The sequence below is a fragment of the Haliotis cracherodii genome, unplaced genomic scaffold (genome assembly GCF_022045235.1).
Source record: "Haliotis cracherodii isolate W230 unplaced genomic scaffold, xgHalCrac1.p SCAF_1, whole genome shotgun sequence".
Lineage (NCBI taxonomy): Eukaryota > Metazoa > Mollusca > Gastropoda > Lepetellida > Haliotidae > Haliotis > Haliotis cracherodii.
Window position 1 is genome coordinate 16496115 of NW_027266264.1, and position 72089 is coordinate 16568203.

The following is a 72089-nucleotide window of genomic DNA, read 5'->3' on the forward strand; positions in this document are numbered from 1 at the left end:
AATCATAGATAATGCCCATTTCTGGTATATCCATTCGAAAAGGTTTCTCAGATAGTCGGAATTAAACAGGTACCGCCAGAAGAAAGAGTGGCAGAAATACATGTTGCGTAGACAATTGTTTGCAAACGGTTTTCCGCAGTTTCTGACAAAATGAATTTACGTCATTGAATATTCAAATATATCCACTGAAATAAACTTTATTTCCCTCAAAACATGAACACACTACTACAACGTCATGTAAAAGTAACTGTGTTTCATATAAAGTTCGGAGCGGTGGGGTAGCCTAGTTGTTAAAGCGTTCGCACCTCACGCCAAAGACCCCGGTTCGATTCCCCACATGGGTACAATGTGTCAAGCTCATTTCTGGTATCCCAGAAATATTGCCGTGATATTGCTGGATTATTGCTAAAAGCGGCGTAAAACCATACCCACTCACTCACTCATATAAAGTTCAATTACAATAAAATCTCTTGCACGAAGCAATATTCAAGAGATAAAACGGAGTCAAAGCCAAATTTTCACCTCCGTCTGACATAAAGTGGATGCTGGTGGACCAACGTCTTTATTTGGCTTTGTAAAACCAGTGTCTGCATTGAAAACAACCAACGGGCAAACGATTTTTTTGCCATTTAGTATCTGATATTACCATAAAATAATTATAGATGCTGACAAGTAAGTATTCTTTCATTCCCCCTATTTAGTGAATAGAAAAGTAAATATTCCCCCATTTTCAATTTTGATGGGGGACCTCCTCCTCCATGTTGATATCCTAGATTTATCTCTGAGTCTGGACCAGATTATACAGTGATTGATATCATGAGCATCGATCCAAACAATTAGGTCACGGTGACATGCAATAAGCAGAGTCACTGATCCTAACCACCCGATCCACTGAGTCGCCTCTTCCGACAAGCATATTAGGTTTTTGGGGCCCTAATGTCACCAGACTCCTCTCGTTCTTAACAAAACGCAAGTAACAGCACGATGGGTCTCTGTAGATAAGTTACCAGGTTCGGAAAATTAATTAGTTAAGTTCAAATATATAGTCATTTATTCATATTGCAAATACACATGTAGTCAAAATATGACGGTACCTCATACACATGCAGCGATAGAACCATTAACTATAATATAACACGACCCATGAAGATCCGGGGTAGTATAGGTCTTCAGCAAACCATACTTGCCGTAAAAGCGACTATGCTTGTCGTAAGAGGTGACTAACGGGATCGGGTGGTCAGGCTCGGTGACTTGGTTGATGAATGTCATTGTTTCCAAATTGCGTGGATTGTCTGGTCCAGACTCTATTATGAACAGACCGCCGTCATATAGCTTTAATATGGCTGAGTGCGGCGTTAAACAGCAAACAAACAAACAAATATAATACAAAACTGAGCAAAATCTAAATGCCTTAAAACTTCACAAATTACACGCATTATAATAACAACGTTAAACAATGTCGTTAACTCAAGCTCGTTAACTTGAGATATATCTGAAGTTAAGTTAATTTGATTATCACAATGCTTGTCTCGAGCTGCGGCTGCCTCCATATGTTTTCGATGGGCCCCATGGCACCGAATTAACGCGGTTCACTGTGATTGCGGTTAACTGAGATAAGTAGGTTGAGGAAATCATTATACACTCTTATTCCCATGGCGGCCAGTCATTGCAAGGCAAACGCTGTAGCCTGACATGACATTGTTTATGGGGGTGTCTCTGACGAGGATGGTCCTAGGATATCCTTCATCTCAGCTTGTGGGATTTTTCTTATCATCCAATATGTCGTCAGTACCATAAGCAGACGATACCTTCCGGCTATGACGTCAGCATATTAGCCTACGTGACCTTTAGTCCTGAGGGTGGAGTTTGGACACCAAAAAACCTTGTATTGTTTAAATCTGAATTTCCTGTAAATAGTGTCCGTGAATGAAAAAAATCATAATCCCAAACAAGAGCTAATTTATGACTACAGCTGGCTGTTTCACATACTAATCTCACAGAGCAATAACACCGAGTCAACTATGTGTCTTGTTAATCATCTCATCTGACGATGCCCTTATCACACCTGTTTCAAGTGTGTTGGTTGCTGATAGGCTGTAGAAATGACAGAGAGTTATCACCCTTGAGTGACTACATACACATCCTGGGGCTATGTAAACACGTGCTGACAGTCAACTAGAAGAAAACAATATTTGATAGCCCGGGAATTGTTCAAGCTGTGATTGAATTTAAAGACGTGTCGAAAACTTAACGTTGCTTGGCGAGGTAGGTTCGTCTTGTACGAGACTGAGCACAGACGTCTCTGTACACCGGAATTGTGGATGAAGGTGGCTCCCGATTAATCTATCTATCCATGGTGAGGTAGAGCAGTGGATGAGTCTGAAGTGATTTAGACACAGGAGACTGGTTTTATGAGTCAATTCCAGCGGACATTACTATTTATCTCCATTTAAATTGTCAAATGGATTTGTTTGGATTTGCAATCTAATCCTTGACAAATCGGTGACACTTAACTTGAGGAAATTGAAAGAACGTAATATGTGTTATAAGGCTTAACCTTACCTTTATTTAGACAGCTTGGTGATTATATGATTTTTCTAACAATCTGATTACTGGGAGATAGAGAAATGGAAACTGATAACACGGCTAAAGGTGACAACACGAATGGTTGCGTAGTGACGGATGACGGAAACTGTGAGGGTAATATGTTGGATGGTCGATCTCGATGTCACTTGCTGAAACGATCTGAGAGCTTGCGGACGAGAAGACTTGGGCGGATTGCTGTCCCCACGATCACTGTTCAGGGAGCCGACGATAGCAATGTTGAGCCGACGTGCGTGAGTAAATTTATCAAATCACATTCTCTAGATGAGGGCATGGAGGAAAGTTTCAAACCCGGCCTAGAGTTCAACATTGTTGTTTCTCCCAAAAAACTTGTCTCCTTGTCGAAAACCACTTTTGGGAAAAACTTGAAAAAGGCCGAAATGTTGACCAGTGTTAAAATCAATGGCGTAGGAATTTCCCATCTGGATAAAGTAGATGGAACCAAAATCCAAATGATGAAAGATGTTGATTCAGACCAGGAAAATGTTCCAAATAGGAGGAAAGTTATGCTTGATTTTGCTGATAAACACCCAGAGAGGAGGACTTCAGTTCCAAGAGTAAGAAAGACCTCCGCTCAGTCGATCCCTCCAGTCAGACGTTTGTCGCCAGTTCCAAAACGTATCCCAGATGCTGCAGAGCGGAAGCAGTCCTTAACGAATCTGATGGACTCGGGGAAGAAACGTCGTGATTCGGTTGCCGCTTTGCCGTCAGCTAAATCCTTCATCCCGCCATCCACAAAACATCGTCGGCTGAGTTTAGCGCCAACTCCGTCGATACCACGACGACGAAGCAGCGTCAAAGACACACTTTCATCTTATGTTGGACCGTCCGGAAAGGATGGTCATACGAAGCGCGTGCGTGAACTGTTAACAAACAATGGCTTACCGTTCGGACTTGATCAGGAAGAACTTAAAAATATTCAGATTGTCAAAGATCAAATAGACGTGTCCATCCCTATTTTCAACGTCACTGAAACTAAAATCTGCTTCACTGACATCAAGACCATTGAGGATGCTATCAGGCATCTCCGACCGGATGTCACGGTACTCAAATCTCCCCCGACAAATGACGATGGGAAGGGGAAGAATGATCATCATGGTGTTCTGCCCATGCAAGGTAAGAAACTACAGACGAAGCAGGCATTTCAGTGAAATAAAGTGTATATGTCTTAGATGGAACATTGTATCCATAGGGGACTCGAACCCGGGCCCTTTCGCGGGACGAGCCAACACTTTAAACACTAAGCTACCCCACCATTCCGGGTGTAAAGGTTAATGTTAGTTTTTTAATGCCGCACTCCGCTCTATTCCAGCAAAGTGACGGCGGTCTGTAAATAATCGAGTCTGGACCAGACAATCCAGTGATTGACAGCATGAATATTGATCCACGCAATTGGGATACGATGACATGCATCAAACCAAGTCAGCGAGCCTGACAACCCGATCCCGTTAATCGCCTCGACAAGCAGCGGTTGCTGAAAACGTTCCGATTTACAGCTATGGAGTAACGAAGTAGTTAAACATTCCCTCGTCACACTGAAGGCCCGGGTTCGATTCCCAAAATGGGTACAATGTGTGAAGCCCATTTACGGGGACCCGAGCCCTGATATTGCTGGAATATTGTTAAAAGCAGCGTCATCATTTTGTCGGGTTGTCCCTGACCTATGACCTAGCACTGATCAGATAACCTTCATATTATAAGCAGAGTGATTTTGTGTTTAACCATTCGCAGCTGTTAATAGTACCTGTTTTGTAAATTTATCAACAGAGTGTTTTTATCAGTACTGTCGTGGATGAACCGATTGACAGATGAATGATACATTGTAAATTGACTCGGATCATCCGACGTGACGGATTCCATTGTGCGTAAGATGCAAACTAGCGGTGGAAGATGAATGGATCACTGAAAATCAGTGTCACGCACTGGAATTATCTGAAATCATCTGTGAACAGCGTAATGATAACACTAGAGGCCTACGTGCCGAAATACTACAACTCCATTGACAATGGTCATGAGATTGCTACAGACTGTTGTTGTGGACTTTGGTTTGTTGATCGTCCCTGCCCCTCTATGATAACCCTTCCCTCGTCAAGTGGGCAGTGGCGACACGATAGGGCCCCCTGATAACTCTATCACGCGAAGATTTCATTCATGTGTATTGTGTATGGCATGGAGATTTCCACTTTCTTATGTACCCTTAGGCCACAGCAAAATGGCGGTTCCATAGGTATCGACGCCTCTTCGTATTCTATGATTTAAGATGAAGAGGCTGGGATCGGATGGTCTAGTCGTATAAAACCACCACAATTCGCTTTTGACCACCAGAAAATCCGACAAAAAAAAATAGGTTGTGATAAGTTAGACACTAAGATACCTTGCTCCAATCATTCTGTCAAATAAATGTGTCGTCCTTTTAGGACCCTTATACTTCACACACGTTGATTACATCCCACTTCAAGTCTAAATATCATTATGGCTACCCAGATAAATCAAGGGACCGATTAAAACACAAATTGAGTGATAAAAATGACATGGATTGTGTATTCTGACAAGGAATGGCATTTATCTATTGCATCTGTAGGATATTGTTTGTCAATGATAATTTATGATTGGCATATTCATATTCGTGCCTTAATGGTAGTATCTTTTTGCATATCGATCCAAGGAGGATTTCCTTTTGTGGCATAATAATAATATTTGTGAATATCCTAGGACCATATTCAAGGGTACCCATAATTTATTAAGAAATGATGAGTAAAGAAATGACGTTGTTGTATTCAATCTTCGTAGTAAAGTCAATATATGTACATGCCCCGTGAGCCTCGATGCAGGCACGGCATCTTGGAACTGGAAAACGTACTGGAAAACTTAGACCGGATTGTCTCTCATGGTATCCTTCGCCATATTTCTTGTAAGGCCTTCCCAAGCCGTTGCATATCTTGGGAACCCTTCTGCCTAGAACATCCCAAAGGGATTCGTTCAATCAGTGACATGTCTGGGGATTTGGCTGGCCAGGGTACAGTTGTGACACCGTTCAGTCTCAGCCTGTCGACTGAAACACGATCGGTCGTATCCACTTGATGGATCATCAGATCGGCTCTGATGGGTGATGCCAGTCCAGACCATAATACTGACACCACCATACCTATCGTGATCTTGGACTGCTGTCGGATAGTTCCTCACTCCGCGCCGTCTCCAAACACGTGTCTACCATCAGTAAGCGTGAACTGAACCTCGATTCATCAGGTGTCTTCTGTCTGCTGTTGACCTCCAAACGTCTGTGCCCATTGTTGTCTAAGGCGCCTGTGTGCCTCAGTCATACGCATTCCTCTGAAAGGCCGTCTTGATTTCAGACCCGAAGTGTTCAACCTGTTTCGTATCTTTGACATCCAAAGTCGGATTCCTGTGGCAGCCCTGAAGTTGCCCTTCAGTTCTGGTGCAGAAATGAATGTGTTCCTCGCCGCAATGGTGCCTACATATCGATCCTGCTTAAGAGTATTTCTAGGTCTTTCTCTATCCACCCTAATCTTAACCCCACCTGTTTGTCGAAAGCCTTCCATTAGTCGAGATATCACACTTTTAGAATTTCAAAGTTTTCACTTTCTGTCATGTACACTTTTGGAGGCATTTTTCTTCTTTGCACCCGATCAATGAACATTTATTGGCACATGCGAGTTACCAGGATGTGTCACCGTGGACGGCCTTTTTTACGCGTGCAATGTGCAAAGTTTGCGCGAGTTTACTATCCACGTTCAGTAATTATGCTCGTGCAACAAAGATGGTCATATCATTCTTATAGCTAAAATGACAGGGGTTCCCTGCAATATTGTTCCTCGTATATAATGGAAACCATACCTCTTTGATTTGAGGTTGATTTTCTCTTCTTTTTTCAATTTTCAGTGTAAAATATATTAAGTTATATCCAAATTGTACTGGTCCTAAGTCGTCATTCAAAGAATACTTATACATGGTTTTATTTTTAACATTCAAAAACTTATAAAAATTTAAAAATAATAAGCGCAGAATAACTGCTGAGGGGTGTCGTAGACATCTTATCTCTGAAAATAATAAATTTGCTCTTTTTTGACAAATGTACAGCATGTCAAACATGGCAGGGGTCATTTGGATGCAAACTCATTTCTTACCCCAGTCTTTATTGAACCAATTATTGTTTTTCATAAAACTACCCAGCCACAGTTTACTTATGACAAACTGTTGCAGGAATGAGTGATGGTTAAAAAGACATAATCAAATTTAACAACAGTAACTGTTCTTTCAGTTTTCATTAAAAAAAACCCAACTCATTATACTTTCGTTTGCCCCTGAGTTTAGTCTATTGTGGTCAGCCTTGTTAAGGGTTGAGACAAAGATTTATGACAAATCAACTTAACAGAGACAAGGGCTAAACTAACACTGACACGAACCTAACGTACAAAGACAATGGTGTTACCATGGTGATTTTAAAATAGAAACGGCAAGGTTGACCCAGAAATAGGTGTGCACAATTGTGACATCAGTCAGGAAAACACAAGATCAATGAATAATCAATAAATTATATTAAAAAAACAGTCAGTGACTGAAATAACCCACGCAAGGGTTACATTATAACATAGACATTTAATGAAGTAAACGTCACCGACAAGTGATACGCAAAGATCAAAGGCGCCTGTATCTTTAGCAGGGCGTGACTTGTGACCTTAAGGCCACGGTTATACAAGCGCATATCAGATAGATATGCAGGTTATCATAGATACAGTTAGACACAGAAAGCCGTCTCCATTCAGTGACGTCATCAGTCTAAGTCCGTATCAGTATAAAGCACTGAAGGACAGACCTGATCTGTCTCCCAGAACCAAGAAAATATGTTAAATAATGACTCAGTCACATGTCTAGAATCATTTGGCAAGTCTAGATTGGTTCAGCTCTTAAAGACCCGTGAAGATCCGGGGTAGAATAGGTCTTCAGCAACCCATGATTGCCGTAAAAGGCGACTATGCTTGTTGTAAAAGGCGACTTGCGGGATCGGGTGGTCAGGCTCGCTGACTTGGTTGATGCATGTCATCGATCCCAATTGCGTTGATCGATATTCATGATGTCAATCACTGGAATGTCTGGTCCAAACTCGATTATTTACAGACCGCTGTCATATTGCTGGAATATTGCTGAGTGCAGCGCTTAAACAACAAACTAACAAATAAACAAACAAATTTATTAGACTTTGGATTTTCCGAAATAAATAATTTGACCATTTTTCATTAAAAACATTAAATTTGCAGAAATGTAACAAACATGAGTGCAACTGCAAATCTTTCTTTAGTTCATTGAATTCCGTGTAAAATTACTTTATTCACTATAAAAAATAGAAATGCATGTGCAGCATGATCACAGCATATAAAGGTATAAAAACAGCGCACGATATTTGACAACGAAACTGGAGTTAGAAATCAACATCAAGATGCCACGTTCATCGGCAGAAGTGAGAGACAGAATCATTGGTATGTTGCATTTGGGAGCCAGACATGACACCGTCGTTAGACACCAGGTGCCCCCACGCTACCGGTGGGCAGGACAGACCAAGGACAGGACGACCATCTCGCCAGAAGAAGATCGTTTGTTGCTTGTTCTTCATTTGAGGAATAGCTGCCCATCAGGACATGCCACCCACGTCAGTACATTTAAATTCCATCCATGCAGAATGACTTCAATCTGAACCATATTGCGTTTACAGTGAGGCGAGACTGAAATATCTAGTCTTTTTATAAAAGTCTGATATAGCGATTGGTATAGTTTATTTTGCTCGTCAGTGTATTATAAAATGATCAAACGTGTAAGGTGTACGTAAACGGCATAGAATAACCAATCTTGAATATTCGACGAACAGATTCCATTAGGAATGAAAGGCTGAATAGCAGTGAAAATTATATGAATGATTCACTGAAATTCAATGATGACACAACATGTTCGCGAAAAGGGTAAGCATGTCGTGTCCTACCGGCCCCCCACTCAAATACATCTTGCTCAGCCATGTTGAGCAACAACTCTTAAAAAATCAAAACAAATGTCACAACTCAGTTTGACCCGGTCGTAAATGTGTGTCAATTTGGTAGAGCTTTAGCCTGGTGTGAGGAGGTTCGTTTCGGGGCCTTTTCCTGTGTATGTTTTTTAATTAGAGGATTACCAGCAAGGCGTCATGGGCGTTGTACGTTTTCACGGAAATAACCGACAACCAATCGGAGGGATCGGCATTCCTCTCCTTTGGAGGTCACGTGGTGTAAAGGGTGTTATTGAATCTTCGTAGGTGACCTTTAATGTTTATCATTTTGATTCGTCACCGATAAAAGTCACAAACGGTTTTATGATCCAGTGTTGGTTCAAAACAGGAGGGGCCACACGATCTTTTCCACACACAACACATTATTTTTCAGAAATAGAATGTCCTGTTAACACATATTTGGGGCGTTTAAACCTGAAGGCAAATTGTTTTATTAAAAGCATTTTCGGGAACAGATTGGTTTAGGATAAATGTCCGCCAGATCACCACATCATGACTGGTTGGTTGGTTGGTTTGAACATTAAAACTGGTGTGATTTAAACAAAGGTCACATACGGTTGGTTTTAACGGGGTAACTGATTATGACATGTTTATGACTTATGGCGCATGGTGTATGGTAATATTTATATAAAATAATAAAATACACTGTAAACACATACAATACATGTTTAGATATGAATATGTTTGTGAATTTGTTTAAATCTGAACACGTTTGGGGTCTAGACACATGAAATGAACTATCTTCTCACAGACTAAAAAATACACCTAGACACAACATCCCAATAATATAAACATGTTTGGAATTGATACATATGTACCACATGGATAGAAATATACATGTTTACGACAAAGTGCATATCATTGTGTATTTCCCTAATAGTCTTAAGTTTTTAAATTTAAAATGTTAAAATAAAGTGCATATCATTGGTAACTCATTCAAATAAGGATACCATGTATAATATTTATTGAAATTAGATGTGCAATCAGATTTACAGGGAACACTTTCATAACACATGGACCACCAACACTTACAACGAACTTTGTGCTCTGTTAACATTGTAATGTAGAAATAAACCAGACCCGTGAAGATCCGGGGTAGAGTAGGTCTTCAGCAAACCATGATTACTGTAAGAGGTGACTATGCTTGTTGACTAACGGGATCGGGTGGTCAGGCTCGCTGACTTGGTTGATGCATGTCATCGTATCCCAATTGCGTGGATCGATGCTCACGATATCAATCGATTATTTACAGCCCCCTGTCATATAGCTGGAAAATTGCTGAGTGCGGCGTTAAACAAACAAACAAATAAATAAATAAAGCGTGAAGTACTCCCAATCAAGAGGTTGCAGTTTCGTATCCTGCGAGTATTGAACTTTCTAGTGTTCATAACTTTGTTCTTGACATGTGACTACTATTTTAACAACAAAGTAGAAACACTTACATCACCTTCATTAACAAAATAGATATATTACATATTGCCTACATCTATACACTGTACATTCTCACCAATACTACCTTATAAGTAACATATACATACAAACACTCAATGAATGAATTGATAACGATCACGTGACAGAATACAACTTATTTATTTTTAACTTTAGTTTGTGACTACAGGTATTTTTTTTATACAAGAACCGGAAGCTGACAATGAAAGTATGTCTGATTACAACGATAAAACGCCAACTTTCAAATTTACCCCCGAACTTCTATATCCCCATTACACGCAAAAAGTACAACATAGAAAGCGCCCACTTATTAATTTACCTACAATGAATTTCAAGAAGGGCCGGGCTTTGGGCGCGTTAGGGGTGGTATAGTCACGGGTCTTTCCCACATTTAGACCCTAAACACGTTTAGCTGTCAAACACAATCCAAAACATGTTTAGACTCTAATCGCGTCAACATTATAGGACAAGGAATGCGTTTTTAAAAAACAGAAAAACAATAAATTGTCAAAGACAAAATAGAAAACTAAAAATAGTGAACCACACTTATTCCATATATATTGTCGTTAATGTCTTAATTACAACTTGGACACAGAACGATGTACATACTGACTTCTTAAACCTAAGAACAACGGAAACTGATTTTACTGGGATAGTTGGAGTCAGCAAAAAAACGTTTCCTAACAACTAAAACAGTTTGTGTTAGGAATTATGATATATTTGTGGATTTCAAAGGGCGCGTGTTTCCTGTTTGAAAGTTGTGCGTTTACATAACCACGTACGTATGTGACATATTGCCAAACCAGGAACATATTTTTTTCACAAACAGGCGTTAACTTATTATAAAGATAAAGATATTGACATTAGACCTATTTATTGTCACTCTCAGTCTCACTTAAGATAATGATACACAAGGGTTTTTTGTCATCAAGAGATAAAGCAGCACAGATGTGCATTGTGCCCTATGTAATTATCTTCGTAATACGTAAACATACTTTATCTCTCCACCTGTGTTGTTAGGGGCACGGGTGACCCAGCTTCTAAGGCGCCGTCATTCGCTGTGCAGAGTTGCGTCCCTTGATCACGCCAGAAACCTATGATTGTGGGTTCGAATCCCGGTTCGCCTCGATTATGTTTCTAGATTTGTCAGTACCATACCCTTGCTCGTGGGTTTCACCGAAGTGGTAAACGTCTGAGACCTGCATCACTTGGGGCTTTCCTCCCACATTAAGCTGACACGCCGTGATATGACTGGAATAATGTTAAAAGCGGCGTTAAGCCCAACTCACTCACTCTGCGTTTGTATTTTACATCTACACCTGTTTGGTGGACTAAGAGTAGAAGCTAATTGGGAAATATATACGTAAAACATAATGTTCGATACATTATGTTGTGTGGATATAATCGTTTTAAACTGTCGGGGAAACGAAAGTATACACTTGAAAATTGGATTTGACAAAAACATTACAATCGTTATCAAAACGGTACTAGCCTGACAAACGCGGCCGAAACACTGTTTTCTGGAGGTCCAAAACACAACTAGGATAACCGCATCAAATACATCACATCACAACAACCATTTCTTGTTTGTTTACTTTGAGCCACCATCAAACATGGGTGTAAACATTCTTTTGTCCGGCAGTTTACATTGAACCACGCGTACGATTATATCGAGAAATATATATGGCATTGTGTATATCAAGTAGGGCTAGGAATATTCTTTATTACAATGAACATCACATGTTATTTTTTATAATTACATTATAGTGTGCATGTCATCCGTCCTTGTCATTGATGCTTTACGACAATTGTGTAAATTGTGTAAACACGTCGACGAAAACCTTTTCGGGAATGGATCGAAATGAGCTAACTTTCATCAGTAAATGAGAACTTTGCATGTCTATATAGAATGCATTTATCATATAATGCGAATATTTCTCGACAAGATAAGGCCAACGGATTAAAACGGGGCCATTGGGGTCATTTTCCGATTAGTATGTAAAACGTCATGGTTACGAACAAACATGGCGTCGACCTTGTCCGTCGGCGATGGAGTCAGAATTGATCATCGGGGATCTAGAAAAATAAGTGGGATAATAGAAGTTCAATTGAAAAGTCATTTTTGGTTCATATCAATGGGACTGATTATGAAATACAACCTGAACGACAACATCGTTTACCTAAGATATACCCTTTCCTATTTTGCGAACTAACGTGCGGGAAATTGTTGCGTAACATTGTTATTAATGCGGACATTCCTGTGTGTCCTTCTCCATAGCGCACTTAGGTGATCTCCCATACCTTAACATAGACTTTCGACAGTCGTAGTGCTAAGGTTGTTTTGTACAACGGCACCCTTGCAATGGTTAGGCGCCGTTTGTTTCCTGTAATGGAAATATGCATTAAATATTCAGCTCGCCAAGGTTCAACTGGCCAAACCACAACTCTATATATCCTTTGTGTTTATGTGTTATCATGTATATGTTGCGTCACTTAGACACGCCAGAAACCACTGATAATTTTTTCCATTGGCCCTGATCATGTTTCTAGTATCTGTAGCAGTATACTCGTGCTAGTAGGTCTGACCAGTATGGAATTTTCTCCCAAGTCAAACTGACATGTCATGATATGACTGAAATACAGTTCAAAGCAAGGTTAATCCAAACTGACACACTTTAGTAAGAAAAATGTTATTATAATATGACATATATAGCACCATCTTCCCGAGGCAAGGACGTTAACTGACTATAAAAGTCCAGTTTCCCGAAGCAAGGAAGTTAACTGACTATAAAAGTCGAATTTCCCGAGGCAAGGAAGTTAACTGACTATAAAAGTCCAGTTTCCCGAGGCAAGGAAGTTAACTAATTATAAAAGTCCAGTTTCCACCCCTGCCGAACTTGGTGGAATTCCAGAGTTACGGTTTGGCTGGACAAACGAGTATATGCAAAGTCCAATCAAAATCGCGAAAAGAACTAGACATCGGGTTTGTAAACAACATGTATTTCAAAGTGCAGATTTCGGTCGACTGCCATCTTCCCGTGGCAAGTGTGTAAACTGACTATAAAAGTCCAGTTTCCACCCTTGCCGAACTAGGCTGGTATTATGGGGTTACATTTTGGCTGGACTGACGAGTCTATGCATAGTCCAATCAAAATCGCGCACCAAAATCGAAATCCGGTTCGTAAAGTGTCATGCAGATTTCGGTCGACTGCAGGATTTGCAAAGCATGTGCACCGCTAACTCGTTGTCAACAGATGTTTTCTAAATCTATTCATGCTTTTAATCAAGGTGCTCACGTGATTTGATGCACTTCGCGATGTAAGACTCGTTTTATCACAATATAGATCTTGATTATCAATCAGATCGTCTTGACTGGGCGCCACCGTTTTGTTTGAAGCAAATGCAGGTAATACGAGAGGTTGAATCTGATTGGTCAATAGGAGAGGCATAGAAAGGACATAACTCGTAATAGCCACTGGTGGCGCTACGATCGAGCCCAGGAATTCCAGCCTAGTTCGGCAAGGGTGGAAACTGGACTTTTAAAGTCAGTTTACTCTCTTGCCTCGGGAAGATGGTCGACTGCACGAATTGCAAAGCATGTGTACCGTCAACTTGGCGTGGACTGATGTTTTTCCAAATATTTTAATGTTTTTGATCAAGCGGCGCAAATGATTTGATGCGCGGTAAGAACCGTTATATCATAATATATATCTTGATCATCGATCATATCGTCTTGTCCGAGCGCCTCTAGTTTGTTTGAAGCAAATGCAAGTGATATGAGAGATTGAATCTGATTGGTCAATCCGGGGGAAGTAGAAGTAATAGCCACTGGTGGCGCTACTGTCGAGCCACGAAATTCAAGACTAGTTCGGCAAGGGTGGAAACTGGACTTTTGTAGTCAGTTAAAGTCCTTGCCTCGGGAAGATGATATCGCAGCGGGTTGCAAGTTGCCTACTGAAGGCACGGCATATATTTGTGTAGCGTTTCTCCGCCTAGCAGTACGATGATCAGCTGGTCGTGGGTTCGAATACTAGGTTTGCCCTAACTATTGACTGACATGCCGTGATATAACTGCAATACCATGCAAAGTGGCCTCAACCCTAAACACTGATCCATGTGGCATCCTGTTGTGTTGGTTTCCTATCAAAGACACAGTGTGAACATACCGATATGTACAAACAGTCGTACTAGGAGTATCATACCTTGTCTAAAGGTTTGTCTATGTTGAAAACCATATTGCATGTTTGTCCGTACATCCCCCGAGACCCGTGAAGATCCGGGGTAGAACAGGTCTTCAGCAACCCATGCTTGCCGTAAAAGGCGACTATGCTTGTCGTAAAAGGCGACTAACGGGATCGGGTGGTCAGGCTCGCTGACTTGGTTGATGCATGTCATCGATCCCAATTGCGTGGATCGATGCTCATGATATTAATCGCTGGATTGTCTGGTCCAGACTCGATTATTTACAGACCGTCGTCATATAGCTGGAATATTGCTGAGTGCGGCGTTAAACAACAAACCAACCAACCAACATCCCCCGACAATCTCATCAGAGTGAGCAGTAGTTGAACGCGACGATTAGTAAACTCTGTTTAATTTAAACAGACCATGACTCATGACAAGTTTGTGAATGTTGGAAACGATGTACTCACATTTTGTAACACGCGAGTAATTTTGGTTTACATCCAATAAATATAAATGAATAATTAACCTCTATTTGCTAAGTACGTGTGCCCAAAATTAGAATTGCCCAGGCGGTTCTTCTCCTATTTCTGGTTTCCGTCTGTAGAATAATTAACTCTCATCGCCCAAGCTTGCTTCAGTGAATTTATGTTTTAATTAAACACATAAGCATATTTATGATTAATCCCATACCTGTTTAAGAGTAATTTAGGATAAAATTATAAGACTTATAATAGTTATTTGTGCGGATGAATTATGATCTCGAAATAACGTAATTATGAGATGATCCAACGGTATAAAACAGATATCAACGTATCCGATTTATTGCACGGTTTAGGTGTAAATGGTTATGCGCCCTTACTCCATGTCTGATAAAATTACGTTGAGAGAACCACTTCATTGTAAAACATACCATTTGACAAGTTAAGGAACAATCGTGTATTTTAGATATTTCGCAGGGTTAAAGTTGTTTCTTCTTTTTAACCGAAGTTTAAATTCCGCATTCTATATATGTCGACTGTGTGTTTGGGATCATTAGAAAGAATATCAGATTACATAATGTGACAGAAGGGGGGAGGATACCGCTTTTTGAAAAGAAAATACACTAAGTCTTGTATTATTGAAATACAGATGGATTCGGATTCCCAGGTGACGTTTGTTAGCCTGGTTTGTACCACCACACCCCATCCCATCCCACCCAACCCCACCCCACCTTCAACCTACCCCACCCCACCCAACCCCACCTTCAACCTACACCACACCACACCACCCACGCCGTTACAAACTCACTCATGCACCCTTTCATTTATAAACACATAGTTGCTTCCATTAGGCGTGCCATAAATCTAGGATCAACGTTCTAGTACCCAATACCCGCGCTCGTGGGTTTCGTCTGTGTGATAAATTTCATTACTTCGGTCTTTCCTCCCACATTACACACCATGATATAATAAAGTTGTTCAGTGTTGAGTTAAGCCCATCTCACTCACTCACTCACTCACTCTACCCTTTACAACAAAGGAAGTAGACATATCCTGCTCGGGGCCCTGATATCCTTGTTTACAAGTCACGTAGATATCTGTAAATAACGGTTCCTTCCTTTCGTTTTACTATTTATATCTACACTAATCTCACTTCCTAGGTGTTCTAGGTTATGGTACGGCCTAAGCGTTAGTGTACAGAGGATATTGTTGTCCAAGGGAACGGTCATTACGGAATGCTAAATATGGAGAGTACATACAACGCTATCAGATTCTCTGAAATCAGAACTTATGAACAGCGGAAATATTAAATTGTAAAAACACGCTGGACGCCGTTATGTATCACGTGATCATGACTGGAGGCAGTAGGTTGTTTACCACCGCTACATCACTGATGATATCAGTAGCGTCATTAGCACAATTATTATGAACGTGGGAACTATCCTTTTAGACTTTAGATTAGAAGGCATTCTGGAGAGATATAAGGAATGCATGTAAAAATAATTTTTAAAAATATTAAATTATAATACCGACATTTAATTATAATTAAATACCGACATGTTGGGTCATAAAAAAGGAACTATCTTTATTGATTACTTTTATAATTGCAATATTCCATAATGTGCTGCTACTGTATCGTTATCAAAAGTAGGGCCTCAGTATCCAACCCTTGTCTATAGGTCGACTTTATGGATCCTGTAGTCTGAGTAGGTGACTTGATTGATATCATGTCAACGTAAATCGACAGTGCTCATAACATCAATCACTGGGTGGTGGGGTCTGGAACAGTGCAGCTCTATTAATGTATTCTTAATAATATATTATCAAAACATATAAATTATGAAATAAGTGACAACTAGTAGGTCTCATTAGGCCAAGTTCACACAGTGCCGATTATGGCTCCCGTTTGAGATCAGACAGCGCTACGACACGAATTACTATCCTCAATGATCTGGAATGTCCTATCATTGTCTGAACGCAGTCATTTACGTTCGTAACAGAGTCCTACGGAAAGGTCCAGAGAGGTCGCTCAAGCACTTCCGACAGTATGGTGCGTCCCGTAACATTCGGGAAACTCAGCCGATTTTGTCGAGTCAGATTCTGCTGTATCGGATCTAAATCGTAACAATGTCCCGTGTTGCCTTGACGGTGTCCTGCGGATCAGGATACTGTCATGATGAACAGGCATGAATTGTTCATTGCCGTTTCTTGTCGATTGAGTCCAGATTGCGTCCAGATCTTGCCGAATGCGAACCATCTTTTTCGGTTCACTGTCCAGTCACTGTCCGGTCACTGTCTGATCTCTGTCGGATCGCATCGGGACGCTGTCGGGACATATTCGGTCGTTTTTTACCATGCGGAAGGAATAAATCGGATCAGATTCGGATTGAGAACGGTAGAATCGATTATCTGATTGTTTGTGAATTTCCCGCCACGAATTACAGGACCTTGATCAGACGTTTGACAAATTTTAATCGGGAACGGTCATATCAAGGACGACAGTAACAATCCAGAATGTGTGACTGAGCCCTTAGTGAGGTCATTTCAATCGTATGTAGATATTTATACTTGTATGATGACATTCATTTGATACGTACATGTTATATATGCATATGTAGGAATATGTATCGATCGTTTTGCCTTTAACGAAGACGGTAAAATAGCATTGGTCTATTACAAGATAACTGAGTTTCTTACACATTATATCATAATCTCAAATAGAACACAACCTCAAGCAAAATGATAAGAAATGTGTATAAATTCTAAACGAAACACATTTGGTGTGTTCTATCTAAACGCATGAGCTATCGTCTCACAGCCTAAACACCACCTAAACACAACACCCGCCCCTAATCTAAACATGTTCCGAATTTAAACACGTTTATATTTTAAACATGTTTAAAGTTTGAATAAACATGTTCAGAGAATTGAACTTAAAATAAAATTAAAATAAAATAATGTAAATAAATTTAAAAAATACTCACGTCTGTATCCCGCAAAATTTAGAAAGCATCCCTTTTATAATTTACCTACGATGAATTTCAAGGGGGAATATACATCTAGAACCTAAACACGTTTTGCTGTTAAACGCAATCCTAAACATGTTTAGACCTAAACATGTCAAAATTACGTGATAACGAACGTGATTAAGCTTGTGTTAGGGATCTAAAGACATGTTTACAGTGTATAACTTTCAATCGTCTCGTGTGTGTGTGTAATAGTAAAAGAAATGTCTTTGGTTTGAATTGGCACTGATCATTAACAAATGTAAACACAAACATACGTTCATGAAGAAGAGTTTTGTTGTTGTTTGTACTTCCAGTAGAAGATGGTTAATTTGATCTGTAAGAGATAGGTCTGACTATTTCAATATTTCTACAATCGGCTTACGTCAGAGCAAAACATGTTTGACATAAAGCAACTGAAAAGCAGCGCGACCGTCAAGTTCCGAGCAAATTACTCATTTCACTGACTAGAACCACTCACGAACCACTCACCTATCCCATTTCGGAAACATGTGTCATCGTTGATAGCATGAACATCCTTGATTTATATCTCATCATCACTGTGTGGGATGTTCAAGACCATATATATAGGATTTTGTGGAATGTGATGTTGGTAATTGGAATCAAATTATGAACGCAATTTCATTAACGATCCCTTGAATCCTAGATTTCTATGGTCGTGGGTTCGCATTGATGACGACCCCTTGAGTACTAGATTCAAATGGTCGTAGGTTTGCACTGATGACGACCCCTTGAGTGCTAGATTCCTATGGTCGAGGGTTAGCACTAATGACCATCCCTTGAGTGCTAGCTTCAAATGGTCGTGGGTTAGCACTAATGACCATCCCTTGAGTGCTAGATTCCTATGGTCGTGGGTTGGCATTGATGACGATACTTGAGCGCTAGATTCCTATGGTCGTGGGTTAGCACTAATGACCATCCCTTGAGCGCTAGATTCAAATGGTCGTGGGTTAGCACTGATGACCATCCCTTGAGTGCTAGATTCCTATAGCCGTGGGTTCACATTGATGACGACCCCTTGAGTGCCAGATTCCTATGGTCGTGGGTTCGCACTGATGACGATACTTGAGTGCTAGATTCCTATGACCATGAGTTCGCATTGATGGCGACCCCTTGAGTGCAAGATTCCTACGGTCGTGGATTCGCACTGATGACGATACTTGAGTGCTAGATTCCTATTGTCGTGGTTTCGCATTGACAACGATCCCTCGAGTGCTAGATTCAAATGGTCGTGGGTTCGCACTGATGACGATCCCCTTGGGTGCCAGATTCCTATGGTCGGTGGTTAGCATTGATGACGACCCCTGGAGTGCTAGATTCCTATGGTCGTGGGTTAGCAGTGATGACCATCCCTTGAGTGCTAGATTCCTATCGTCGTGGATCACGCTCATGACGACCAATGGAGTGCCACATTCCTATCGTCGTGGGTTCACACTGGAGTGCCAGGATCCTGTAATTGTGGTTTCACCCTGATTGTGACCCTTGGTGTCATACAACGTGGTACATTTCAACGTCCTGCATCAGTGTAGGCTTCCCCCCCACTTAAACGCTGAACAGATCAAAGCCGTGCAAACCCAGCTTCTCTCACTGCCTCCGCATCAGTCCATGGGCGTTAACATGACGTCATTCTCAAAACGTGTCTTCCTGCACAAATCACGAGCAACATATCATCTGCAGAGTGGGATTACTGACAGACGGATGTACATATCCATTTAGACAGCGTCATTGAAGTGCAGAACATCAGGTGTTAACAGTCAAGGGGGAATTCATTACATCTGGATATATTTTTTCTCATGGAAAATGGAGGCCATTGTCCCTTCAAGTGAAATAACGATACAAAGTGTATCTGGAATGATACGAGTGACTTACAAACAAGCACGAGAACCATAAATGCATTATTTTAGTAAACATGCATATTGCATCATTGACGGTGCCTCTCTCACAGCAACAGTGCGTGGTACATAAGGCCTATATAATTTTGCTGGTTAAATACTTTATTTCATAACATCAAATAAATTTAGCACCGACTGCATGGCGCTGATATTCAAAGAATTCAAAACTAACAGCCTTGAAGTCTGAATGAGAGAGAGAGGCATGTTGGCAATGATAATGGCACTGAGACTGCTCTGTTTGCGACTTGGGGATGTATTCTCTCTGTGTGCCAGGAGTTCTCGGTATGAAGGTACGGTCAAGTCTACTCCATTACCACTAGGTTCTTCAATTTGTCATCATTCAGTACATTGTTATTTGCGGAATCTAGTTTGTTTGTTGTTTAACGCCGCATTCAGCAATGTTCCAGCTATATGACGGCGGTCTGTAACATAATCGAGTATGGACCAGACAATCCAGTGATTGACATCATGAGCATCGATCCACGCAATTGGGATCGATGACATGCATCAACCAAGTCAGCGAGCCTGACCACCCGATCCCGCTAGTCGCCTTTTACGACAAGCATAGTCGCCTTTTACGGCAAGCATGGGTTGCTGAAGACCTATTCTACCCCGAATCTTCACGAGTCGCGGAATCTAGTGGAGGAGTGGGTATATGTGCTGGACAATTATCATGCTGGGTAAACAAAGGTTATAAGCTTTAACTCTAAACCTCATTCTATATTACATGTGGTATTTATAGTAGCATTGAAAGTACTTTATGTAGGTGCTTGTACAACAATAACCACCATGCTATAATTTCTAATCGAATTATTTGTGTGTGATTTGATGTTTAAAGTCGAATTGTCTTTGTTTTACAATCTTGAATGATCTAGGTTGGTTGTTTACTTGTGATAAGGGGGCACGGGTGACCCAGTCGTCTAAGGCGACGCGATTCGCTGTGCAGAGTTGCGTCCCTTGGACACGCCAGAAACCTATGATTGTATGTTCAAATCCCGGTTCGCCCCAATTATGTTTCTAGGTTTGTTGGCACCATAACCGTGCTCGTGGGTTTCACCGAAGTGGTAAACGTCTTAGACCTGCATCACTTTGGGCTTTCCTCCCACATTAAGCTGATACGCCGTGACCTAGCTCACTCACTCATTACTTGTGATAAAATCTCATGATGATACTTCGGCACGGGGTATTGTTGTGCAGTCATTCCTCAGGTTTCTCATTTCAGTTACAATAAGATCAAGATGCATGTTTACATAACATTCCATACATTCAAATGTCAAAGCCAGGGAGTACTTAGTATCGAAACTGGCCCCAACAGGGTGTAAGAGGCAAACTATTGATGAAAATATGAATGAGTCACTGAAAGGCAGTGATGAAGCACCTGCCACCCACAAACATTTCTGTAATCCCTATTTGGACTTGTTCCATTTGTCCCGTGTTTTTAGGTGAACAATTGACTTGCCTTTGCATGTGTTTGTGATAGGTGCCACCGATGGGATAGGATACGGTCACCTTTTGGCGAACACCTGGTATCATTACTATTTGATAGCGATTCATAAACACATGCTCATGATATAGTCGGAATCTGTGCAGCGATTTCTATTGGATATGGAAAGGGTTTTGTCGCTTTATTTAAAACAAGTGTAAGTGCTGGTGAGTAAGGAGATGTTTAAGTATAAATGGCATAGTATGGGTTACCATCGAGGTTCATATTGAGAAGGGACCGCCTCCGTGGTCTAGTGGTAGAGCGTCCGCCCGGAGAGCGGAAGGTCCGGGGTTAGATCCCCGGCCGCGTCATACCAAAAGACGTTAAAAGATTGTACTTGTTGTTACCCTGTCTGGCGCTCTGCATTAAAACAAGGACTGGTCGGCTCGGAGTCAGTATACTGTGTCTGAGTGGGGTATTCATGTTAAACTGCGGCATGGTTTCTCAGTGAGCTAGCACTATAAATCGGCATCAGTCCGGACTAGTACAAGCAGACACACACACACGTACATGCACGTCGCTATATAAGTGCAATAATCTTGGACGCGACGTTAAACCCCATTTCTCCTCACCTCATATTGAGAAGGTCCGTGTCATATTCTGCAAATTTCTCGGAATGTCATCCGTAGGATTTCAGGAATGACTTGACCAGACCTTTGACTGTAAAGCCATAACTGAAAAGCGTAGCGAAATGTGTCTTTACGTGAAATATTAATAGAATGTGAAGATCTGAAGACCTATTTGGAATTGAGAAATGTAGACGCCATAAGCTGGCAGCCATCCGACATAAACACAATGACATGATCAGCGTGATGTGCAGATATGATTTCCACATTCTACAATGTGATATCCCAACGGACAACGCTTGACATAATCTTACTCCTGTATAAATACTCTTTCGGGAGTATGGGTCAGAATAATATGGTATTGTACCCCGACGGCGTAGCAACACTGCATTGATAGTTTAGACTCAACTATTTACAAGCCGCAGTCGTATAGTTGGAATATTGCTGTGTGCGGCGTTAAACAACAAACCAACATACGTCATACACATGATGCTCATGAATACTGTCCAGGAATATACACGATACTGACTTTTGACAAGACATGTATGGTTGAAAACATAGTTAGTCCGATCATGCCCTGGGAGGCATTGCAGGTGGCATTCAGCGTAAACATTCTGGTGGCACTGCTTTTTATGTCTAAGTTTGTTAATGTGTTTTTTTTATAGCTCATGTAGTTTGTGTTATGTAATGATGTACGTGTGTGTCACAATAACTTTGCTGAGTATATGGTTGATCTATGCGTGATTTCGAGATGTATATTTGTATTTCACCTGTAGGGGGCACGGGTGGCCAAGTCGTCTAAGGCGACGCGATTCGCTGTGCAGAGTTGCGTCCCTTGGGTACGCCAGGAACCTATGATTGTGGGTTCGAATCCCGGTTCGCCCCGATTATGCTTCTAGATTTGCCAGCACCATACCCGTGCTCTTGGGTTTCACCGAAGTGGTAAACGTCTGAGACCTGTATCACTTCGGGCTTTCCTCCCACATTAAGCTGACACGCCGCGATATAACTGGAATACTGTTAAAGTCGGCGTTAAACACAACTCACTCACTCACTCTTTCACCTGTAATCCATATTTGGTAGTCGCATGAACACATTACCGCTATTAGTCAGTGTTAATGTACAAAGAATACATTGCCTCACCCCCAACAGTGTAACTGTACAACCCTGACAGGTATGCTGGAATTCCATACAGTAACAAATGCTTACTTCCGTGTGGGGAGCAGAAAATATCCGTGCAAGCTCTTACGAGCTACCGCTCACTCACGCGAGGATGCTGCACCCTACGCCCGTTGGTTTAAAGGAGGTGACATGGGCTATTAGCATATGACCTCGGCAATATATTTGTAGTCGTATTAATAGCCTCCCCATTCATTAATGAACAGACTCTTGTAACAGCCACTTCGGTCAAGTAAAAGAAGTGTGTTTAGCTAGGCCTGTAGTAAACACTGACGAGCTGTAAGGATTTGGACTTGTTTGAAACTACTTCCAGAGTGAGTCTTTCTGTGTCCTTTAATAATATATGCATATATGGCAGTTTACCTTTGTGGTGTTTTGTAATATTGATTTTTCACAGTGTTACCTCTGTTTTTTGGTTTTTTAGGCTATACGAACTTGTAGTTTCATCCATGCTATATATACACCGATGGTGATTAATGCTGGACTAGCATTTAGTCTTTGAAATGAAGATATATATTTTTTTGAATTGTCTTTTGATTTATAGAATCTTTTGATATATAATATAAAGGACCCAGAAACATCTCACTTCATCTCTTTATGGCCTAAATTTTGAAGGTTGGAATTTCGGAAATTGTGCTTCAGGATCTGTAGAAGAGACTAGGTTAATATCAATATATTTTCTTAGATATAATGAGAATTGGACTATGTAATTGAAGCGTGTATATTTGTAAAAATGAAAGGAAGCCTAGAGTTCGTCAGCACCGTGAAGAAAAGGTTATACTACGGCACTAAAAATGTCATGAAACAAGACACTCCATGATCAAACACAAAACCATAGTGAGTGTTGTTTTGCCAGTAGCAGCAGGTCATTGAAGAAAGCCTTAGTCAGCAATATTCAGCGGGCTGTAAATACGTCAGCCCCTGCGAGGCAAACCAGTTCATGACAGTATGATGACAATTAACACCGTCGAGTTACGATGACGCGCACTTCTTACGTCAAACATGGGGTACTTGAGATAACCATGAAGTACTGTTTTGTCCACGGGGAGTAGCATTTAATATCACAAACATCATTGACTCCAGCTGATTTATCTCGACATGTTGGTGAGTGAGTGAGTGAGTAAGTGAGTATTGTTTTACGCCGCTTTTAGCAATATTCCAGCAATATCACGGCGGGGGACACCAGAAATGGGCTTCACACATTGTACACATGCCGGGAATCGAACCCGGGTCTTCGGCGTGACGAGCGAACGCTTTAACCACTAGGCTACCCGACCGCCCCTCATGTTGTTGGTGTATTGGCACATAGTCTAATACCGGTTCTTGTGCATATGGACGACTCGGTGTTTTTATCTAAGGTCTGGTGGTCATGGACACGAGGTTTCTTATTCTACAATACAATCAATGGAGGTACACTTCTTTCATCATTATTCAAGATATGTTGCACTTCTACCTCGTATAACCTTGTCCTGTATCGAATTGTTTGCTAGTTGCTTAACGCCGCTCTCAAAAAAAGATAATAGATCGAGTTATCTTTAGTTCGAGACTCATGCCGATATTATAATAGGCTGAAATTGCAATAAGAATTCTCCTTGGACCATAAAATATTGAGTTCAAAGTATTGAGTTTCACTGTACTATATTCTATAAAATTTCACTCCTGGCCTAGTCACATTACTCTAACTTAAATTTAAAAGGAAACACAAGTTATGATTATGATTAAGGTTATTGAGAGTAAGTGAGGTGTGGCGCCGCTTTTAGCAATATTCAAGTAATATCATACAGGGGACTTCAGGAAAGGTCTTCACACATGGTGCCCATGCTGTGAGCCCTCTTTTCGTCATATATTTGCATACATGGTTAATGAGAAATCGTGATGGTAAGCGTGTCAAACAGCCTCAAGTGATCAAACGTCAAATGGATACTTCATTCAAACCAACACCCATGCATGATTCAGCGTTGTCTTATGACAATGACATCAGGTGTCCCGGAAACGGCAAGCCTAGCCTGCTCTACCGGTAACGCCTGTGGTGAGTAAAGGTCGAGATCACTACACAGTCATGTGCCCCAACAAAAGTAAGGAATCTATGTGTTACGATGTGCAGACTATTTAAACGTACTGGACGTAATATGTGCTCATCGGTATTGGTTGGGCCCGATACGCTCACTTTTTCGCAAACAGTGAAATCTCGTTGACTCAAACTCATTGAACTCGACGTATCGTTGATATACTGAAACAACGATCTAATGTCGGTCCCATTCATATTGACCCCCGCCATCTCATGTGGCTGGCTCGGTGTTTTTACCTGGCCTGTTGGTCATGGACACGAGGTTTTACCTTCTACACCACAAATAAGATAAGATAAGATAAGATAAGATAAGATAAGATAAGATAAGATAAGATAAGATAAGATAAGATAAGATAAGATAAGATAAGATAAGATAAGATAAGATAAGATAAGATAAGATAAAATAAATATATAAAAAATATTTTTTAAAGTAATAAATAAATAAATAAATAAATAAATAAATAAATAAATACACGGAGTTAAACTACTTTCATCAATATTCAAAACATTTTGCACCTGATCGAGAACAATATTGATATAACAATCATCGACATTCCTTCATCAGATACTGACCAATGTTTCAGACAAACCAGACAAAATGCACGAAAAGATGCCAGGGATGGGCCTGGCCGCCATCACGGAGGCAGAACCATCTACAACCAGAGATGAGGCTACCGACAGTAGTAAGTTATCCGTCTACCTCGTATAACCTTGTCTGTATCAACACACAGTAGTTGAAATAGTTCATGTGTTTGTTTGTTGTTTAACGCCGCACTCAGCAATACTCAAGCTTTATGACGGCGGTCTGTCAATAATCGAATCTGGGCCAGGCAATCCAGTGATTGACATCATGAGCATCGATCCACGCAATTGGGATACGATGACATGCATCAACCAAGTCAGCGAGCCTGACCAACCGATCCCGCAAGTCGTCTTTTACGACAAGCATTGGTTGCTGAACACGGGTCTTCACGGGTCGAAAGAGTAAATAATCGAGTCTGGACCAGACAATCCAGTAATTGATATTATGAGCATCGATCCACGCCATTGGGATCGATGACATGCATCAACCAAGTCAGCGCGTCTGACCACCCGATAGTCGCCTTTTACGTCAAGCATGGATTGCTGAAGACCTATTCTACCCCGGACATAACTTGTCAAATAGCAGTTTAACTCAGCACATGTTGTCACATAGCAGTTTAGCGCGTCATTTCTCGCGTAATAACGATGGGCCGCTTCACTGCACCACTTGTGTAATAAAAGAATAACTCTGCACATTTTGTCAAATCATCACAACTGATCAAAGGAACTGGCACATTAAGGGCAGTAGAACATACGTGCTGATACGTTTATCGTATCTTGGCTTATATACTTATCTCATGACGACCACTTCACATCAAACAGTCAATTATCTAATGTATAATAGATCTCACTGTACGTTTATCTTATTCCAACGTTGATTTTGACCTTTAAAATGACCCCAAGGTCAGGTTGATCACAATGGTAGTTGATAAGCAATGCATGATCCCACATCGGTCAATGTCAAGCTTACATGTACAGTTTTGTGTCACTTGTATATTTCAGACAGTCCCGACAACATGCTCGACAAGATCCCGGGACAAGGCTTGGCGGTTATTACGGAGGACCAGCCAAAACGGTCGAGAAAAGATTCAACAAATGACGGTATGTATTCATTGGGAAATGTCAGTTTTTTTGTTTGTGATGTAATTTCATTGGAGAAATATCGATCCTCTCAGTTCAGAGATAGCGTATAAATAATTGTTCGTGATTCTTTCATATATATGATTGGTTTATGATTTTTTTATTTATTGCATTTTCAAAGAATCCATTTGATTAGTGTCAAATTGTCGGGAATCAGTGTCACTCAGTACTATCCATAAGAGGAAATGATATGATGATGCTACAGATAGGTTCATGTTTTATTCCGTTCATGTTTTATTCCGTTCATGTTTTATTCCGTTCATGTGGTTTGCATGGCGAATGAAATGCAAATTCATCTTTGTTTGCAACTAATCTTTCAGAACTTAATACAAATGAGCGCAAGTTTTCAATCCGGACATGTGTGAAGCGCATGCGTGAGGATACGGAGGACTACGAGCGGCAGTTGCTGGGATGTAAAAGTGTTGGGACATATGCCAGTATGGGTATGTATACAGTGTGCGCCACAATAGCTATCAGTCTGTTATAACAGGCGCTGTCTCCGTTGACAATACGCCACTTGGCTGTGAGTTAAACTTCAACCCCGTATCGGACGTATTTCAGACATGTTGATATATCCAAAACATTGCCAACTTTATTGCTGTTCAGGATCATAATACCATAATATTTATTATTTGATAACTCTGACTGTTTTGCAAAGTTTACCATTTAATGATGAAGGAACATCACGCTGTACAGAGTTGCGTGTCAAACCTTTGCAAGGATACTCTGATTGTGTTCGAATCCACGATACGGCCTTACAAAATGTATGTTCCTTTGGTAGCACCATACTTGCTTGGGGGTTTGACCAGTGTGGTAATCGTCTGCAATCTGCGTCATTATCAAAGATGGCCCGTGGTGACATCAGAGAACAGTTCAAATATTGTTGCATCCCATACCTTCAGTGCTAATAGGGTCGGTCGGGTAGCCTAGTGGTTAAAGCGTTCGCTCGTCACGCCGAAGACCCGGGTTCGATTCCCCACATGGGTACAATGTGTGAGGCCCATTTCTGGTGTCCCCCGCCGTGATATTGCTGGAATATTGCTAAAAGCAGCGTAAAATAATACTCACTCACTCAGTGCTAATGATGTTTCAGAGACGCTGCACGTGCTGTTATCCAAACAGGACGCCATCCGCTGTGTGCTGGAGGCGATGAACACGTTTCCTGACAAGGCGGAACTGCAGTTCAGCGCATGCGCATCACTCCTACAAATGGCATCGGCGTCAGGTATGAGGACAGTTTAGTCAGGGTCGACTACTTTGAAAACATAAAAAAAATCTTGTTGTGGCAAATGAATTTCCAAAATGAGTTATATTAATGCGGTGATCTGAGGATCTGATTATTGCGTTTGGTCATTACCCTAACAAAGTTCATCGTGTGGTTGCATAACCGTGCTGGTTTTTTATATTTTCAGTGGCCAATTGTTACATCATCCAGCAGAATCAAGGCATCCCTGTGCTGCTGACGGTAATGAAGAGCTACTCGGAGAATGTCCGCCTCATCCGGATCCTGCTCAACATCATCGGCTATATCTCCTCAAGTGGTAATGATGATAATACGCCGTATTTTCTGCAGCAATATCAATTTTACATCAACTTCCCATTCGAAGGTATAACCTGCTACTTGCAGACACACTACGCTTGATCTGTACGCATAAATGACATGCATCTGCAAGATGTTAGATAACGTCAAGTCAGATTACGTCAAAGATCGAAATGGACATACACGAAACCCAGTTAGTCGAAAACCCCTGGATGAATATTTTAACGTCTCTATATACACAAAGGGACATCACTTCATGCCAATAAAATGTTAATCCGGACATTTTTTAAACAGGGTGGTTTATGTATTAACGGGATTTGTACTGTATTTGATTCCTCTTTGTAACAATTGTGCGTTATTCTGTCTGCAGATGAATTGTCCGTCCAGCTGCTGCAATACGGCTGTCACTCGCAAGTCCTGGGGGCCATGTCGCAACATGCTGATGACAACTCTATTATAAAACAATGCCTCTTTATTCTTGGCAACCTTGTGACAACAGGTGAGCTTCACCATTTATTATTGGTTAAAGGCGTAGTTGGCAAATATCCTATATGTACGGAAGCCATTTTTTTTTTTTGATTTTTGTCTTGAAATTTCAAGATACTAAGCTGAATTTTCAGTATAAATACTAAGTTGAAATTACCAGAAATTATAAGATAATAACTTGAAATTTCAACTTATTATCTGGAGATTTCAATTTATTATCTGGACATTTTCAAATGCTTAGTTGAAATTTCAAAATGCTTATTGAAATTTAAAGATGTATCAGTTGAACATAACATCTTCAAATTTCAAGTTAGTATCTTGAAATTTCAACTTATGTATCTTAAAATTTCAAGAAAAAACCCTAAAACAAACATCCCAAAAAGGCTTCCGTAGACATGTGATCCTTGTCGTTGCTTGTTGTTGGATCAAAAAGTGGTATTCATCTCTCCTCTCTCTCTCTGTGTCATGCAGTGATGTAATCCCCTTCCATCCTTCCTATCTCTGTCACTAGTATTCATCAGCAACATATATGGATATTCTCCTTCCATAAATTGGGCAAGGTTGCAATTCTAAGAAAATGTGGTTAAAGATGGAAGTCACGAAACCTGTATTGACGTCAGTCTCACCTGGATCGTGTTATTTCTGCCTGGCTGGTTGCTAACACTCGTTACATACGGGCGTTATCATAAATACGTATACTTCCCGGCCCCAGTGTAGGTGTAACATAGTACCAGCTCGGGACATCCGCTTTGGAAATTATAAACTTTCTCTCATGACTCAGGTTACTTAAATGAAGTGGGTCACAAACTAATCGCCTTCGTTGCCAAACCATTTCCCAAGACAATTTGGAACAGCGTTTGATTTGTACTATTTGACTGACATAACGACTACTTTTGTTGTTAACCTTCGTTATTAATTATGTGGGGGGAAAGGGTCGCCGAGTCGTGTAAGGCGCCGTAATATGCTGTGCATATTTGCGTCCACTTTGCACGCCAGAAACCAAATTATTGGTATCCCGGTTCGCCCCGATTATGTTTCTAGGTTTGTCAGCATAATACCCGTCCTTGTGTGTATTATGATATCCCCAGTCAATGCATAAGTGTGCACTAGAATGTCTCAGCTCCATTAGGAGCATACACCCGAAGCTACATATGCGGCGCTGGAATGTTAACTTTTAGTAATATTCCTACAAAATCACGTGGGAATCCAGAAAAGGGCTTCATACACTGTACGTACCCATGGGAGGAATCGAAAATCCGTGTTTTCGGCGTGAATATGATTTAACCACCACTATGGTGGCTCTCTTGAAATCTGAGAATTAAGATAATGTTTAAAATTTAAAAAAAGATTCTGAAACATTTACAAAAAAAACTCCCACAATATAATTTGTTAATCTAAATTATTGCTAAATACATTAATTTTAACATCTCTTTTTTAATCATGTTGAGTTACTTCTCCATACGTTCTTCCCAGCAATGGGCGGGAGGGTAACCCAGTGTTTAGAGAGTCGCCTCAGTACGCCGAAAACCCGGGCTTCTGTTCCTACAAGGGTAAAATGTGGTGATGTCCTCTATCGCCCCAATGGCGTGATATTGTTGCATTGCTCACGGGAGCCTATAACGAGATGTGAAGATCCGGGTTCGAATAAGTCTTCAGCAACCCATGCTGGTCGTAAGAGTCGACTAACGGGATCGGGTGGTCAGGCTCTCTGACTTGGTTGATGCATGTTATCGTATCCCAATTGCGTAGATTGATTCTGATAATGTGAATCACTGGATTGTCTCGTCCAGACTCGATTATTTACAGACCGCTGTCATGTAGCTTGAATATTGCTGAATGCGGCGTTAAACAACAAACAAACAAACAAACAAATAAAACATACATCATGACTAAGTGTGGGTAAACGATGATGCCCAAGATATCGACGAACAACTTCATATCATCTTGCCAACCAACTGATTTTATCATATCAGGACGCATACTGCTGTGACACGGCTATTTGTAACATGGTGACCTTAGGTCAGTGTGAACCCCAATGATATCGTGAATAGCATCACATCTGCCCGTGATCTGAAAACGTCTCCTATATATTCATAACCTCGGGATATACATAATTTCCTGTTTTTATTCTTCTGAGCGAAAACAGTGAACTGGTCTGATTGTAGCCATTGTACTTAATGCCTATAGTTCTTGTATGTTACAGTTGAAACCGCCAAACAGATCATGCTTGTGGGCGGGGTTCACACCGTCATTGACATGATGGAAACGTTCCCGGATGATGTCGACATCTTGGAAAATGGCTGTCGTGCCTTGGGGAGCTTTGCGGCTTATGGTAATTACAAACATTTACAAACCGAATTTATTTGTTATGCGGGATTTAACGCCGACCAACAGCTTATCTCGAAGAGCGGTAGTGTTGTTGAAATCACTGACCCAAGGATCGAAAAAAGGGGCATTTTGAACAGCAAAATTGGGCAGCTAATAAGGGATCTTGGTGCCGTTTTACGAAGCGATCTTAGCGCTGATGTGGTTGTCTCTGTCATACCTTAACATAGAATGACGACAGTCGTAGGGCTAAAGTTGTTTTGTACAACGGCGCCCTGCACAAGCGCATCATTGTGCTGAGAGACCAAACTAATAATTGCAGCGATAATTATGAAGATCTTAAAAAATCATGTCCATGAAAGTTATGTCATTATCTTGTCTGAAGGTACGCATACAAAGTCTCAATAATCGATTCTGTCTCAACAAGGGTAGTTTAAGCAAAGCATTAAGATGGCACATGAAGTTGATGATGATATGAACATTGTGCGTGTTTTCTAGATGATACGTGTCTGGACGTTGGTCAGGCCGGAGGCACCAGATCTGTCTTGGACGCTATGACGTCATCACCGGACAATGTTTGTGTCCTCGAGTGTGGCTGCTGGGCACTTGCTTGTCTTTCTACCATGGGTAAGGATTTGATACAGAAATAGTCCATGAAATTAGTTAGATATCGAAATGTAACTGGTTAAGTTGCGGGCATTAACCTACATTATGCAGTGGCATTGTGTTTAGGCGCTCTGTTCCATTTGTGACGGTAAAATCGTTCCTAATTTACACATGTGTCGTTTATGTTTGAGTGAGTTGAACGCCGCTCGGAACACTTGTCAGTATTTCACAATGTGTCAGGTTAAGATTCGTTTTGTTTTGTTTGTTTTTTGTTTAACGCCGCACTCAGCAATATTCCAGCTATATGACGGCGGTCTGTAAATAATCGAGTCTGGACCAGACAATCCAGTGATTAATATCATGAGCATGGTTCCAACGCAACAAACACATAACAACCATTGCTCCTGTGAGTCTGTCATCATGTTATTGTCATAGTGTGTATCTCTGTCCCCAGCCGACTCCTGTGAGGAGATGCATCAGCTGGACGGGGTGTACGCCCTACTGGCCACCCTGGAGGAACACCCGGAGGAGGAGAGCCTGCAGGAATATGGGGTCAGAACCATCTGTAACCTGGCGGCGCTCGGTACGTAGGACATGGGTGTTCATGTTTAAGCAGTACACGTAGGTCAAAACAAATAGTGCAAGTTTCTGTGATCCAGTTAACTAGGACTGGTTCATATCTGACATACCCCGAAAACTGTTTTACAATCTATAGAAGGTGCCCCAATCTACTGAAAATGTAGATCTAATCCAGTCGCTTCGCTGTGAATTCTTATCTTTATGTGCTTTAAAGAGAAATTTGCAAAGGTTACCCGGAGGAGATGTTTCGGAGGTTTGAATTTTACAATATGATCCTATCGTTCTGTATAGGAGACAAAGCTGGGGGAAGATTGAAAGTCATGTTACATACACTTTGCTTGTTTGCTCATTGACATGTTATCATCCTAACCGAATACACAGAAACAGTTTCATAGTTTGCATAACGTGCAATATCTAGACCTACATTAGAAATTAGCACCAGGTTGTGGAGAAGTACCTTTCGTGATTGGTGTTTCCATCACCACCAGAGAACTCTCGTGCATTATAAATTAAAGTATGTTTTGACATTTTGTGTATTCCCGAAGTTACCTTCGTCTGGTGAGGTGAAATGGGGTTTAACGTCGTGTCCAAGATTATAGCACTCACATAGCGACGTACTTGCACGTGTGTGAGTGGCTGCTTGTACTAGTCCGGACTGATGCCGATTTTATAATGCTAGCCCTCTGAGATACCATGCCGCAGTTTAACATTAATACCTCACTCATACACAGTTTATTGACTCCGAGCTGACCAGTCCTTGTTTTAGCCCATCAATGCCGAGCGCCAGACTGGGTAACAACAAGTAACATCTTTTAATGTCTTTTGGTATGACACGGCCGGTGGTCGTTTGGTTGTATGTCAAACTATTTTCATGACGTGAATACAGCTTACACAAACCTCCGCCATTACAGAGACGACGATACAGTCGGTGTCGACTGAGAGGGTGTTGTCGATCTTACAGCGGCTCATGTCACAGTTCTCGGACAACGTGGAGCTTCAAGGTCAAGTCATGTTCGCCCTCAGCCAGATTGCGATGTGTGGAGGTAAATATTCGTCATGATTTAAAGAAATATGAAGGACTCATATCTCCCTAAAATGATCTGACACTTACAGGTTGCTTATCGTTGAGTTTTACATGGAATCCTTTCTTGTAGTAATCCACTGGGGGATTATTGAAGGTTGGACGGTAGGCTGCCGCTGAAAGACGTTAGGTAGTAGCTCCGAATTCCCAAATTAAATTATACATATGGGTAAAATCCCTCACTCGCTATTATACTACAGAAGATCCGGGGTAGAATAGGTCTTCAGCAACCGATGCTTGCCGTAAAAGGCGACTATGCTTGTCGTAAGAGGACTCACGGGATCGGGCGATCAGACTCGCTGACTTGATGCATGTCATCGTATCCCAATGCGTGGATGAGTGCTCATGATATCAATCACTTGATTGTCTGGTCGATACTCGATTATTGGCAGACTGCCGTCATGAAGCTTGAATATATCTGTGTGCGGCATTAAATACAAAACAAAACAGAACAGAAACATGCCTGTGAGTTTGAAAGTCACATTAACTGTGTTGGATTCTTGTTCACTTGATCTTAATCTTGTTCACTTGATCTTAATCTTGTTCACTTGATCTGTATCCGCATCTTCTGTTTTACAGATGAAATGCAGCATTGTATCCTGAGGAAGGGAGGTGTGCGGTCAGTCGTGACCATCATGGACGTACACCCAGAGGACATTGCCATTCAAGAGCATGGTTGTAGAATCCTGGGGAATTTGGCTGTCAATGGTAAGTGTTGCTGCAAATAGGTTGTACTAGTCGTTCTAACCATACAGTAGTATAAATCCTCACGGTAGAATCAAGCTCCACTATCTTTTTCCAAAAGTGTCTTTAGCTTCACTCACTCAACATCTCTACTGTTGATTAACAGAAACCATCAGACGTCAAACGGAAGAAGAGGGCGCCTCTCGCGTGGTGATCGCCGCCATGTTGGCTCTTGACACGTGCGAGGATATACAGGAATATGGCTGCATGGCGCTGATGAACCTTACTGCTGACAGTGAGTATATCATGCGCAGAGGAACCCCGTTAATACGGACACCGTAGTGGGGAGTTCCGTTTTCCGGTGATAGGGGTAGAGTAATTATTATAATTAAAAGAGCATTTCGAACATATATTTCGATAGTAATGTGTTATTCGTCATTTTCACGGGAATGTGACGTCAGATTGATGGGCATCTCTTTATCAGTGTCATGGTCAGTTAATTGTAACTTCAAATCATGTACAGTAAACTACGGTTAACTCGAAGGGACCACTAACTTTAGTTTGTTATAACCGTAGTTCGTAATCAGCATATATACAGCATATCTATAGCAAATAGTCGGGACAAAAAAATCAGTTTGTTATATCCGTCAGTTCGTCATAAGCGTGTTCGTTATAAACGTACTTTACTGTATGTGAATTGATATTACCAGCATTGTTTTTTAATATAAATACTTGCATTGGTATTTGTGATAACATTTATAATTAATATTGTCGACATTAATGTTGTACAATTTCATTGCAGTTAAAGTCAACAAAATCCGTGTTAAGAATAATGGCGGTGTCCTTGCGCTTCTGAGTTCTCTCAAAAATTTTGACAGTCGTCCAAACATCATCTTGTCGTCACTTAAGACACTGGGCAACATCGTCGAACTTGGTGAGTTCAACATATTATGTTGTGGTTTTCATATCAAAACTGCATAGCATTGTAAAGATATTGAACAATAATAATCTCCCCAGTTGCACTCGCTCATTGACTTGACGTAGGCGATTAAATGATCCAGCAAGTTGGCAGCCAGATAACGGGATGGACACCAAGAATTATTCTAAAATCTAGTGTCTGAAATGAACATATTTTACAGAAAAAACAGATGTTAAATTATAGTTATAAAATATAATACAAAAGAGCCAAGAGACTTTCTTCATTTTCATACTGCAGTAATCTAGACTTGCCAAACTTTATAGACTTGCATGGGCTGTTTTTGATATATTTGTTTCAGGATCTGTATGACAGACTAACCAAGAAAGTTCTTTTCAAGTTACAGTGTAGATATGGGGACAGAAACCCACGCTTTCAGCGCGATGTGCGAACACACAAGCCGTTGTGCTACCTCACTATGATTTTATCGTTATGTATCTGACCTCTCTGTTACAGACGAGGTATGCCGGCTTGTGATGGACGAACGTGGACTGCGGACAGTGGTGGACATAGCACGTGGTCACAGCGTCAGTCATGACATTCAGGTGTTTGCCGCCATGGTGCTCTGTGGGCTCTCGCGACTGAAAAGTAAGCAGACCCTCTAAACAGTGAAACCCCGTTAATACAGACGGTACATTGTTACACAACAGTGGACTGTATATGTATGTGTCAAGGGCTTACAAAAATACTCCGTACTAAAGGCGTTTTACTTTCCTTTACTAAGGAATGTTAATAATGGTTCAGCTTTTTACGGCTTTTGGTTCATTTTGTATCATTTTCCGGGCGAAAACGGTAAATCCTCCTCATTTGTGAAAATGAACATTAGGAGTTTTTAATTTCGCCTGTTTCTTTTACCTTTGTAGGGAGGTTCTATTCAAGATATTATTTCAGGATGTAAGCAACCTTATTTTAAAATAAGTGTGTGAATGGTTTGGTTTATCGCTGCTTTGAACGGTATTTCATAAATTCCACAGCGTGTCAGTTTGATGTGTGACGACAACTTCGAGTAATGCAGGTCTTTGAGGGATGCCAGGAAACACATTTTCAGCGGCCCTTATGTTTCTTGTGGACTATTAATCGTGTATGTATATCTTTAACGGTTGTATTGTAGATCTGAGCACAGAGGAGGTTGAGATGATTGACAGGACGATGACGAGGATGTTGTCACTGCCGTCGCTGGACGCTGACATCACGTTGTTCGTTTGTCAGACGTTCGAGAACCTTCTGAATACAGGTACATTGAGAGAGCGAAACTTTACGAAAAGTAGCCATGCGCAACGGCTGGGGAATTTATATTTTTCTCAGTACACCATGCTTAATAAGAGCGTTTGAATGATGATTATGTGGATACAGTGTTACACCTTGCAAATTGATTGTCAATGTAATACTATCTGACACGATAAAGCTGAAATGGTGCTAACGATGACGTAAAACATTCTTTATCTATAGATTAGATTCTTTGTATTGCTAATCATATTTTTTTTATCCGTTCCAGAGCGCGGTATGCACGTGTTTATGTCCGGGAAGAGACTCGATGTGATACTGACCACGATGCAGACATTCAGTGCCCACCCTGAGATCCTTCAGTGCGGCTGTAAAATCATCGCTGTTGTAGCACTGGGTAAGTGCGCGACATTACTGATACACACAATGGGCGATCGCAATACCTCCCCTAGGCCAGCGCCGTGCTCAATAGCCAGGCGACATGTTCTTAAGGAGAGATTTATTTCCTTTTTGGGTTCTATAACTAAAATACACCGTGTATATATTGTTTACTGCCTAAGTGTGCGACTTAAAATCTTATGTCCATTTGCAGATGTCCGTCATGAAATGACAACAGACGCTGTAAGGAGTGTTCTTCACGCAATGAAAACTTACAGCGACTCCAAGGATTTGCAGATTGTAGGATGTGGAGCTCTGTCATGCATCAGTGAAAACAATGGTATGTGGAAATTGGCTTCAGATGAAACATTGGAAAAGGGGGGGGGGGGGGGGGGGGGGGGGACCGCACCCCTCCCACTCCCCGGCTCCCCCTTCATCACCCTTTTTGAAGCATTCTAGTCCTGTTAATGTATAAAAAAGCGTATAACTGACCAATGTTGGCATATGCAAAAGCAAACTGTTTCCCGCATTAATTATTGGCATTCACAAAGCTGTATCCCCGCTTGGTGTAGGCTATATATTATGGTGTTGTTTGAAGGTTACCAATTAGGAGTCATGATTAAGGGTGTGCATTAAAGAATCTTAGATTCTCGCTTTTGTTGAGACAACTTAGATACTGGACCAGTTGCCCAGACGCTGTCACTGCACGTCATCGTACCAGATAACGCGGGTCGTTGTTCCTGCTCTCAGTCACCAGTCTTTCCTCCCAGACTGGAGAGGCCACGTGATATGACTGGAATATTGCTGACTGCGGCATTAAGCAGCATTCACTCACATGTTTTCAATATGAATTATTGACCACTGTTATCTATAGGATCACTGGCGGCGTTCGTGCTAGAAAACGATGGAGTGCTGCGCATCTCAGACGCTTTAGATCTGCACCCAGGGGAAGATCGACTCCACGCTGTTGCACTCATGGCTCTCGCTAACCTCTCGCCCGTCGGTAGGTCAAGTGTTTCACTCTCCTGTCTCTATCGAACCATAATCGATATATGTTATTTACTTCCGATACTGTATTCGTTCATGTCTGTATTATTAATAACTCCCCTTGTGTGCCGAGGCTGAGCCTCCAGCAGTGGGCTAGCCTAGTGGTTAAAGTGTTCGCTAGTCGCCTCGACGGCCGGGCTCGATACCCCACATGAGCACGATGTGTGAACCCCATTTCTTGTTTCCTCCCGCGTTGTATTGCTAGAAGCGACGTAAAACCATGTTCACTCACTGACTATTGCTTTTATATTATGTAAGAATAATTTAGATCGAGTGGTCATGCTCGATGACTTAGTTGGGTCCATGTCACAGTAACCATAGGCACGAGACACAGCTCATACATATGAACCTATGGGTTTTTTTTCTGGCCCAGACTCGATTATATATTTTCAGGCCGCCATGATATGGCTGGACTATATTGTTGACTGTGGCTTAAAACAACAAAGGGATCTTTAAACATTCCAAATATGAATGGCGGCATTACTTTGTAAGTTACTTGCTTGATGCTTGTCACCGTATCCAAATTACGTGGATCGATGCTCATGATGTCAATCACTGGACTGTCTGGTCCAGACTCGATTATTTACAAACCGCTGTCATATTGCTGTAATATTGCTGAGTGCGGCCTTAAACAACAAACAAATAAACAAACCATGTAGCATTGAACTTCTCTATGCCTGTCACGTGAGTTAGTAAGTTGAAGTTTGTATCATTAACCACGTGTTGCAGGGACGCCATCTTGGAAACAGCCTCGTGACGTTGTATTGGTCATACTTATAACATGACTTTGTATTTTTAAGATTTGTATTCTGTTTCTTTTAAGTACTGTTATGTTGTTGCAGATTCATCTCGAAACCCAGCTTTGTTTCATACAATCCAAGATCTCGTCTACGGCGCGATGGCGAGATTTCCCGAGAATTTAGAGATTCAAATCTGTGCCTGCAGCGCCATCGCTCAGTGTAACCCCACAGGTTGGTTACGATTTTCGTTTAATCGGAAAACTGAAGGCAGAGTTGACATATTTATTTCTATTTCTATATACTGCTCTGCGACGTAACGGCGCTGGACCGTCTAATGGTAGAGCGTCCGCCCGGAAAGCGGAAGGTCCGGGGTTCGATCCCCGGCCTCTTCATACCAAAAGACGTTAAAAGATGGTTCTTGTTGTTACCCTGTCTGGAGCGCTCGGCATTAATGGGCTAAAACAAGGAGTGGTCGGCTCGCAGTCAGTGTACTGTGTCTGAGTGGGATATTCATGTTAAACTGCGGCATGGTATCTCAGTGAGCTAGCACTATAAATCGGCATCAGTCCGGACGAGTACCATCAGCCACACACAGACACATACACACATGCATGCATGTCGCTATATAAGTGCAATAATCTTTGGATGAGACGCAAAACTCCATTTCTCCACCTCGGTGCAGGTGCTAATATCGTTATTAAGCCTTCATGCGACTGTTAGGTACAGGGGCTTATATTATTATTAGACCCTCATGCGACGTTTCGGTACAAGTGCAAATGCCGTTATGAAGCCGTCATGGGACGTTTCGATGCAGGTGCCAATACCGTTATTAAGCCGTCATACGACAGGTGATTGATAAAAGTACTAGAACCTGTACGGAAATATCCCTTTGAAAAAAACCCCAAAGACATTATCTGGATATTAGGGCTTCAAAAATGCCACTTAAAGTTATTAAACCGTCAGGTTTGTTATTCATTTGGAACTTGGTATTGCAACAAAGACTTGCTCGTGTTCAATATAGTTAATTCAAATATTTTCACTCTCCTTATGGTTGAGTATTAAGTCCAGTGGTGAAATAAGAAAAAAGCTTGTTCTTGAGCAAATGAAGAACTCTGATCCCGTTGAAATGTTCTTCGTAACCTCTTATAAAGAAAGATCCTACTTTACCTATCTAGCCAGTACGCCACAGAACGCCACGGGGCGCGCCATTGACATGTACTGTACCTTTATATGGTGTGTGCTATATTTCAGCGGGCAACAAATCGTCTGAGTTCCTGGAGGCTCTCAAATACACGATGAGGAGACACGGCGGGAAGGAGGAGATTCACATCCCCCTGGCTAAGGCTCTCAAGTGCTTCTGGCGAGGTGAATATAAGCTGCTCAGCCTTTATAAGGACACTGAGGCAGGTTGTATTGCTGCTTGAGCTGGGTGGTTAACGCCGCTATTAACATATTTTCAGTTTTATCACGGCGTGTCGGCTTGATGCTAGGAAAGGTATACAGGTCTCAGACGTTTACTCGTGCATGCAGAAATATAGTTAAGGCACATACAGTAAAGTACGGTTATAACGAACTCAAAGGGACTACTAATTTTAGTTCGTTTTAACCGTAGTTCGCTATAAGCATATATACAGCATAACTACAGCAAATAGTCGGGACCAAAAGAGTAGTTCGTTATATGCGTCAGTTCGTTATAAGCGTGTTCGTTATAACCGTAGTTTATTGTATATCAGCGAATTGACCAATGATCTCTAAATAAATTCATTTCGGTTTTTTTCTTCTTTTCACAGGCGGACAAAAAGGTGTTATCACGAAAATACTAGACACAAACCCAGTTTTCCAAAACGTATTCACTGCAGAACTACAGGAAGCGGAAGTGGTCTGCGTTAGGTAAAAGTGACAGAGTGAGGAGGATGAGAAACTGTAAAAAAGGTAGAATTTCTACGAACTGAATCAGGATATGATCCTTGAAAACACTGGGTGTGAATCCGGCGTACATCTTCACATCTTGTTTTTAACGTTTCTACCCGCATTAAAGATGATTATCTTCAGTCAGTCAATACAAAGTAACGATCGGGTTATAGCTGATCTCACAAGACATTTTCTGTACATTTTCATGATAGGAAACAACTTGACAGTGTTGCATTGTAGTTAGTGTTGATCAGTGTTGTGCAGTGTTGGATAGTGTTGAGCAGTGTTGGATAGTGTTAGGTGGACAATTCAACACAGATTAGGAGAAAACAATACGGCTGTATTTTGTTCTCGTGTACATACTCGCGGAAAAAAGAAAGTGTGCATGTGTCTTATCCCCAGTGCATTATCGAAACTTCATTGTTTCAAAGAATCATGTTCTAATTTTGTTTAGAAGCTTAGTTAAGGATGTTTAGTTTTCAATTTCACGTGATGCCTCACAGTTTTGGTGTTTCATGCACATTTCATGGTTACATTTATGTTATTTCAATTCACTTGTGTTCCTAAACATTGACGTGAAGCGACAAAAACCAAAGACGACGACTTCAACTGACGCTAGTTTGTTTTGTACACTGATCAGTCTTGATAGCAATATAATACTTTTAACCAAAATCACGATAGCTGCTATTACCTTATATGATAACGGTTAGGCGTTTGCTGATATATATAATTGTATTCGTACGGTGATAATCGTCGTAATCCGGACGATACCTTTCTCAGTGAAATTATCTGGATTTAACAGTAATGAATAACAAATCTAGATTTTCTACTCGTGTACGAAGAATGTTCCTTTCAATAGTGTATAGACGCATATAAGGCACACAAAATGCGTTATAGCGAAGTTGATGAAGACCAAAATATATTAAAATGTGAAAACGGTGATTATATGGTTATCAAAGAGAATACAGTTTTCTTCTGGTTTGCCCTCATTATACAGAAAGTAGAATAAGTATCCCGAATTATCACAACTACCCCTGGAAGGTTCCTTTACGGACCAACAGTGTCCGGATTAACGAAGTTTTACTGTAGAGGAAAGGTTTTGTACTTCTGATAACAGATCCGGGTTAGAATAGGTCTTCAGTAACCCATTCTTGCCGTGAAATGCGACTATGCTTGGAAGAGGCGACTAACTGGATAGGGTGGTCAGGCTCGCTGTCTTGGTTGATGCATGTCATCGAATCCAAATGGCGTGGATCGATGCTCATGATGTCAATCACTGGATTGTCTGTTCCAGACTCGATTATTTAGAGACCGCCGTCATATAGCTGGAATATTGATGAATGTGGCGTTAAACAATAAACAAACAAAACTTTTGATAACACTTACATTGACTGATGATAACCATTATTCTAAGATTCTTACGTGGGTATTATGTTCTTAGCATGTTGTTCACAGTTCTTCTAAGAATACTTTTATTACAATACAAATGCATATCTTGGGTGACGACTGTAACTTGTTACATGATGGTGACAGTGTGACAATGCATGATCAGATATTGCCATATATGTATGATTGATGGAGATGCATATTTTCAGTTGTTTGATATATTTGCCTGTTTGATATCAACACTTGTTTCTCTGCCGTCCAGTAGAACATTGTGATAGACTAATAAACTATGTCGACTAGTGCATGTGTTCCTGTTGTATGTGAAAGTCTGGCTGGGTTGGGTATTGGGTCGAATCAAGGTTTCTTAAGATCCTGGAAACCAGAAACTGTTAAGTAGAAATTAATCCAATGGCATTATAATGTATTCCGTTACTATGGACAGTATCGTGTCCAATGAAAAACGTCCAGTCGACGAATCCAATCCAACAATGAAAATAATAATATTTACAAGTGATGATTCCGAAATGAAATTAAAATGTGGTGCCCCTATGCGTGTGTGGAAGTATATCGTCGTTCTAAAATAACATATTTTGAACATTATACAAATAAATTTTTATTTTTCCCATTTTCCCATTAGATTTTATTTGAGCAAAGTTAATTACTATGAATCAAAAATAAATCATAAACATAATAACCGTTACGTCTGCTCAAATTTAAATGGTCTGTGTTTTAATCATAACGGCGGTGTACAAGCACACTGATATACACTGACGAACTTTCCCACTGTGTTTACTATAACGTACAGGCCACACTGTGTTTACACTGACGTACAGGCCCGTTGTGTTTACACTGACGTACAGGCCCATTGTGTTAACACTGAGATACAGGGCAATTGTGTTTACGGCGTACAGGCCCATTGTGTTTACTATAACGTACAGGCCCACTGTGTTAACACTGACGCACAGGCCCACTGTGTTTACACTGACGTACAGGCCCATTGTGTTTACACTGACGTACAGGCCCATTGTGTTTACACTGAGGTACAGGGCAATTGTGTTTACGACGTACAGGCCCATTGTGTTTACTATAACGTACAGGCCCACTGTGTTTACACTGCGGTACAGGTCCGTGGTGTTTACACTTAGGTACAGGCCCATTGTGTTTACACTGAGGTACAGGCCCATTGTGTTTACACTGACGTACAGGCCCATTGTGTTTACACTGAGGTACAGGGCAATTGTGTTTACGACGTACAGACCCATTGTGTTTACTATAACGTACAGGCCCACTGTGTTTACACTGCGGTACAGGTCCGTGGTGTTTACACTTAGGTACAGGCCCATTGTGTTTACACTGAGGTACAGGCCCATTGTGTTTACACTGACGTACAGGCCCATTATGTTTACCATGACGTACTGGCCCATTGTGTTTACACTTACGTACAACCTCATTGTGTTTACACTTACGTACAGCCTCATTGTGTTTACACTTACGTACAGCCTCATTGTGTTTACACTTACGTACAGCCTCATTGTGTTTACACTTACGTACAGACTCATTGTGTTTACACTGACGTTCTGGCCCATTGTGTTTACACTGAGGTAAAGGCCCATTGTGTTTACAATGACGTACTGGCCCATTGTGTTTACAATGATGTACTGCCCCATTGTGTTTACACATACGTACAGGTCCACTGTGTTTACACTGAAGTACAGGCCCATTATATTTACCATGACGTACTGGCCCATTGGGTTTACACGTACATTGTACGTACATCCTCATTGTGTTTACACTGGGGTACAGGCCCGTTGTCTTTACACTGAGTACAGCCTCATTGTGTTTACACTGAGGTACAGGCCCATTGTGTTTACAACGTACAGACCCATTGTGTTTACACTGAGGTACAGGCCCATTGTGTTTACACTGGGGTACAGGTCCGTTGTGTTTACAGTGACATTCCAAACGCAAGGTATGGTATCTAGGCTAGTGAGGTTCCACTATTGACACAGAAGAGCTGTAAATGATTCATAAGCTCAACCATGTCACCAGCTAAATTCACTTTACCCCCACAACATGTAAGAGAATATGTTTTTAACGATATTTTTTTTATTTAAGTTTTAAAAGCATATGAGCATAAGTTTATGTACCTGTCAAACTGCACATTACACGGACCATGGGTTTGGTCGCGGTCCAGTGAACAATGTATGTAAACACAGACAGGTTTATCTCCAATGATCTATGTACAGGAATTCTAGCGTTTCTAGGACTCTTAAGGAGCTAACGCGCTCAAGTGGACAATCAGTCAAAATTCAATCAGTTTGATAATTAGTATAGAGCGTGTTTCTAGGTGAGCCATGACAGAAGATCAATCATTGGTGTTCAATACGAATCAAGGGGCCATCTCATAACGAAAAGGTGATATTGTGTTGGTTTGACATGTGCATTTTAAAAAGTTGTTCTAAACACACTTTTGGAAATGGAATAAGCTTTTGTCTTCTTAAACACATATGGTACAGTTTCTGATAACTGATTCCTATTGAAATGATATTTCAGATAGTTTCTGTTGACGCTGCAGCCCATATACCATTTCAATATGTGTCTACATGTTATTGATGAAAAAGATACGTTGTATCTTATCGCGTGCCGATCAGGTTAAACAGATAATTTCACGATCAAAGTACGTCGGAAACAGCTGTTTATCTCGTACCAACATTTCGAAAAAAAATCCCTTTCTTTAGAAATACGATACGATAATTCTTTAACAACAATGAAACAAGGTGTAACCAAATCATAAAAGAATATAAAGCTTGTCCAAGAGTTACGCCCCAGATGGAATTACGACAATACGTAAAGTGTAACTGTAGTGTCGCGATAACAAGCTGCGTAACTAATGCGCAAATAGAGTGTATTCACCCAGTGGATTTGAGACCATGTTCTCTATCCGGACTTAGAGATCCTATCTGCGATTATGGCCCTCGAGTGACACATGAGTATAGAACGTGGCGGGGTAACGCGGGTTGTATAGTCGACCGTAGCGACAATAAACTGTATCACGACAACCACAAACGAGTCTCACACCTGTACGGCTGTAATGTCCGTTGGAAGGGCGTAGCTTGAACTACAGTGCACTGGAGCTTGCGTGTTATAGAGTTATGTAATAGGGCGTGTATGGGATCAGATGGTGAGCCTTTATGTAATTGTCTCGTAAGGCAATTAAAAACACATTAATTTGTTTTGAAGAGTCGTTGGTGCGTGACTATATACGACTGTGTGTATGCATGTATTATATTATTATTTAAGCTGAAATACGCGGCAGTCATGTATACTGTCGGTGAAAAGAAACGCAATTTGAAAACACGACTACTGCTGACGCAACTGTCGATTCTTAAATGTCATATAGTTGTAATTATATCTTTATACAATTACAATTATACAATTCCCCGTCAAAATCCAACAGGGCCCGTGAAGATTCCGGGGTAGAATACGTCTTTAGAAACCCAGGCTTGCCGTAAAAGGCGACTAAGCTTGTCGTAAGAGGCGACTAACTGGATAGGGTGGTCAAGCTCGCTGACTTGGTTTATGCATGTCTTCGTATCCGAATTGCGTAGATCGATGCTCATGTTATCAATCACTGGATTGTCTGGTCCAGACTCGATTATTTACAGACCGCCGTCATATAGCTGGAGCATTGTTGTGTGCGGCGTTAAACAACAAACAAACAACATCTGGCTTCAGTCTGTGTTGGAATCCGGGTAACAGTGTTCATACCACTGAGTTGGTTCAGTAGACGTTTGGTTTTACAGACTGTACATTAAACTTGTGTTTTAAGCATCTATGTTTGACAACACCTGTTCAAACTTATCAAAGTCTAGATCAGGAACAAGGATCGGATAATCCTCAAGCGGAAACCATTTAACCCGTTCGCCATTTCTCGACTGAGCCACTCTCTTCAAGGATAAAGAAACGCTCTATAGTTTATACCTCAGATTAACTGTTTCCGGGTGATGCTAAAAGTGGGATTTCCGGTCGAAATAAAAGGAGCTTTGAAGGTAGCACACTTACGTCAAACATCCCCATCTCAAAGATCGTTATCGCATTGATTAACCTCTTTGCATACTTCAAAGACCCGTGAAAGTTCCGGGTAAGAATAGGTCTACAGCAACCCATGCTTGCCGTAAAAGGCGAATAGCGAGATCGGGTGGTCAGGCTCGCTGATTTGGTTGATGTATTGTCATCGTATCCCAACTGCGTGGATCCATGCTCATGATGTCAATCACTGGATTGTCTGTTCCAGACTCGATTATTTACAGACTGCCGTCATATAGCTGGAATGTTGCTGAGTGCGGCGTTAAGCAACAAACAAACACGACAGCTGATGATTATCACGGTCATTTCTGTCGTCGACAGCCAACACATTTTGAAGATGGGCTGCACGAATGCATCCGTCAACATACGGCACAAGCCCAGACCGGCAGCTGGTGTGGAGGAACACAGGCCAAGCTTTCGAGCTGCTTTGACGTTAAGTGCACATCTTGTCCAGCAACGGACACTCCAGATTTAACAAATCACCAAAGTGCGCTAGTCTTTCAGTACCTCAAATAGCTGTCATTGCTCAAGAATCCTAGAGAAATTCGTCGAGATATCTGGTGGCCAGAACACCGAATCTCCATTTGTTTTCCTTCTGTTTGGTGTAACCAGTCGGAATAGGTCATTTCGAACTGCTTTCGGGCCACCAGTGTGGTACTGTCCATATTATATAGAGGACAGATATAATATTACAAACCGTCAAGATAGAAAATCTCGAGAGCAATGTCCCTGGCTGAACTGTATGTAGGTCCAGTCTCTTAATGTATTAAGTAGGGGTTTCTGCAAAGCGATATCCATCCATGAACATTATAATATCCTTCTCATGACAAATCTCAGATGGTTGTCTATGTTTGTCATGAACATTGCCTCCCGTGCTTGGTTATTGTGGACACGGTCAAGATAATCATTGCCTGCCTCTACCTGAGTCAGTTCCTCACAGTCGATGTTACCATAACTATGGTGACCATTCACTACCTTACAAGGAAGTTGAACAGTTTTCAGTTCAGTATGACATGTTGAATAATACATTGTGTTGCTGAAGACTTAAATGCTGTCTTTTCTTGAGGAACGGGCAAAACACGAGGGAAGCCTGATAGAGATGTAAATCCATCTTCAAACCTGAACTAATTGTCATGGTTAAATGAAACATCTTGGGATTTGATCATAGTATTTGTTGTTACCTCGTCTAGCGTTCGACGCTAAGAAGATAAAACAAGAACTGGTCGGTTCGGTGTCTGATATGTCTGAGTGGGTGTCTGATATGTCTGAGTGGGTGTCTGATATGTCTGAGTGGGTGTCTGATATGTCTGAGTGGGTATCCATGTTAACTGCCGGACAAGTCAGGACAAGTTCAAGAAGCCACAGACACATACACACGCGTACATGCACGTCTCTATATAAGTGCAATAACCTTATACTCAACGTTTAACCAATCACTTCACCTCACCACAACTCAACTCAACGCACCTCACCTCACCGTAAGCACTACACGCACAGCCTCGCGAAAACAGTTGTTTATGTTCTCTGGACACCAGACATGCACGCAATAATGACAGTTTGCAATACATCAATACTTCACTTGGCTTTGTAGAACTCCAGTTCCTATTTTTGAGGTAGACATATGGCGTCCTAATGTGTATGCATTAGTATATAGAGGTTATCACGCGAGTGTGTTTGGGGATGGTAAATATTCTGCATTAGGAATAAACATTGTATTTAGCTCGCCAAGGCTCGCTAAATACATAGTGTTTATTCCTAATACAGGATATTTACCATCCCCAAACACACAAGCGTGATAACCTCTTTATCATATAATATCATTCTTTAATTCTGTGCTTTAAAATCGCTTTCCCTCTCTCACAAACATTACCGAAACATTGCGAGTTTTCCTGGAATGCGCGCATTAATATTTATTACGTCACCATTTAAGTGATGTGTCAGTCGGACAGTGACAGTAACCAATATAGTTCCAAATGAAATCTGTTTCTTATACAGTGTCGAAGCAACATATACGCAAAACAAAAATTGTTTTTAATTGCCTTTCGCGGCAATCCATTGGTCTGTCCGCTAGACTAACTGCCCTTTTTCAAAGGGAAGCTACTCTAACCCTAGTCTAGGAAACGTCACGACCACGGTCAGACCTTGTTGACAGTCGGTCTGTCCTGTCATAACGTTAAGAAGTGTAGTCAGATGTACACACAGCGACAAAACGAAACAAGGTAACAATTCAAACATATTTCGGCCAAATCCAACTATTTTAATTTGTGGAGAAGGTTTCAAGCCGCAGAGGTCTACAAGCACAGATATGGCTACTGATCCCGCTTGGCTAGGCCTCGTGCCCTCGTAAAATTGTTTCGAAATTTATATCTCCAAAGTTGCCAAAACTTATAAAATGCCTTAGCTACGTCACATTTATACTATGATTTTCAGTATACTAGACTGTTCTTTGGATGATGATAGCATTTATCCCTGTAGTTTATCCAGATTCCCGATGGTTAATTCTGACTCGATCGCCGAATGACGAAGGCGACGCCATGTTTGTTTATAAACAGTGAAAGTAGTCCTACTTGACCTTTTATATTTGCATCTCTATCCGCATATGACCCCAACGGATATCGTTTTTATCCGTTGGCTTCATCCTGCCGAGAAACCTACCCATTATATGATAAATACTTGTATTAAGTGTATTCCGTAGTGTGTTATTGTACACCCTTCATTCCCAAAATTAATTCCTCATATCACAGTTCACTATGACTCTTGGCGGCTGAGAACGCTAAAGTAACAACAACAAATAATAAGTCTAGGGAAATGGAAAAGTGAAACCTTATGTTAATATTTCAAAATATTTAAGCACATTTCTTGTTAAAATTAAAATGGCAAGAATTGCACTTCTATACAATTATTATTTAGTTCATATGTTTAAACTTTATCAGGTATATGCTCAACCTCATAGCATGATATATATTTGTTATTTTTCTGTATTAAGTGAGTGAGTGAGTTGGGTTTTACGCCGCTTTTAACAGTATTCCAGTTATATCGCGGCGTGTCAGCTTAATGTGGGAGGAAAGCCCCAAGTGATGCAGGTCTCAGACGTTTACCACTTCGGTGAAACCCACGAGCACGGGTATGGTGCTGACAAACCTAGAAACATAATTGGGGCGAACCGGGATTCGAACCCACAATCATAGGTTTCTGGCGTGCCCAAGGGACGCAACTCTGCACAGCGAATCGCGGCGCCTTAGACGACTGGGCCACCCGTGCCCCCTTTCTGTATTAAGGGCAAGTACCCTAAGCTACTGAATACAAGTGTCTGTCAAAGAGACAAATGTAACCGAGAAAAAACTCATAATGGAATATTGTAGCTGTGAATAATATACTTATGTATATACACATATAGGACGGTTTACTTGAAGTATAGCAGCAGTGAGCACGACGACTTTGCTGGGCATATTGGACATATTTTGTATATTCATATTTGTGTCTCCGTATCTGCAGGGATACAAGTATGGATATATCAAATGTAATGCCGATGTTTTATTTCACTGTGCGACATGTTAAGTGCTGAGTTAGTATTGCTAAAAGTGTTTTACACAAACAGGTATGAAGCAACGAACGTAACACAAAGTTATCAATATGTTTACATGACTTGACCATTTATACATCTTATCAAGGCAATTTTCACAGGTTCAGTCTTTAGTACCCAGGGGCGGTCAGGTAGCCTAGTGGTTAAAGCGTCACTCGTCACGCCGAAGACCCGGGCTCGGTTCCCGACATGGGTACAATGTGTGAAGCCCATTTCTGGTGTCCCCCGCCGTGATATTGCTGCAATATTGCTAAAAGCGGCTTAAACCAAACTCACCCACCCACCTTTAGTACCCGCTTTCTACATGGAAATGGCTTTCAAATTATGGTACACGTGCACAGTGTTACAGTATAATTTATGGCATAATAGAACATTGCGGTTATGTAGCAATACAGCGCTCCCGACACATTCTGTTAATGAATAATTTGTTGTTGTTTTTGTTTCTTGTTTACTCAGCATTGCACTCAGCAATGTTCCAGCTATGTGACGGCGATCTGTAAATAATCGATGGTGGACCAGATAATCCAGTGATTGACATCATGGGCATCGATCCACGCAATTGGGATACGATGTCATATATCAACCATGTCGGCGAGCCTGACCACCCAATCCCTTATGTCGCCTCTTACGACAAGCATGGGTTGCTGAAGACCTATTCTACCCTGGATCTTCACGGGTCTAATGAATAATAGACTATTTGATGACGTTTTACGTATGTTTGTGACACGTGTTCCATATATCTGGTAAGTACAAGGCTCAAATGATAACGTATTAGCATTTGACTATACCACATACCTATGATCAAACTGATCTCAATCACAGCTTAACATGTTCAACGCTGTTCAACGACAGCACGTTATAATATCAGCCGTCGTCAGATCATGTGGGTGACGTCGAAATCGGGTATTATATTCCTTGCGTTCTACATAAGTCATATCAGCTGTAGAATTACTGATATTCCCCTTACAATCGAGTAGATGTCATGCAGCAGTGCTCATAACTCGCGTCTATGTTTGCCCGCGATGACAGCCGGCCCTGGCTCTGTGTACCTTGTTCTTGTGCAGTGTAATATTGGGTCACATTCACAAACGTATAACGTCGGTTGGCGGACCTTCTGTAGGTGATATGACACAGGACAAGGAGGCTGTTGTGGACACGAGTACTAGAGGGCACTTCACAGGATTCAAACTGAGAATTGTTCGTATAAGACATCTCAATTACGCAAACAGAATGGATTTGCCCTATTGTCAATGGTATCATTATTTATGGGTGTGCTACTTCTGAAAGAGGTTTAAAGAGCGTGTACGTCAATCGACGTTTTCACTCTTGGCAACATTTTAGTCATTACTGATTGAATTGGTCTTGGGGTTCGATTTCCACTTTATGAATGCCATCCAAATACACAGGCAGTAATGGCAAATATTTTAAGCTTGGCAGAGAATTACCCTATACGTGTTGTAAAGGTCGACTGAAGTGCGGATTTCATAATTTGTGATCTGGTTTATAATGTTCCTTCGCGACAAGCCCCCATGGTTATTCCCAGTTAGAATAGGTCCTCGGCATGCTTGCTGAATGGGGCGTTTAAGTGGATAAGGTAGTCAGGCCTGGTCACTTTCTTGATTGTGTTGCTCACAATATCAATCACTGGCTTTAGACTCATTTATTTACAGGCAGGCGTGAAAAAGCTGGGAAACGGCGGAGGCGGTGAACAATATAAACAAATTCTTAATTCGTGAATCAATGCTCATGGTATCAATGACTAATTTGCCTGCAGCAGATTCAACTGTTATCGGGACACGATGATATATAAATGATATTGATCTCGCAGACACGTCAACTATTATGATTTGGAAATCGAAAATATTCCTTTTTTTACACTTACACGTGACCCCGGTTCCTAATGTTGTAGTCGGGCGATTTACCGTTACATTACCAAGCGTTACTCCAAACTGGCATGTATCTCTAAGTTTGAGTAATAAAGTTCGTTCTCATTAATAATCGATGATGCATCTGCTGAATAACTTCCCTATTTCCAAATTCTCACGAAAGAATCAGGTGACAGCTCACGAAGCTAATGTTAAATGAACGAATGTTGGATAGGTTTAGGAGACAGCACACGGGGTTGATAAATGCACACCGATGGAGGGGATTGATATATACACAAACATTAGACAGATACAGGAGACTGACATATACCCAGACATCAGACAGATTCAAGAGACTGATATATACACAGCCATTAGACCGATTCAAGGGACTGATATATACACAGCCATTAGACCGATTCAAGGGACTGATATATACACATCCATGAGACCGATTCAAGGGACTGATATATACACAGCCATTAGACCGATTCAAAGGACCGATATATACACATCCATGAGACCGATTCAAGGGACTGATATATACACAGCCATTAGACCGATTCAAGAGACTGATGTATACACAGCCATTGGACTGATTCAAGAGACTGATAAATACACAGCCATTAGACCGATTCAAGGGACTGATACATACACAGCCATTAGACCGATTCATGAGACTGATGTATACACAGCCTTAGACCGATTCAAGGGACTGATATATACACAGCCTTAGACCGATTCAAGGGACTGATATATATACAGCCATTAGACCGATTTAAGAGACTGATATATACACAGCCATTAGACCGATTTAAGAGACTGATATATATATATACAGCCATTAGACCGATTCAAGAGACTGATATATACACAGCCATTAGACCGATATATACACAGCCATTAGACCGATTCAAGAGACTGATATATACACAGCCATTAGACCGATTCAAGAGACCGTAATATACACAGTTATAAGGCCGATTCAAGAGACCGATCTATACACAGCCATTAGACCGATTCAAGAGACTGATAAATGCACAACCATTAAACCGATTCAAGAGACTGATAAATACACGTCAAACATTAGATTCAAGAAACTGATATATACACAGCCATTAGAACGATTCAAGAGACTGATAGATGCACAGACGTTAGACCGATTCAAGGGACTGATATATACACAGCCTTAGACCGATTCAAGGGACTGATATATATACAGCCATTAGACCGATTCAAGAGACTGACATATACACAGCCATTAGACCGATTCAAGAGACTGATATATACACAGCCATTAGACCGATTCAAGAGACTGATATATACACAGCCATTAAACCGATTCAAGAGACTGATAAATGCACAGCCATTAGACCGATTCAAGAGACTGATAAATACACGTCAAATAGTCGATTCAAGAGACTGATAAATACACGTCAAACATTAGATTCAAGAGACTGATAAATACACGTCAAACATTAGATTCAAGAGACGATTGTTCTCACTCTCATCAGTGTTTGATAAGATTGGTGGCATGTCGCTAACCACGCGTGACCAGGGTAATACACACGGGTTTTCCACGTTAACACTCATTTATATGTATTCTGTCACTCTGCTTTGAAAGAAAATGATTTCTTATGTTCGTGAATAGCAACAATTTGAAAAGTATTAAGCACGGTTCAGTGACGCCCTGTCACAATGGCTGTACGAAGAGCCAGCCACACTGTGAACAAGCGTGCAAGGAAGGTACGACATCTGTATTTCAGATCTGTGACGCCTATCACACCATTGAGAACACATGGCCACCATTTTGACGTTGCAGCCATTTTATGCTTCACCTGTCACGTGATCGTGTGACGTTAGGCCGCCATGTTGCTAGGATGAAATAAAGATTTGATTACAACTGCTTGATACAAGACCTTTTGCTTTACACTGCCTCGGGACATAAATCCACAGACCTTTGAAAGGTGTTATCTTTTGGTCAATACACACCCGTTACTATCACAAAACAAACTCCCTCAAGTCACTTACGCCAATTTATATTTTTCCAATCTAGACATAGCCAGGACAAGTGAGAAAGTGACTTGTTTGAGATTCCATAGGTCTTTACACTGCACGTCGCGTGTAGGAGTGTATTTCAGGCATACCCTAACGGCCTTAAGATTAATTTGGGCTTTGCCACTTCATGGCTATGACAATTGTTTTCCGCAAAAAAGTAGTTTGTGTATTAACACTTGGCAGTGTGGATTTTGATCAAGACAGCCAACATATCTTTAAGAAGATTCGGAGAAGAAACTTTCAGGATCGAAATCAGGGTATCCAAATTTGCCCTTTGTGGCTTATGGTGGCTGCACGTTTGTTTGCAATGTCAAGGAAGACATTATGAAGTTTCATTCTCGAGGAATTGGTGTTTATTGTTTACGATTCAATGATTAATAACGACGATTATGTTTTTATGGCACTATGGTTCATATCAATGCCAACCCAAAGAGCTGGAATAGTAAAAGCTCCTATCAAGAACTGTTGGCATGTTTCGACGATTCTGCATTCAAAGTCAATGATCTTTTCTTAATGATTGAAGGCATTCCTAGACGACCGATAAGTATGTCTCGAAGGTAATTTCAAGGAGCTTTGCATATTGAAGGTAGGCTAAAAAACTTATAATCTAATGCGTGTATGGAGTTTCAATAACACTTGGTCACGATTGCTTTTCTAGTTACTAGGCTCAAAGAGTATTTTGTAGGTGACTTTCTGTTGAACTACACATACATTGTATTGCAAATGGTTTCTTACAGATTATATTAAGAAACTGTCATTAATATGTTAGCAGAGAAATGAGTAATAACTCCACAAGAAATTTAATAAATGTCCCGGCAATAGCTTATTCCTTGCGAGTCTGACAGTTATGGAACATCATTTTCATATAAGTGTACATCCTTTGAATGACATTCTGCGAAGTTGATTATGTTCGCGTCCAGGCGTTGTACTAACTGACCCGTCGTTTATCCCCTCTTCACAATAACAAGTTTTCGTGTAGAGGAATATTAGGTATGTATCCGAGAGAAACTCAATGCGTTTAGCTTTGAAGTATGTACATTTTATCGTTGTGAGAGGAAGGTAAGACCAGTTAAATAGTTACAAGTTTACTGCTATTGTCTTGAGGGGGGTATTGTCAAGAGTTAACCTTTGTAGTTTTAATCAGTTTCATGTCGCCGTGGTATATGTAATGGTATAGTATAGTATAGTATAGTATAGTATGATATGGCATGGCATGGCATGGTATAGTATAGTATAGTATAGTATAGTATAGTATAGTATAGTATAGTATAGTATGGTAGTACAGTGCAGTACAGAACAAGCATAGCATAGCATAGCATAGCATAGCATTGCATAGCATAGCATAGCACAGCACAGCACAGCACAGCACAGCACAGCACAGCACAGCATAGCAGAGCATATCAGAGCATAGCATTGTGGAATATAGTATCATAACCCTCCGTGAAATAGAAAGTATACACCCATGTTTGCTGGTGGCAATAAATGAAACACACAAGAAATGGTTATTCGATGGTGAAGTATTTGATACGGGTATCATTGTTGTGTTTTGGACCTGAAGTTTGCCGTGGTTTGGCGACTGTTTTCAGCCTTGTAAAGTTTTAATAACATTTGCAATGGTTTGGTCAAATCCACTTTCAAAGTGTATACTTTCTTTTGGACGGCACTTTAGTATACGTCACGTGGACATTCCAGGCTGGAATAGATTCCCAGTGACTTCTGTTTGTCACACGAGGCGGCTAATTGGACAGGTTGATACCCCGAGCATAACATAGCATAGCATAGCATAGCATAGCATAGCATAGCATAGCATAGCATAGCATAGCTTAGCACAGCACAGCACAGCACAGCACAGCATACCATACCATACCATCCCATACCATACCACCATACTATACCATACGAGTAGCATACCATCTCTTTGGTTTCAGATATGAGCATGTGTTTAGAGTATTGTACAATGGTAAGAACAGGTCCTATTTGAAAGCATGGCTCTGTATATGTTTTATTTACATTCTTCCTTGATTGAATTGTCATGTATTGTCATGTTCGCACTTATGACCCTACACGGTGTTAATGACACCACACCATGATTAGGAAGACCACAAACTATTTCATACCATGTATTGGCTAAACAGCGAACTATATCCCTTGTACATGTGAGTTAACGTGACTCCTGTAGGTTCACTCACACACACACAATCAATGCATTTTCACACCTGCACTGTGTTTCACACTGAGGTTTGTATGCGGGTCATGTTCTGGTGTGATATAGGCAATCGTGTCTGTGTGCCGCCGACTATAATCCTTCTCGTGTAATACACGGCACAAACACGGCGATTAAAGTAAGCGTAAGCTCTGCCGACTAATCTCTGTATTCACCTCATAAGCTGCAGGTTACAAATTACAGGTGCAGAGCGTAACCTCTAGGACTAGAACAGGACCGCAAAGTAAAGGCTTTTTTCGTTATACTTACTGAAAAACGTTCAATTTCAAAGGCGATTAACTATAACGTGTGCATGTTATCTGAGACCTAACCGCCGGGCAAAAGAAAGTATGAAAATTGGATTTGACCAAGCAATTACAAACCTTATCGAAACGTTACTAGGCTGAGAAAACCCTTCAGACTAATGGTCCAAAACCCAACCCGTATCACATACATTAACGTGGATATATATATTCGTGTTTGTTTAATGTTAAGCCGCCACCAAACACGGGTGTATACTTTCGTTTCCCTGTAGATTATTATCAGGTTTTTATTTTCCTTATTATGGTACGTTACGTTTTATATCTTGTTTGTTTGCTTGTTTGTTGTTTAATGCCGCACTCAGCAATATTACAGCTATATGACGGGGGTCTGTAAATAATCGAGTCTGGACCAGACAATCCAGTGATTGATATCATGAGCATCGATCCACGCAAATGGGATACGATGACATGCATCTACCAAGTCCCGTTAGTCGCCTCCTGCGACAAGTAGTGTGTACATCTGGGGTGATACAGAGGCTGCAGCCTATCATCACTGTTATATAGGTTGCATATGAAATATAATAAAAGCAAGCAAAGAAGCTTGTATGTAACGCTTTCGAAGTACAATATCCAAAGCCTAACTGCAAGTAACATTTTCTGTTTTACAAATATAAGAGACACTTTAAATCTACTAAAGCTTTAGTCTTTAGCTTAAGTCTACCAAAGCATATTTCTTAGACGTTGCTCTGTATTTGTAAGCAACATAATCATTGCACTTGTGCGCAGCAGACGTAATTGAAATGAACGTACCGTTTTTTGTTGCAACAAAAACAGTAAATGCGCTTTAGTGTCACTTGATTGTCTAGTTTAGACTCGATGGTCGCATGGCAGGAGCACTGATGTATGGTGTCAGGCAGCAAACACGTTTTTATGCTAACTGTTGAGTGGCGGGTGCTACGTATAGCATCACTGATCAGTGCATTTAATTTTCACCATTATGTTGCGTTTTACGCCCAATGGAACCTGCTTAGACGGATAATCGAGACTCACTTTTCTCTAAGATTTACGTAATATAGTTACATACGAGTGTAAAATGCTTTCCTTTGCAAACTCAGGTCAGAGGTTACAATACACCATAAGTAAGATGAAACCTCGATAACAAGAAATCAGTTACTCGACATGTATAAGACGATGTAACTTTATTGAACCGATATAAACCGTTTCGGCACTTGATCCTATACCGCCACTCCGTTTGTCTAGAAGTATTGATAACTCGGAGTACTGACAGAACTTCTAATGCCTGCGGTTTTCCTCACAAATCTGACGTATTGTAAACATTTAAAACTTCTTCTCAAAGCATTTCGTTTGCCTAATAATAGTTAACTATTGTCACATACACAATATATGACCTATTACAACTGACCTATTTGCTCGTGATTATCAACCCCGTTGAAGTTATTGAGAACAATTTTATCCTCATAAAAGATAAGAAACAAATAAATAGATCAAAGGTATTATACTTTCTTGTTACGAACAGATTCTTTTCATGCGGAATTAACAGCAACGGGGGATCAATATTGATATATCTTTGTAGATGGATACAAAGTAACAAAGTTACGCCCTATATATCATAAATATAAATATTGTTAGTGACCGAACACCTGGTGCCACCATTGAAATTCAGTGATCCATTCGTATTTTGTTCTTCACTGTTTGCCTTTTACGCCAAGTATGTTTGGGCAGATAATCGAGACTGGTTATTCTCTGTCGTTGACGTTTAATATTCCATTGGCACATGGCCTATTTCCATTGGCACATGGCCTATTTCCATTGGCACATGGACTATTTCCATTGGCACATGGCCTATTTCCATTGGCACATGGACTATTTCCATTGGCACATGGACTATTTCTTTTAAGGAACGATGCCGAAGTGGTTTAACAAATGCATTCACTTGTACAATAAACTACTGTTAGTATGAACTCAAAGGGCCTACTAATTTTAGTTCGTTATAAGCATATATACAGCAAATGGCCAGGACAACAAAATAAATTCGTTATATCCGACTGTTCGTTATAAGCGTGTTCGTTATAAACGTAGTTTACTGTACTTAAAATCCCACTTTTGAAAACACAAACAGAATGAACGGTGATAAGATCTACTTAACAAAGTCTATGTATGTCTGACGTGGGTCCCTGAGTTGCGTCCCCTAGCTGTATCGCGATCTGCAGGCTTCAAATCCAGGATTCGCGCAGACTATGTTTGTTGATACCCATAAGTATCACGGAAAACAAACACTGACGACTGTCTTCTGCCTGCGCCGTTTTGGGCTTTCCCCCGACTATTGGGTGAAACGTCGTGATATAACGAAATTAAACTTTTCACTTGAAAATTTGATTTGACAAAACAATTACATTTTTTATCAAAACGTTACAGGGCTGAAAACAGTCGCCGTAACGCTGCTCAATTAAGATCCAAAATACAACTATGATATCAGTATCAAATACCATCGAATAACCATTTCTTGTTTGTTTTATTCTTACCACCATCAAACATGGGTGTATACTTTCTTTTGCCCAGCAGATATAATGGCATGTGTCTCAACCTCTCTCACTCACACCTGTCAACTCAATATGACAGGGGCGGGGCGGGCATGAGAAATGGGCTTCACATATTGTACCTAGGGGGGAATTGAACCAGGGTCTTCGCCGTGACGAGCGAACGCTTTAACCACTCAGCTACCCCACAGCGCCTCACACACTCATAGAGTGACAAGAGATTGTTCTACAGAAACAGAATGTTTCTTACAGCATGAACGTAACACTAGAGGTGGTACACTCGCCAAGTGTTCGCGCTCACCGCACTCATAACCCTGAGGTTCGTGACGTTGTATGATATCCTCATATGTCCTCTTAAAGCTAAGTGCACTCAACAGCTGCTGTAGTACAACAAGGGGCAGACAAGGGGGACATTATATTTGCTCTGGCATTAATCATTACTGGGTGTCCCATTATGTAGCCTACATGGCCCTTGTCCTCAATATGGGGACAAGTCGTGACAGTATCGCTGTCGGCGAATTACTTTTTAACAATATTCCAATAGCAAATTTCGATTCGAATAGTCTTACGATATCAATGATGATTAATTTCGAGTAGAGTTTGCACGAGGTTAAAATAAATATAAACAGTAAAATAATGAACGCTGTATAGAGACACAATCGATATTTATGGACGAATTTTGTTTGAATGTAGCATGCCCTTAAGTTTTTTCAGGATCATAAAAGACGGTGCCATTTTTCAGTATGGGGAGAGACGTTGTAATCAGTGCCTGGCATTGTCGCTGTGTAATTAGGATAATCAATTAACAGTTCAGCATTGAATGTCAGTTTCTTCTTAGACACTTCAGTCACCTTTCTTCTAAGGCACTACAGCCACGTTTCTTCTTAGACACTTCAGTCACCTTTCTTCTAAGGAACTACAGCCACGTTTCTTCTTAGACACTTCAGTCACCTTTCTTCTAAGGAACTACAGCCACGTTTCTTCTTAGACACTTCAGTCACCTTTCTTCTAAGGCACTACAGCCACGTTTCTTCTTAGACACTTCAGTCACCTTTCTTCTAAGGCACTACAGCCACGTTTCTTCTTAGACACTGCAGTCACCTTTCTTCTAAAGCACTACAGCCACGTTTCTTCTTAGACACTGCAGTCACCTTTCTTCTAAGGCACTACAGCCACGTTTCTTCTCAGACACTGCAGTCACCTTTCTTCTAAGGCACTACAGCCACGTTTCTTCTTAGACACTGCAGTCACCTTTCTTCTAAGGCACTACGGCCACGTTTCTTCTTAGACACTGCAGTCACCTTTCTTCTAAGGCACTACAGCCACGTTTCCTCTCAGACACTGCAGTCACCTTTCCTCTAAGGCACTACAGCCACGTTTCTTCTTAGACACTGCAGTCACCTTTCTTCTAAGGCACTACAGCCACGTTTCTTCTTAGACACTGCAGTCACCTTTCTTCTAAGGCACTACAGCCACGTTTCCTCTCAGACACTGCAGTCACCTTTCTCCTAAGGAACCCCTGCCACGTTTCTTCTTAGACACTGCAGTCACCTTTCTTCTAAGGCACTACAGAACACGTTTCCTCTCAGACACTGAAGTCACCTTTCTTCTAAGGCACCACAGCCACGTTTCTTTTAAGACACTGCAGTCACGTTTCTTATCAGACACTGCAGTTACGTTTCTTCTCAGACACTGCAGTTACGTTTCTTCTGAGCTATTGCAATCACATTTCTTCTTACCTATTGCAGACACGTTTATTCTTAGATATTGCAGTCACGTTTCTTCTTAGCTATTGGAATCACATTTCTTCTAAGACACTACATACACGTTTCTTCTCAGACACTGCAGTAACGTTTCATCTCAGACACTGCAGTAACGTTTCGTCTCAGACACTGCAGTAGCGTTTCGTCTCAGACACTACAGTAACGTCTCGTCTCAGACACTACAGTAACGTTTCGTCTCAGACACTGCAGTAACGTTTCGTCTCAGACACTGCAGTAGCGTTTCGTCTCAGACACTGCAGTAACGTCTCGTCTCAGACACTGCAGTAACATTCCTTTCAGACACTGCAGTAATAACGTTTCTTCTCGGACATTTCAAAAGGTTCCCTGAATCTCATGATAGCTAAAAGAATTTGTGTAGATACTAAAAACAGATTGGTCGTTTCAGCTGGAACTGCTAATTAAAAAAATAATTATTTTTTTGTGGCAGTGCTTAATAGTATAAAGCCGCGAAGTAGCCCCATGGATTACCTGACACACGTCTAGCTTAGCGATAGGACTTATACCAATCGATCTCCATAACTGATCGCGTTAACTGGGTCAATTACCACTTAAACACAATCTATGGAAATAAGTGTTTTGATGGAGATAAGGCTTTGATATACTCTCGTTTCCATGTAACAATGCACAACATCAAGAGAATGTTAGTCAGAGATTTTATCCTTGAGTGTGTCAGCCTCATTTCATACTCCACATAGAACAGGTGGTTAACGGTCAGCACAGGTTCCAACCATAAACAGTTATATGTAGATATCGTGACGGAAAATGAAAATAATGTCAACAAAAGTTTAAAATATGACTTCCTATAAATATCATGCCTTATCAAGACGACAAGCTTAAATATCCGGGCACGCACAGATAAGAGCTTGAATGTAGTAAGGTTGTGTTCTAAAACCGGATTTAGCTACACAGCCAAATATAAAAATGGTTAAGGAGAAATATATCGAGTTTTGTCATTTCATGAAAAACAATATTCAGATCAATATTCTATTGACTTAACCCAATACAACCTTGCAGTATGGAGGTATACCGTATTCGACGTAATAAGCTCCCAGGGCGCTCTCAAAATTAGAAATATGAGGCTCTTATTAGAATATCACTTTGGTGAAAAAAACAGAGTTGAAAGATAGATTTCGTGGTTTATGCTGACAGCCTGAAATGTTTATATACGACAGATATATTTTTCCAGAATTTAATTGCCCATAATTGAGGGTGCATATTACACACGAGTGCGTATTATACACGAAAAATAGGTCTTGTGTACATTGATCAATCGGAAGGGGTGCTAATTTGGATTGTTCACTAGCCAATATATTAGCAAATATTGCCGTGGGCGCTTAATAGAGCGGGGCGCTTATTACGTCGAATACGGTATGTGACCACTTGGCTCTGTTCTGGTTTCTATCTATTACCCAAGCCTCTAGCCTCTTGTAAGACAGTTTGACGAACATGAACCTTCCCGCAGACGGTCCCTACCCATGGTAGCACTGTAAGAGTGAGCTGTCACTTTCACCAATTGACTCGGCAAATATTGCTCGCCTTGACTTCAACACGAAAAATATAAGGACTTTTGTATACATGGTTGGGTCACAACTAGGCATATCAATGCAAGGCGTAGGTTCTAACATGGACGGTAGACCGGTGGCAGCATACGCTTGTGGGTAGGTAGGGCCTATTATATTCGTGTATTTCTTGTGTTATCGATTGGTTTGCATGTTGAATACATATTTATCTTCTGTTTATATCTCTCAATTTAAAATAGGCTTGTGAAGAATGAGGTATGTACGTCATGCTGTCACGAGCCTTAAGGAACATGATATCACTTTGTAAGATGCTATATTATAGCGGTTTGTAAACACATGTTGATTATTGTTTAGATGTCATGAAATGGGGACATATATGAACATAGTGAGGGTCATTGTTTGCACGTATTCATGATCACATCAGCCGGTTTAAGGTTAGTTAATATTCTCACGTGTGAAGGAAATTTCACAATTGAATGATCAAGTTATGACACTGTACATGTGGAAATGGAATAACAAGACAGCGGGTTTATTCATACATACGTACATACATACGTACGTACGTATTTCATGATAAACTGATCAATATGATAATCTGATCAATATGATAAACTGATCAATATGATAAACTGATACACATCAATGATTTGTGGAGAAGAATGTAACGATGTTGTACTGCACCAGTTAATAAACTGCGACAGTCTGGTGCAAGAAGGAAATATCCTCTATGAGAAACTGTTTGATTTACTGTGCCTTAACCAATATCTTAAAATAGAAGATTGTACAGACAACGAAGTGAGAGTTGTGACACTACTTGGAGGCATTACGCATCTTGTAGAGGAGATGACACTCGATACATGGGCTCAATTCGTAAGCATAGTCAGCAAAGAAATAAGCTCATGGCAGCTTACGTCTATTCTCTATCTGTAGGCTGACTATATACATATCTGTTATCATGCATGTACATACTGATTAATTAATTAACACACACACACACACACACACACACACACACACACACACACACACACATACACTCGAAATGATACGAAATGATCTACAGTTGAAACGAAATAGACGAAAGGATAACATATATGAACTTTTAATAATTATTTGACTGGAAATGCTTCGACGAAGAGGCAGATTTTCAACATTCTCCGGAATGATTCTAAGATCTCTGCACATTAGCAATCCATAATAAAGGGGCAGAGATTTAGAACGCCCTGTCACCCGATTGAGATTGTGATATTGGTATAACTAGCTGGTGTTGTCATCAGATCGCAGGCTTCTCGTTGGTATGTAAATATCAATCAACAATCAACAGCATTCGTTTTGTGACACGAATCCGTATCTAATTGAAATCATTTACATTGACCATCGCTTCTTATCCAATGAATACGTGACATGATTGCTAATACATGTACAAGTATGTACACAGGTGTGTATCCAAGGTTAAGTACAACGCTGGCGATGCATACTATGCATTCAATACAAAAGGTCTTTTTTCAATGTATTAACTAGTATATAATCCACTTACATATACGGCGAACATATTACAATGTCGGTGACAGTTTAACACATAAGGATATGAGAATTAAAAGTTACATTTTGTAACTATGTCAGTATCACGTAATGTAATATTCAAACACCGCTTTACAAGGAGCTCGTACATATATTTCTGATTCTTTGCGTGATCGTACAAACAGAAAACCAAGGCATTTCGCTGTCGAGTCTCTGAGCTTGAGACCAGTACATTACGACATCAAAGTGAAGCTGTTTGTTGGGGTCGGCCCGCTGATATAGGTTATATTGATATAAGTAAATAGTTACTTTGTTCACATAGAACCCTTTTTACATACGAGTTATAAGATTACGTTAAGTGCTTTCTAATAAAGTAGTATATATCGGAGTTTTGACAGACAGCGAGTAAATAAAAATATTCTGTAACAGCTTTTGACTGGCACGTAAATTATTAATGGGCACTTCAAAAGCGTATATGTTAAAGATAGATACTCCGAGTCATTTCACAAGAACAAAAACCCTGTTTAGCCCTTGTTAGCACAATGAGTGCGTAGATGACAAGTATGATGAACCAAATGGAATTTTCGATAGCAACAATAAAAAGATAAAAAGATCATCATTTGATATAAAAAATGTGCAGTTGTAATCTTTTATGTGAGTCAATATTCTCTTGTTGAAAGGGGTGTCGGGTAGCCAAGTGGTTAACGCATTCGTCGTCACGCCGAAGACCCGGGTTCGATTCCCGACGTGGGTACAATGTGTGAAGCCCATTTCTGGTGTCCCCCGGCTTGATAATGCTGGAATATTGCTAAAAGCGGCGTAAAACCAAACTCACTTACTCACTCATTCTTGGTGAAAGCTAGACATTGTTGAAAGGAACAATACATGTACGAGGATGTTTTCTTTGACGCGACAGAAGGATCGTTCTCTTTGGAAATCTTGTAGCTGTGGGGTAGTCTAGTGGTTAATGCGTTCGCTCGTCAAGCCGCAGAACCAGCTCGATTCCCAACAGGGGTAAACTGTTTGAAGCTGATTGCTGGTGTCACCCGCCGTGGCATTACTGCGATATGACTAAAAGCGGCGTAAAACTATACCCGCTCACTCTTGCAGTTATACATTCAAGGAATGGCAGTGACTTCTAAATGACAATTTACCCATATGGTCAGCTGTTAGTCCGTAATGGTAGATGCAATATATACTCAAAGATGACATGTTTCAGGAAATGTTGACAGATATGGTATCGTACACGTACTATGTCCAACAACAACGTAAAGATGTGGCTGAAATTAACTATTTAATCAATTATAAATAATAATCAATTATGGAGCAACAAATCTGCTCAAGGTATACATGCAAACAAAAGTTGTGTCAGTGTAGTTATCACATTGGTGAAACCCACGAGAACAGGTATGGTGCTAGAAAAAACTAGACTCTTAATCAGGGCACTGTTTGATTCACGAACACAGTAACTAACGAGCGTGAATATATATGGTCCTACAAAACCAAGGACCAAGCAGAGCGTACTTGGCAATCGAAAAAAGGAACATTATCCTAGCACAACTAAGGGACGCAACTGTATAATATTATTCAAATGATCGAAGGAAACATCGTCAGAACAGACAGTCTAGGAATGCTTAATATTAAGTGATGTTGTGAGACAAATAGTTGATTAGTTTCTGTATACAAAACAGCTATTTAACTTCTCAATGTCGTGTTGTGCTATTAACGACACAGATATTAGCCGGCAGCGTTTACCAAACAACTCCTTAAAAGCAACGAATATCGTCTTATCGCAGCATACCACTGGTACAAAGTGTACATACACGTCCAACAAACACGGCATTATTAGTTTCAATGTTAGTACGTTACTTTTCTATTTACCAGCGTTTGACAAAAGAATGTTTGTTGTCTACGCGAATAACTGAAGCTAGGATACGGGGATATGTGTATTGCATTATAATACATGCTGAGCCCTTGTAACTGTGGCAGGGCACCCTGGTCGTGTATATTATGTGAGGAACAAGTTTCGCCGATGTACAGCGTGACCTTGACGGGAGTGCGTGTCATCATTGTTCAAATATTCTACCGTCTCTGAATATATGACTTTTAGCTGCATACAAGAAGCCATTTCATTACCTGCCCTTAATCGGTTTGGCTATAATCCCTTGGATTTCCGATTCATTTAGATCTTATCACAGTCACCCAAGATAAAGTTTTGAATAGGTGTTAGCTGGAATACGTTGCATAAAAGACCGCTAGTGTACATTAAAACGTATAGATATGACATTAAGTAATTGTTAAATGCAAAAATACTCTAAAGTAAAATATGATAAAAAATTATATAAGGTACAAGATTGATATATATTTATATTTGTGTGTGACGTTAACACGATATACGGCTTTTTTAGACTAGAGGCCGGTCACATGTCAGCGAAATTGACGTTGGTTAACGTATGAATGACCCATGGTGACGTTTATTCGTTTTTCCCGAGACTGTATTCTTAATATGACGTAAACACTAACGTACTACTTTCATATTCCTGAGGAAACCCCTGGGAATTCCCCAGCAGGAATAACGCTTCATGAAGAAAGAATGAAAAAGCGTGTATTCATACGAAAACATGCAAGAGGAAGCGGATTGCCAAAATGTGTTATTTTCAAGACGACATGTAATTTTGGTCTTTGTTTGACATAAATATTTCAACGCTGACCAAGAGCCGGTGCGTAGACACAGACAGCCACACCTGTGTAGATATGAAACAGGCGGTTGCACGCGCAGTCCGAGATGCCGTGTGCACCACACGTGACGCACATGACGAAGAAATCACTCACAATGGAATAGTTTATGTTTATATGCGGGTTTCAGTTATTAGACTGAAACTGTTTGTGGGAAATCACGGTTCCAACAATAGAGTGATGTTATAAAAAAATATTTATGATCCTTTAGACACTTAAATCTTGAACTCAACGTTTATTGTATTCATTGGAAAAATCTGAATTTATAAGGATGTATTGGTTCTCTAAGCTTGTACTTTAGGGTGAGATCAAGGTGTTTGAAGTATATTCTTGATATATTTAGACTCAAACTTTTCCTGGAGGTTAGGGTAGGAGGCATTTATATTTATATCTATTTTATTATTAATATAATAACCCACTCAGAATATTTCTTTCTATAATACTCAAATTTGATTCTCATAAATATATCTACCCGTGAAGATCCGGGGTAGAATAGGTCTTCAGCAAACCATGCTTGCCGTAAGAGGCGACCATGTTTGTCGTAAGAGGCGACTAACGGGATCGGGTGGTCAGGCTCGCTGACTTGGTTGATGCATGTCCTCGTTTCCCATAGATAGATGCGCATGATGTCAATCCATTGATTGTCTTGTTCAGACTCTATTATGTACAGACCGCCGTCATATAGCTTGAGTACTGCTGGGTGTGGCATTAAACAAACATCAATGATATGTCAAGCGTATATTTAAATCGAATGACATATCTGACTTTCCCTATCCAACGTTGAGTGGTCAGTATTTGTTTAATTGAAACACAATGGCCTCGGATACAAGACTGAGTTACTTCAATTACTGGTGGGTTTCGTCCTGGGGATACATCGCTTGCTGCAAAAAACAACAACGTAAACGTTGCTTTAAATATGTTTGATGTAAGAGATACAAGTTCACACAACTAATGAATACAAAATTAACTCGATAAGAGTGAGCACGGGTAGCCCAGTCATCCTAGCCGCTGCAATTTGCTGTGCAGAGTTGTGTCCCTTGGACAGTTTAGAAACCTGTGATTGTGGGTTCGAATCCCGGTTGGGCCCGATTATGTTTCCAGGTTTGTCAGCACCATACTCGTGCTCTTGAGTTTCACCAAAGTGATAAACTTGGGGCTTTCTTTCCACATTAAGCTGACACGCCGCGATGAAACTGAAATACTGTTCAAAGCGGCTTTAAACCGAATTCGCTCATTCACTCACTGTGGATAAGGATAGGAGTTTCTTATGGGGATCATATGATCTACACTGTGGACTGTAGCGGTTACTATGGCAACATGTGGGATGTACACAGCTAAGAAGCAAATTTGCAATCATTTGTGAAGTCATTACTCTGAAACATGCGGCTAATATATTTGCTGGTGTCCTTTCCTGTAATTTAGACATAATAAATATCACGCTAATGTGTTTAGTTTCTATCTTTGGGTTATGCAAGCAGTAATTGGGTGATCCTTCACCGTGTGTCCGGCTATAGCAAATCTTGTAACACTGTTGACCTTCTCGTGGTTGGCTATATTTCTCCAAGTCATGGAACACAAGATGATAAAACGTCATATGAACGGGCAGTATTGTCAGTGATCCATGTTTCCAATGTCTGTGAAATGTCAAAAAGATAAAAACTATCATTCATCACTCAACATACAAGAAATCAGAACGCCATTTCGTCATATTGCATGCGGCGCTCGATCTGAACGAAGCTAATAAAGCGTAGCTCGCATAAAGAACAGAGCTGTGCTGTGTTAACTCTATGCCTGTCGAGAAATGATCGAACTCTTTTATCGACCGACTTATTTTCGGTGGGATATTTTTACCAAGAGTGTAGCATATCGTTTGAAAGCTGTTTTTTCCCATTGCAAGATGGATACCAACCTTACGGGATATAGTGAAAAGAAAAATATTTCATTCCCATCAGTCGGCAATGGCGTTCTTGGTGGTTTGGACATACAAGAGTTAACAATGTTGTTGTCAATGACTGTCAGACGGCAGTTAAGTCTTCAATCACACTCGTAACCGGCTAAGCAGACGCGGGGAGAGGTGCCTCTCGAAGCTGTCAAATACTACCTTGTGTCATAACCCAAGCATGTATACTGGCCAGTTAAAGGGTACATTTCATCTGGGGAGATAGGTCACGATGGACACGCTACAAATTAGGAGGTATGTATTTTACTCACTTCCTTGACTGGGTGCTGTAGTGTTGATCTTGTATCGGTATATCTTGCTATGGCTTCATGCCTCAGGCATACCTCAAAAGACATAATCGTCTCATCACAAAACGGTGCGTGCCATTAATTTGCAGCACTTTAGTTTTTATGATAACGACAGCTTGACGTGACTTTGGGAAATTTAGGATTGTTTTCGAAACAAAACAAAACTGATAAAAACATAAGCGATGTTGTTGAAGATAAGTATCAGTATGGATTATTATTGAAGCGAAAATCATTCTTTCCTATCAAGGTTTTTTTTTAAAAAAGACTATTAGTCAAGGTTTTAATGTTAAACCCTTAATTGTGTTCATGGTAAGGATAGGAAATATTATGATTGTTTACCAGATATGTTATAACCATGCTAGTTATTATATTGTCGTTTATTTTATATTGATTTAGTTATAAGGGAGAAATGGAAATAAAAAAGTAGTTAAGGGTGTGTTTAGTTGTAAGCAGGTAACAGAGGTAAGGTAAGTCAACGATTTTCTATGGAAGAAATATATTATTGGATGACATTATAAAAAGATCAATATTATCATTCGTTCATTCATTCATTCATCGATAGGATTAATAGTATCCCAATGCATAAATCGTTAGGGTAAATGTTTTCTGAATGTATATATGGTTAGGATCAATATAATCTGAATACATATATGGTTAGGGTCAATATTATCTGAATACATATATGGTTTGGATCAATATTATCTGAATAGATATATCGTTAGGATCAATATTATCTGAATACATATATGGTTAGGATCAATATTATTTGAATACATATATGGTAAGGATCAATATTATCTGAATACATATATGGTTAGGATCAATATTATCTGAATAGATATATCGTTAGGATCAATATTATCTGAATACATATATGGTTAGTATCAATATTATCTGAATACATATATGGTTAGGATGAACATTATCTGAATAGATATATCGTTATTATCAATATTATCTGAATACATATATGGTTAGGATCAATATTATCTGAATGCATGTAAGGTTACGATCAATATATCTGAATGTATATATCGTTAGTATCAATGCATATACCTTATATACATTAAAAGGGGTATATCGAATTTATTACTTTGGTCCTTGTATTTGTATTGAGTACTTTACTCAAACCAACAGTTGATTAACCATTGTCCTTTTGAATGACCCTTAAGCCGGAGGTCATTTTGTCTTTTCGTTTGTCCCTTGGGGAATCGTACCACGGTCTTGTGTGAGTAGCGGACGCTTTAACCACTAGGCAACACGACAAACCTCTCAACCTTTCAGTTTTGTATATAATCTCTAACATGATATATTGTGTAACTCGTTTCATACTGAACAAAAAGGTTTATGATTCATGAGTGAGTGAGTTGGGTTTAACACCACTTTTAACAGTATTCCAGTTATATCGCGGCGTGTCAGCTTAATGTGGGAGAAAAACCCGAAGTGATACAGGTCTCAGACGTTTACCACTTCGGTGAAACCCACGAGCACGGGTATGGTGCTGACAAACCTGGAAACATAATCGGGGCGAACCGGGAATCGAACCTACAATCATGGGTTTCTGGCGTACCCAAGGGACGCAACTCTGCACTGCGAATCGCGGCGCCTCAGACGACTGGGCCACCCGTGTCCCCTTATGATTCATGAATATTTTGAGGGATTTGTAAAACATATCCTCACAATAGCCATGATCTCTAACATCTTTGTTCAGTATATACTACTCAAAAGAAGTTAAGGATCACCTGATTCTTTCATATTACTATAGGTAATCTCTCATGTCATGAGCGACTTATTTTACCATTATGAAAGAATCGGGTGATCCTTAACTTCTTTTAAGTAGTATATATTCCGATTCGGTATACCCTTCTTTTAAGCTTCAATATGATTCTACTCTCGGTACAAGTAAGGTCCAGAGCCTGAGCGGCATTGAACCTCGGTTCGTCGGCTTCAAACTGTGCTCGTTGGTTTCACAGCTTACTGACTCCGAGACGATCAGCCCGTGTTTTATCTCCTTAATTCTAAACGACAGGCAGGGTAACAACAAGTACCATTTGTAACTTCATTTGGTAAAACGCGGCCAGAGGATCGAACAGACGCTCTCTGGGCAGACGCCCTGTCCACTATCACCTACACCGCGGAGGTGGTAATAACATCATTAACGTTAATGGTGAAATTGCTGAGCACAATCTACCATTATATAGTGCCTCCAGATATCCCATTACTATAAGAGACCCGTGAAGATCCGGGGTAGAATAGGTCTTCACCAACCCATGCTTGCCGTGAAAGGTGACTATGCTTGTCGTAAAAGGCGACTAAAGGGATCGGGTGGTCAGGCACGGTGACTTGACTGCGTGTTATCTTGCCCCGACGGTGTGGGGGTTGCTCATGATATCAATCACTGGTTCAGGCAATTTACAGGTGAAAACTTACCGCTGATGGCGACTTTAAACAACAAACAAACAAACAAACAAACAAACAAGCTTAAATGTATGATTGTATCGTAATGGCGCCCAGTACAAGTATTGTGTACCGGTGAAGATTCTGGGGTAGAATAGGTCTTCAGCAATCCATGCTTGCCGTAAAAGGTGACTATGCTTGTCGTAAAAGGCGACTAACGGATGGTCAGGCTCGCTCAGTCGGTTGATGCATGTCATCGATCCCAATTGAGTGGATCGATGCTCATGATATTAATCAGTGGATTGTCTGGTCCAGACTCGATTATTTACAGACCGCCGTCATATAGCTGGAATATTGCTGAGTGCGGCGTAAAACAACCAACCAACCATTACTTTAAGAACACTTATCAGTTATCCAGACACACATTCCACGACACTATTACAGTTATGTTATCACGACCCGCAAATCTTTCGTGGTAATCTGTTGATAGGAGGCAATAGAGTAACAACTGATATGTTAATTCATACTATGATCCACTGCCAGAATATTCCAGCAATGGCTCTGATTTATGCTAAATAGATTTTACGTCGGACAAAAAGGCATAACTGGCGATTTATTGGTTGTTGTATGAATAATATTATACATTGAATACAACACTGCTGGTTCACCACTATACCGAAGTTATTCCCCTGCGATTAAATGGTCGAATACGGCTGTTAATAAATGTTTATATCTCTGGCAAACAGAACGAACCAAATGTTATAGATTCTTGACTGCCAAGGTTTCTCTATCAACGAGAGCCGTGGGGATTCCAGTAAGAACCTCCCCAGCAACCTATGTAAGAGGCAACTAAATAAATCGGGTGGTCAGGCTCGGTGGTTGGTTGCATGTCACCGCACCCGTGGATCGATGCGCGTGATGTCAAACGCTGGTTTGTCTGGTCCAAACTCGATTATTTACAGACCGCCGTCATACAGCTGGAATATTGCTGAGTGCGGCGTTAAACAACAGATAAAAGTAATCTATCAGTTAACCTCTCTCACAGGAATAGGAAATTGCAGAAAATGCTTGCATGCTTGCATACTCCATGAAGACAGGACGTAAAGACCGTCAATGTCTGTAATAACGACGTAGGAAAAGGTTATCTTCGGAAACACACCGTGTATAGAGGATGTTACATCACGAATCCCGTCAGTATCATTGGTAATTAAATATTTTCATGTACATCAGATTCATACCTGCTCACAAACAATACGACCCGTGACTATCTGGGGTAGAAAACGTCTTCAGCAACCCATGCTTACCGTAAAAGGCGAATCTGCTTATCGTAAGAGGCAACTAACGGGATCAGGTGGTCAGGCTCGCTGACTTGGTTGACGCATGTCACCTCACCCCAATTGCGTGGATCGATGCTCATGATGTCAATCACTGGCTTGTGTGGTCCAGACTTGATTATTTAGAGACCGCCGTCACATAGCTGGAATATCGCTGAGTGCGGCGTTAAACAACAAATAAACAAACAAACACAGACCATACCATATTAATTGAAAGGAAGCGTATGAAACAGTAGCTAGCTAGTCCGTAGAGTTTAGCAACTCAT

The 72089-nt window shown here is 40.7% G+C and overlaps 2 protein-coding genes across 2 annotated transcripts in view; both read left to right on the forward strand.

Moving 5' to 3' along the window:
* Positions 1 to 2432: 2432 nt before the first annotated feature.
* On the forward strand, positions 2433 to 40545 carry LOC139473614 (uncharacterized). The gene is made up of 22 exons (XM_071256288.1): positions 2433 to 3720; positions 25568 to 25666; positions 26568 to 26666; positions 27026 to 27148; positions 27799 to 27930; positions 28118 to 28246; positions 28616 to 28744; positions 30935 to 31063; positions 31555 to 31683; positions 32117 to 32245; positions 33153 to 33284; positions 33902 to 34030; positions 34173 to 34301; positions 34809 to 34940; positions 35439 to 35570; positions 36094 to 36216; positions 36478 to 36603; positions 36799 to 36924; positions 37459 to 37587; positions 38474 to 38602; positions 39623 to 39736; positions 40162 to 40545. The coding sequence occupies exons 1-22, from the start codon at positions 2628 to 2630 to the stop codon at positions 40263 to 40265; spliced, it is 3696 nt and encodes a 1231-aa protein (XP_071112389.1). The 5' UTR covers positions 2433 to 2627; the 3' UTR covers positions 40266 to 40545.
* A 27383-nt stretch (positions 40546 to 67928) lies between these two features.
* LOC139460986 (uncharacterized) overlaps positions 67929 to 72089 on the forward strand; it is a 17146-nt gene continuing 12985 nt past the window's right edge. Inside the window, exon 1 of the mRNA XM_071242450.1 lies at positions 67929 to 68039. The gene's annotated coding sequence lies outside the window, so the exon portion shown is untranslated. The remainder of the gene's footprint in view (positions 68040 to 72089) is intronic.

Bases quoted from the DNA above. Each gene is read 5' to 3' on its own strand.
- LOC139473614 (XM_071256288.1), top strand. From the start codon at position 2,628: ATGGAAACTGATAACACGGCTAAAGGTGACAACACGAATGGTTGCGTA. The intron at 34,302-34,808 runs GTGAGTATATCA...ATTTCATTGCAG, and splicing joins GATGAACCTTACTGCTGACA to TTAAAGTCAACAAAATCCGT. The intron at 38,603-39,622 runs GTTGGTTACGAT...GCTATATTTCAG, and splicing joins CGCTCAGTGTAACCCCACAG to CGGGCAACAAATCGTCTGAG.